The following is a 72,089-nucleotide window of genomic DNA, read 5'->3' on the forward strand; positions in this document are numbered from 1 at the left end:
GAGCTGAAGCACTTTTGTAACCTTGTCTAGACATCTGACTTTCATTATAACAATTATAAAATAATTACAAAAGTTATAAACAATAAAAAGGTACAAAATGAATGAGTTGTGAGTTCCAATGAACAGACTTACAAATTTACTCCTGGCAGTTGAACAAGGAACTGCTGGTAGCTCTTCTTAGTAACTGGCCTTGGAGAAGGTTCCATTTCTTGTGGCTTCCGTTACCTATCAGTAAAATGGAAGGACTTTGGGAAATGATCTGCTTTTTGAAGTTTCTGCTTTAATTTGTTTAACCACCCACTAGAAAGCAGTCTGGCTCCTGTGGACTTAACTGCCCCCCAGTGAGTGTGAGACATCAGCATTCCCGTTCCTGGTACATGATGTTCCCGAACACTTGATAAATGTGAGCTGCCCTCTTTCCCCTGGTTGCTCTGGTGATAACACCACAACCCACAGAAGGGCTGCATGGTGGGCGTAGAGCGGAGAGCCCTGCGGAGTGGGCTGCTTCCCAGCTCCTGAAGGTTACCATGGGGCAGAAGGGATGGCTTACAACAGGAATGGAGTGGGAGGCAGGGGCTGGCGGAAGAGCTCTCTCCCCAGATGCCAAAACCACAAGAGCTCAGAGGTGCCCAGGGTCACTGACAGCACCAGGCTCAGTGCCAGAGAGCCCCAGCAAGTGCTCTGTTACCTGGCCAGGCGCTGGCACATCTTGCCCCGTCCTCCTAGTCACTATCTTACACTCCCTCTCCTCACCTGACTCAGGAAACAACAGCTCTTCCCAGACTGAAGAGGAATCCAAAGAGGACATTGTTGGAGACAGGGTAGATGGAGCGCCCCCAAGTGGTAGGATAGCAGAGTGGTGAGGAAAGAAGGGACCACAAGGAATTAAGACTGTGCGAGTTACAAGAGCTTATTCTCAGGGTCCTGATACTGTGATCTGGACCATGGGGAGGAACACATTCACGTCTTCAGCCTCTTCCCACCAAACACCTTCGAATGTGAAATGACTCAAGTATAATGAAGAGTCATTCCAGATCTATGAGCACACTTTCAGTACTTGCTGCTTGCCTTCTCTGACAAAAATTGTCATCACATTTGCTCACTGGAAAAAATAAAGAAGCCTTTAAATTATTCATTCTCCTCTACCTTTGTTGCCAGGCATTGGACTAAATATTACTTTGCATACGTTATGTTGTTATGATACATGAATTCTGAAAGGGAGTCTTTATTATTCCCCTTTCTTTGATGAGGAAATGGAAATTCAAAGAGACTCAGTAACATTTCCCCAACAACACATCTTTGTGGGTGGAAAGGCTTCTCTCTACCCAGGATTCTTTGCCATTCCCCAGTGTGGGCAAGCATTTCTCAGCGTGTTGTTCCAGTAGCATCATGGTTCAAAGCAGAGCAGGGACACATGGAAGGGACAACTTAGTGTATCATGTGGTAAATGTGTATTCCTCTGGGAGTCCCACATTTATGCTTTAATCAATTATAGTAAAATGGTACTACTTTTCCACTTGTAGTATGATAAGAATTTTCCTCCAAGAAGAAATCTTTCTTAATGTAAAAGAGAGAGGAAGGAAGGAGGGAAGGGAGGAAGGGAGAAAGGAAGGAAGGGAGAAAGATGAAGTTAAAGAAGAACATCAATGGAAAAAAGTCATCAACACGTTATTCAGGTGATTGATTTGACAACCCTACACGCCTATACTACATCATTCTGGTCTATTCGTAGTATCATACCCAGACTTTAATGTGTCATCAGGAAATGGTTTCCAGTACTGGCTTCTGAGCATTGATAACCTTATGTAACATGTAGTGTTTGTCAGTAATTCTCATACCACGAAATTATAATTCTTATGTGCAGAGTGGCAAAACTCAAATCTATCACTATAAAGGTTCCACATTTCCACTATGAATCATGCTTATTCTGGGCATCCACAGCTGGGAAATACCAGAATTATCCAGAACTGTTGGTCTGGAAATATATAGAAAGACCAAATGAGTTGGAACCAGAAGCTTAGGATCAAAGTGTGGCCAAAATTAAGCAGGAGGTAGAGGTGGGGAGATGGGGGTGGTCTTATGAACCATGGCATCGTAAGAGCTTCCTAGAAGCCCATCTGGCTTATTAGGCAAACATGTCTTCCAGTTCTTCACCCTCTCAACAAGTAACTGCTGAGTTAACAAATGAATAAAGAATTCATTGATGAGTCACCCAACAATTTTTATTTATCACTCACCTTAAGGCAGCTCATTAAGCTTAACACTTGGGGACTATGTAAAGAATAAACATGATTCCTGATTTCAAAGGACTTACACCAGGACCAGAAGATTAAAAGCTAACAGTGACAAAACTAAAGTAAAATGTGCTAAGGAAAAAAAAAAATGAGGAGGAAGAAGAGGAAGAGAAGAAGGAGAACAAAAACAAAAAGACGGTGTGAAAGGATTACCTTGGGTGGGATGGAGGGATCTAGTTTCTAGCTGGAGTTATCCAGGAAGGTTTCAGGGAAGGGGTAATATCTGAGCTGAGTCCTAGAAGATGGTTCAATTGACATGGGTCTTGCTAAGGGTGAGCTTGATTGGGGTCTGAATCTGCCTTAGAACTCCCAAAACCTGGGGCATGAAGAGCCCAAGAACACAGAATCCTTGGTAAGTCATGCATTGTAAGGCTTAGCAATAAAGCCTTTCTTGTACTCTTAGGGAAGACAAACTCCAAATACTATCCACACATTTTTATTTTCAATCAGTAAAAATAATTACCTCCAGTTAAAGTGCCCCTGAGATTCAAGAACCAAAAAACATCTCTTGTGTTGTTTTATCTTTTTTGTTAGCTGAAACCACAACTCACACAGACCAGTACATAAGAATATCATAATTAAAATAGCAAGCCCATTCACACTTCCTATCAAGGCACATCAATATGCAAAGGTCACCAAAGGGGACTCCCTCCCCCCAAGTCTACCAAAGAAGATCCCGAAGTCCAGGGGGAGGCTGCTTGAAAACTGTCTGTTGGAAGCTCTCCATGCAAAGTTGCCAAAATTCATAGCACACGTGCTCCACGTAACATTACCATATTTTGAATCAAAATGAAATGTGCCCACCAAATTTCTCCTGAGTAAGCAAACAACAAATGCTAATGCATAAGTTGATATTTCCTCAAATCAGTAACATTGCTGCCTTTAAGTTTTGTTACTGTAAATCTTAACAAGTTTTGTCAAATGATGTTCAAAGTGCCAGAACCACGACCAGCCATGATAGAGGAATGTCTCTTGGGCCAGCGACTTGTGTGCAGCTCTACACAGACTGTGACCAGAACAGTAAGAAACTACCCTAAGCCAAGAAGATTGACCCCTCAAAGGACCCAAGAACTGGTACATTTGGAAAAGCAGAGGAAGTCTTTTGGGGAACCAAAAATTATCTTGTCTGCTGAGGACCAGGAAGGTGGGAAGCCCTTCCCTTGATGAGGAGTGGGAGGTGGGGGTCTCTGCTGTACTCAGAAGGCTAGCCAGTGATCACAGTGTACCACAGCCATTCCAGAGAGGGGAACGAAAACATGTTTCGTGTGCCATGTAAAGTAGGGTAGCCACAGAAAAGGGAGTGACACAATGACCTGCCTGAGAAAGGAAGGCTCTGGTAAGGAAGTTGAGATTGCCCATGCAGCTGAAATCAAACCTTCTGGGGGTCAAAAGGAAGGTGGAGCAGCTTCATCAGGACCCCCACAAACATAAAGTGTGCCCTATCCAGAACAAACCACCCAATTTCCTCACCCCCACACCACTCTCTAGTTCACCAGTCACCAGTCCCCCTACTTTCAACCCCCACCTCCAAGCAGGTAGTTCTGAACTTTTTCTCCTCACCATCCACCTCATTCTCACTACCACTGCTCTGCTACAGATCCACCTCTCCCTCCCAGAATCCAACAGGAGCTTGCCACTAGTCTTCCAGACTCTGGTCCCCTCCTCTTCAAAATGCCACCCTCCACACTCATCCAGAGAGGTCGATCTGAAGGACAAAGACAAGTGGGTCTCCCCCCATGCAACAACCCTCTGATGGCTTCATGCCGTCTACTCTGAAAGGTCTGTGTTCCTCATCATGGCATATAACTGGGACTTAATGCTGTTTGTGATAACCAGGCAACACACTCGATTCAGATCCTCTGAGGTTGTAGGAACTATTTAGGGATCCTCTCACTTATGACAGTTGGCGACACAGCACTGACAGAGCTGAAGGAGAAGGCCATCAAATAATACTCACCGGTCACCTCCAATACCCCTGGAAACTCTCCCATCACACATTTAGAAACAAGTTTGCCAAACAATGATACCACAGAGTCCATGTCAATTTGTCTCATACTTTAATAATTTGTCCCTTTCTACCCTCAAAATATAAACCATTAATCCCCAAAGTGGAATCCTGGGTCTACACTCATCGACATCACACGCAGACTCCCAGGTACCCTGGAGCCCAGTCAACCCAGTACCCCAGACACAAGACCTCGAATCTCCATACTGAACAAGTTCTTCTCTTTTTCTCAATACACACCAAAATGTTAGTACCACTGATATGTACTATCTAAAGTATAATTTAGGCTTTCCCATATATATTTCAGTCTGTCTCCATGTTTTGAAGTGGAAAGTGTTCAAATGCTTTGAATTTTACTAGCTTGCCACAGATGAAAGAACCATCGTGCCTCATCAGTGGGGTCTGTGGGCCCCCGGCTCTATTCTTCTTCACTACAATACGTGGTCCCCCTCGTTTGAGGAAAATGTGAGCAGCACTGGGCTGATTACCTGTGTGGGCCATTTCAAGAGATTAGGAGCTACTTTCTGAAAGGGCAGATGGAACGATCTATTGTAGCATTTTTCACGTTAACAATCTCAGGACACACCTGGGGTCTCATTCAAGACATTGTTACAAGAAGACTTTACCTTCAAAGGTTGTGAAACCACCAACAAAATTTTAAAGAGAAGACAAAGGCCGGGAAGATGAAATTGAATCAAAAGTATGCAGGGCTGTTCTGCCATGGTCTGGCTTTTCAGACTTTCCAATTCCTAAATGCTGCTTTGTCCAGCTCCACTCTGTATTTTCTGTGGAAATGCTTGCTTTTGTGATCGACTCTTTATGGATTTTCAATACTGTCTCAAAAACTCAAATACAGAAGTCTCTCTTGCCCTCCTTGGGACAGGGGAGGGAGTAGGGTAGGAAGGAGTGTTAAGGCTGTGAGAACAGCCAACGGGGACTCATGCCACCAGGGCTGAGGTGGCAATGGAAGTAGGTGCCCCTGGGCCAGGCCTACATGTTCATGAAAGTATTTTCACACCCATCCCTCCAGCTGCGTGCTACCACACCCAGCGCGGTGATGGAGGACGGACGGTGGCTCACATAGAGGAATTTCTTCACATTCCCATGCAGACAACTTCTCCACAAGCAAGGCCCTTGTCTGAGTCACAGGTCCCAGAGCATGTGTTTACTGCCTCAGTTTCCCCAGTGAGATCAGTCATGGGAAACGGAGGAACCCCACAGGCTCACATAGGCTTGGGATTTATTGGCTGCCGTCTCGGGGGAGTCTTGGACATATGTTTTCCTGAACCTTTGTTTTTCCCGTGTCTCTCCAGACATTCTCCATATGCCTCTGTGAGAAACAGAGCAGAGAGGGTCTGGGAATGCAGAAACACGCCCTGGGTTCCTGGCGAGAGAGGGGAGAGGCAGGATTTTTTTCTTCCATTAAGCCCTGCCCTGAGCAGAAAGAAATCATCTCTAAGCTCTTGTCCTGGGTGACATTTTCCCTGACACAGGGTTGCTTTTCCTCACCTGTCTAAACTAAGTAAAGAGGATCCAATATCCACTCAGTGCTGATCTTTTCAGCAGATACTCAAAGGATAAAGGAAGGATAATTTATTATTCTTCTGTTTAATCCCATAGAGTGGATTGTGAACTTCCAAACAGTAAGGCATTCTTCTGAGAAAAGAGCCCTCCTTATCAGTTTGGCCCCGTCCAAAGTAACGATGACTTCACATTGGCTTGGGCTTCAGGATGTATTTGTCTCCTGTCAGTAACTGATGCTCAGAACAGGACTGCATGTACCCTCCTTATAAGGGAAATCTGGAAAACATGAAAACCCACTCTTTCTCATTGCATGCCCCTTCCCACTTTCTTGTGCTCTCCAAGGAACCCTGAAGTGGAGAAGCGAAGGCCGGCCTTCTTCCATTTCTCTTGGCTCAGCCGAGAGTAGAGGGTCTTCAGGACAACCAGACACACCAACTTTACTCAGAAGATATTTCTTTTATAAGGCATAATATCCCAGCAGGTTTTGCATACCTCATGAACAAAAAATTTAACTTGCCGTTGAATTGAATTTTAAATACTTTTAGACGTAACCACAGATTATTCGTTTGCTTGTGCAGGATAAAATTAGAGCTGACCCTCCATGTAAATAGCCCACAGAGCTGTGGGGATCTGTGCCATGCCACCTGCCTGTGACTTATGGGACACCAGATCCCAGTGCAAACCAGCAATTTGGTGTGGTTTCACATTTTCCCGTTTCCTTTTGTGAGGACTTTGGGGTTCTCAGGGAGGCATTTAGGTAGACCTTTCTCATTAAGTGAATGGTGTCAAGATGGAGTTTCATTTCAATGGCCAAGGCATATATATGAGTGCATATGTGCGTGTGCGTGCACGCGCACACACAACCACATGCACATTCACACACAGACACACAGTGCCTGTATTTATTTATACAGGTGTACTTAAAATACATCCCTTAAAATAGTACATATATAGGGAAACTATTCCCCAGGAACAAGAGGGCCATCCTTCTCACCTTTAGATTCCTTACAGAAGTTTTCAGTCAATACCAGTGTATTTGGTTCCCACTAGAATTTGCCTGATTTCTGAATTTTTTCATTTAGATTTATCTATTGAGTGCCAACTGTGTTCTTGGAGGCACCGGGATACCAAGATCCCTCCACGAGCACATCATACACTGAACTAAATATTTTGATCTTGCAAATGAATTCCTAAGAGTGCTCTCAAATATTTAAAGTCAGAGGGCTAAGGTTTAGTAGACAAGTCCAAGAATGTTTTACTTTGTACGTAACCGAAGTATATACTGCTTGCTCGGAGAAGAAAATAATAGCAGCCTTTAAATCCTTCCCTTCTTGTCTATTTGTTTTCTAAGTCTTCACTAGAGTATGCAGTCCTTGAGGAAACCACGGCTCACTGGTTTCTGCATCCCTAACTCCTGGCACACGGCAGGCATTCATTGTCAGCAGTCTGACCGACCTACCAAGTAAACCAATATAAAAATTTTCAACATTTGAAATATCTGAATAAAAACAGAGAGGATGTGCCAAAGAAATAAATCAGCTTCCCCTATCCTCCCCCAAGCCCACTCCTAAAAGATATGTTCCATGAGAAGGCAGAAGAGCTTCCAACATCAGGCTCGCTGGTACGAAAGTACAGGAATTTCAGGAATCCCTTCATCTCACCATAGCTCTGAAGTTTTTCTAAATAATGCAGATGATGACAGCATAAGCCATACGTCCTGGCACCAACATGCCAGTCCAAGGCTGGGGCTACAGGAGTAGAGCCTCAGGTCAATCAGAAAGAGTTATGATTATGACTTTCCTATTATTTTAAAAGTTGCTAATTCTCACAGCCAAGAGATTGGCTATTATATACACTTCAGCGTGGCCTAAAAGGAAGGAAATGAATTGACAGGATGGTAAGGAGGGTTTTTTTTTTTCCTTTTAATCCATATCCATAACTTTCATCAGGCTGAGATGCCTTTAAGTAATACTGACCACTGATCCAAGCTAAGAAAGAATTACACGTGACGTGATCACATGGATGGTTGCCGTGGGAGAAATAGCGTCATGTGCTCCCAATCCTCCTTCATGCTGACATCCACAAGTAGATAATGCCAGGAGTGATACTAATTCTAGGTGGAGAGGACTAGCCTGTCCAGCCCTGTGTTCTGAGGTATGACCAAGAGACTACACAGAGCAGAAGAGCAATGATAAATAGTGACCGACACATTGAACTGCCTGTGTGAGATGCTCCATCACTCCATTCTCTGCGGGCATGGAACTGGTCACGTCTGAATGGTGGCTGCTCCATCATGGGTCCCTGAGGGACTGTAACAAGCAGAATAACTCACGTAAAGGAAACAAGGTATGGATAAGAAAGACTGTTTTGTTTTATGTCACTAAGATGTGGGAGTTTTTCTGTTTGTCATTATTACAGCATAATCTAGTTTATTCCGCCTGATATACCAAACTATTAGCAGAGCTAACAAAGTAGGTTAGAGCCAAGGTACCCCCAATGACAGTGCCACCAAGCCTCTGCACCTCTCCATTTTGCTAGGAGAGAAATGCATTTCCCACATAGGGTGAAAAACAGAAATATGGATATGTCCTTTGTGATGTTGTTGCATTTATATATAATACAGATAAAGGCTTTTATTTTATTTATAAAGGTTTCCTGCACATAGTAAGTGCTCAGAAAATGTAGCAATTTATTAATATAATCTTAGCCACAACAAGAACCCTCTCCTTCTAGATGTTTTGTACATGATGTGAGTCTGGAGAGGAAGGGTCAATAGAACCTAGACTTGCATTCAATCATCCAACAAATATTTATTTAAAAACCTATCGTGTACCAATCATGATCTAGAAGTCCCTTCCTGAGCACAGTTTATCAAGCTAGAGGGGACATCAGAGATGAAACCAGAGGCAGAATCTACTCAGGAGAAGCACAGGTTGCCATGGGAACCTTAGCGGAGCCACTTCCCCCCAGCCTGGACATCCGGGAAGTCTCCCTGGAGAGGGTGATGTGGAGGTGGAGATCCTGTGAGAAAAGTCAGGGATAGTCAGGTAGAAAGAAGAGAAAGCAAGTGCTCATGGGGTGGAGACAGCATGTGCAAAGGTCCTGAGGGAAAGGAGAGCATGGAACATGCAGAGAACTTCAGTGGCAAGAAAAGAGATTGTGAGGGGAAGGTGGTAAGACACAGGGCAGGAGGGATAAAAGGAAATCTTGTCATACCCAAGACACACCTAAACAGTCTTCCCAGCAAGTGGAACTTCTTGAGCTCAGTTTCTTCTCCTTGTCTACAAGGGACAACTTGAAACCAAGTCCTGTCGGACAGAAAAGACAGAACAATCTAGCATTCATGCACAGGCACTCAATAACTTGCCACAAAGCTAGCTTACAGGAAGCAGGGGCTGAATCCTTCAGCATTCAAGTGCTCTATGATGCAAGAAAGACATTCTTATCTCCCCTCCTTCTATCTTCCCATCAGCTTCATGGAACCCATTCCCACAGGCTACTAAACATCCAAAAGATGCACTGCTGGAGGGGAATCTCTGCTTGGCAATCAATGCCCCATGTTGCTGACACTGTGAATGGAATTTCTGTCTTTCACTCCATCCATTTTTAGGGCTCTGGGACCCAGGAAACACATGTACTATTTGTGCGGGTAATGTGAGAAGGAGAGGAACTTATCTTTTTCCCTGTCCCAGCCCCTGCAGATGGACATTCAAATACATACAAGAATTCCCTTTATGCTTTTAGATTGGCCCCAGCTCTCCTTGCCCAGGAGGAGAATTTGACTCATTATGTCCTCCAGGTCCAGCTGATTTCTGGCTGGATGGTACACACCACTGATAGAGGATTTCAAGATATGGCAAGGTCTAACTATGAACATTGAATCCACCAACTCGGCACACACCGTAGCAAAGATTTGCAAAGAAACTTGACCCCCAGAGTTAATAACGTCTGTGCCATCAAAAGCAAGTCAAAACACAATGACATCCAGCAAAGCAGCCAAGAGATGGTCAGTCTGTCCTCTTAGGCAAGAGTTTTGCAGAAAAGCGAGCAAAGAAGCTTGACAGGGAGCCAGGCAGGCAGTGAGTTCCACTGGCCTCCACGCTGCCACCACTGTTGCTGCTGTTGGAAAAACACATTCCAGCATCTGGGCTCTGAGCCGTGCAGCTGTGAAGTATCCACATATGCGACCGCGCGGGCTCTGGTACGCATGGCTGAGAGCAGAGCGCAGCCAGGCCCAGAGGTCACGCCAGCAGCTAGGGCCTGGCCAAGGCCACCTGGGCATCTGACGCGGGCCACTTTTCTTGTGCAGTAAGGGCTGGGTGTAAGAAATGCCAAGCTTGTGTTTGGAGGAAGATAAACTCTCCAGAATATAGAGGATTCTTTTCCAATCCTTCTGCAATACAGTCATGAGACACTGGGGCTGGGGAACAAATTTCCAAGAAGAACAACCTCAGAGTGGGGCTGAAGAGAGGCTGACAGCCAACAGGAACTCTGAGAAAACACAGGAGACACCCGAGATCAGCACACAGCTTCAACCCCAAAGTCAAGAAGTATTTCGGACCGAGGCTACACTCTTAGAGAGTTGCTTCCTGGATCCATTTGCTTGACGACATGGCATTTCCACATTCATGAGACCCTGCTTCCGAGAGAGAGAGAGAGAGAGAGAGAGAGAGAGAGAGAAGCATCCCTCTGGCTTCTCCTCCTAAGGCCTTGTCACCAAGTTCAGAGCAGCACGATCCTCTCTGGCGGCCGCAGATCGGGGAGTTTGGAGCGAGAGGAGCACTGGCCAGATGCAGCAGATGAATTTCCAGACTGCTATTTCCAGGGAATGACTCCACAAAAATTGTTTGTGAACTGGACAGAGGAAATCACTGTTGCGAGAATAGAACACTGGATCTTCTTGGTTGTCATAAATCTGTTTCGCGGCCACTCTTCCTTAGGTGCAGACTAACCCAAAACATGACCAAAAAATTGTCATCATGTGTGAGCAGATGGAGAAATGCCATAGTCTTTAAGGCATTTCTTTAAAAAAAAAAAAATCACTGGCTTACCACTTGAAATTCAAGCATCCTCAGGAAAAATGGAAGCCACTACTTCTGTGCAACACTGTCCGAAGTCTCTACAAAGGGAATACACAGCACAGCTTCAACTGCAGGGTTCTGCTCCCTGAGACAGACAGCAAAGGGGGTGATGGACATTCAAGCAGCTGCTCGAGATTAGACCAGACGTATGTTTTAAAATAAGAGGTGAAAATAGAGCTACCCTATGACCCAGAAATTGCACTACTGGGTACTTACCCTAAAGGTACAAACGTAGTGATCCGAAGGGGCACATGCACCGGAATGTTTATAGCAGCAATGTCTACAATAGCCAAACTGTGGAAAGAACCTAGATGTCCATCAACAGATGAATGGATAAAGAAGATGTGTGGTATATATACAATGGACTACTATGCAGCCATCAAAAGAAATGAAATCTTGCCATTTGTGACGACATGGATGGAACTAGAGGGTATCATGCTTAGTGAAATAAGTCAATCAGAGAAAGACAACTATCATATGATCTCCCTGATATGAGGAAGTGGAGATGCAACGTGGGGGTTTGGGGGGTAGGAAAAGAATAAATGAAACAAGATGGGATCGGGAAGGAGACAAACCATAAGAGACTTTTTTTTTTTTTTTTTTTTTTTGTATTTATTTATTTGACAGAGAGACACAGCAAGAGAGGGAACACAAGCAGGGGGAGTGAGAGAGGGAGAAGCAGGCTTCCCACCAAGCCGGGAGCCTGATGCGGGGCTCGATCCCAGAATCCTGGGATCATGACCTGAGCCGAAGGCAGACGCTTAACGACTGAGCCACCCAGGTGCCCCACCATAAGAGACTTTTAATGTCACAAAACAAACTGAGGGTTGCTGGGAGGAGGGGCGTTGGGAGAGGGTGGTGGGTTGTGGACATTGTTGGGGGTGTGCTGTGGGGAGTGCTGTGAAGTGTGTAAACCTGGCAATTCACAGACCTGTACCCCTGGGGCTAAAAATACATTATATGTTTATTAAAAATATTTTTAAATTATAAATAAATAAATAAATAAATAAATAAAATAAGAGGTGGAGGGTCACCTGGGTGGCTCATCCGTTAAACATCTGCCTTAGGCTCAGCTCACGATCCCAAAGGCCAGGGATTGAGCCCCGCATCAGGCTTCCTGCTCAACAGGCAGCCTGCTTCTCCATCTCCCACTCCTCTTGCCTATGTTCCCTCTCTTGCTGTCTCTCTCCATCAAATAAATAAATAAAATTTTAAAAATAATAAAAATTAAAATGAAATAAAATAAGAGATGGATTAATAATAGGTCCCTGCAGAAGGTCCTGGGCATAGTGGGAAGAGGCCAGGCAAAGACCCTCAAAGGTCCTCTGAGTGGACACAGGGCCAGGTGGAGGCGTTCCTTCACATTTGGCACCAGCCAGTTTTGGAGTTCACCTTGAGTGGAGACTTTGGCAGGCTAAGGAAGCAAATTAAAATATAGCAAGTCATGAGTTATTATTATCTGAGCTTAGCTAGGATGGAGAAGCCCTACAGAAAGCGTGGTCAGTTTCCTTTCTGGAAGTCCTATCTTTGACATATGAAGTCACTTACACCTCCTCTGCTTGTGCCGAGGTCCAAGAGTGATGGGAGTCCTCCGGGAAGGAGGGAAGGGAAGTTGATCTCACATCGATTTTAGCATCCTGGGAGGGAAGGGAGGGCTGTAAATATTTCCTGCCTTTTGTTTTCCATCTTTAAATCCTGGCTAGTGGGTGGGGGACGAACAGGCCTTGGAGAAGGGTCTCAGATCATAGGAGGGCAGCTGCTGCACCAGCACTGTGCAAGGGACCAAACTCACAACCCCAGGAGGTCTTGAGGTGAGCTCCTGCATTTCCAATGGAGCTCCGGCCAAAGGTGCTCTGAGACTGGGCAGAGGGGCAGCGTCCACAAGAGGAGCCATGCAGACAGTCACAGTGCCTTTGTCCCAGGACTGCTCTGACTCTCCTCCGCAAGCAAAGCGAAATGCTGCTTCAGCACAGGGCTGCACTCCGCCTCCTTCTGTCTGCACTGCGGGGCACCCTGAAGCCAGAGGATAAATTTGTTCTCTCTGCAAAGAGCTCTGTAGCCAGGGGAGTGCCCCGCACGGTCGCAGAGATGCTCCAGCACTCCTCCCTCTGTAAAAATGAGAATGAGAATGATTCAGGACAAAAGGAGGAAAAATATATATTCATGCAAGATAAAGATTTAGAACCCATGCAGGGAAGTTATGATCCACAAGGTAACCATAATTGAACCACATTACATGCCTGAATCAAGCCATAAATTTAATAGCATGTATTTACAAAGGAATAGAAGTCCACATATCACATTTTCAAAAACAATTCCGCAAATCTGAAAGGAGATTAATTTGACTGCTGGACATTCCTCCGAATATTTTTCTACTTGTGAAATTAAATTCTCTTCCTCACTGGCGCATTGATGTGGAGGCTTTATAGACGCATTATAGAAAATATGTGGAACAGGTGAGGGGCTGTCAGAGGGGCCCTGAGCCATTGTCTTTACAGAGGTCAGATTTTCCGTGAGTTGAAGGGGCTGACAAACCCTGCCTGCTGGGTTCTGTCACAGTGCAGCGAATTACTAATGTTACACAATGGGAGTAGTGATGCAATTTAACACCAGGCTGTAATGCACTCGTGGCAGAACACCGAGGGTTAACTTTAAAAGACCTGATTCGGGTGTGCTTAGATTCTCAAAGAATGTAATGCCCGCTTCATTTTTTGTTTCTGGGAGGGGGAGGGAACAAAATCTCTTTTCTTAATTTCCTCCTCTGGGTATTGTCTACTGGCCATCTTGTGGAGTCAAACATTTGTCATCCTAAGAAAGAGAAGGATGAAACTTGAATTCATTCTTCTTTCATTTTTTAGAAGGTCTTCGTAAATGCTTACAGTCCCGGGCTACAGGTACAGGAAAATAAACTGATACAACAAAAGTTCTAGAAGTTTGTAATCCCATTTTCTTGAGCTATTGCACAGACTGAATTCATGTGAAGGCATCTCAGAGGCCCCAGCAGCATCTCCTGATGTTACTTCAGCGAAGGGTGGAACTAACCAGAAGAGGGTTCAAGCTACTCCCTGAGTGAGCTAGACAATCCGAAGTTCCTGGACTTAGTTCAGATCACACCTGGTATCCTCATGGTGGGAAAGAGTGGCACTTGTAAATGTCCCATTTAGTTGATTCACCCATACCCTTTCTTTCCCAAGATCTACAAAAGGTCAAGGACCAACAGCCTAGATCTTCTCCACCAGAAGAAGGCACTAGAGAGAACCACTAGGTTGTAAGCTTTTCGTGGACAAGGATAGGCATCTACCACTAACCAACAGGAGTGGGAAAGAATGAGCAAGAGAACAAATGGGTTGGTTGGCAGACTTCTTGCAGAGGAAAAGATCAATGTGTCTGGCATTTTGGATAAAGCACTAGAAATGCAGAGATGGGGTAGAGGAGAGGATGAAAGAAGTCATTGGTGGGAGGGACATGGAGAGTATGTCCTTACTGCCTTTCTTAGCAAAGGCTGCCAGCGCCTGTCCACAGGCTTCCTGCCCAGATGCAGAAAATGTGTTTCTGCCTCAGTTGCAGTTAAAGAAAAGTGTTGGAGGGAGAGATGAGATTTGGCAAAAATGCGTAGTGCTGAGTGCACAGAGGCATCTAATCAATGAGATTTGATTAAAAGGGTGAATTTGAGCCAGAGGAAACAGTGAGTCAAGTGTTGACAGCAGCAAAAGCATCCTCAGAGGGATTCCGGTGCTGAGAACTTCTAGCTTTTTCCTCAGGGCCCCGAGGTCATCTGGGTGTACATGTCTCTTTCCTGCCCTAATACTTTCTTCTTGTAACTAAAAAAAGATTCAACAGAATGATGCCACCTGACTGCTCAGGCATAGGTCCCTTAGAAAATCTTGGTGAGGTCCCCACTCATTTTCTCTGTAGCATTTATTAAGCGCCTACAATATGTCAGAGAAATCAAACAACAACCAAAGTTATAACCTCAGGCTTTTACATTCAGAAACTCACCATGTTACTAGGTTTACCCAGGAAGACAATTTATTTTTGATCTTCGTTCACTGTCAAGACAGGAGAATGACGTTTAACTTGGGGTGTCCCTTTATCCATTTAAATACATGATGTATATTCCTAGTGACCATAGTATTTCAGACCCTGGCTACTTGAAGAGTGGTCCGTGGACCCAGGGCATCGACAGCACCTGGAACTTATTAGAAAAGCAGACGCTCAAGCCCGACCCCAGACCTACAGAATAAAACCTGCAGTTTAGTGTGCCTGGGTGGCTCAGTGGGTTAAAGCCGCTGCCTTCGGCTCAGGTCATGACCCCAGGGTCCTGGGATCGAGCCCCGAATCAGGCTCTCTGCTCCGCAGGGAGCCTGCTTCCCCCACTCTCTCCGCCTGCCTCTCTGCCTACTTGTGATCTCTGTCAGATGAATAAATAAAATCTTTAAAAAAAAAAAAAAAAACCAACCCTGCAGTTTAACACAATTCACAGGTGATCTGTATGCATAGAATCTTGAGAAACAATGGTCTAGAACAGTGGAGCTCAAATACCAGTGTGCAGCTCTCCAGGGACCACGGTTTGAGAACTACCCTTTAGACCACCCTCCACAACTCCCCGATACCATGAAGACTGCTTTATTCTGTGGCCAGAGATGCAAAAGTGACCTAAGCACTGATTCTTCCTTACACTGCATCAGATTCACCTGGAGGACTTCCCCAGCACAGCCCCCCACCCTGAGATTCCATGTGTATGCCGTGGCATCACAGGGGTGGACTTGCCCCTTATCACATCAGAAAGAAACTGAAGAATATCAAGGACAAAAGGAACATTTTCTAAAAAGGAATAAATAAAGAGCTCATTGAATTTCTGAAGATTTTTCTTAAGGTCGCTTAAGAATTAGCTGGCAGAAGGACAGCTTAGTAATTTCAAAGTGTCAGAGTGAATGGTCATTGAAATATGCAAGCACCTATTTATTTAAAGCTCCGTAGAGTGCATCCTATCTTTTATTTAAAAAGTAAATAAATGGGGTGCCTGGGTGGCTCAATGGGTTAAGCGATTGCCTTTTGCTCGGGTCATGGTCCCGGAGTCCTGGGATCGAGTCCTATATCGGGCTCCCAGCTCCACGAGGAGTCTGCTTATCCCTCTGGCCTTTCCCTCTCTCATGCTCTCTCTCATGTCTCTCTCTCAGGTGGATAAATAAAAATCTTTAAAAAGAAAAAGTAAATACACTTTTTTTTTCTTTCTGCTTTTGCTCAGCATTCTTGATATAATAAAACCCCATCACCTCATCATTCTACTATCGTTCCTGTATCTCTACACAGCAATTATAATTATTGATCACAAATACAGCATGATTTTTAATTTTCCTTCTTCTTATCTTTGGCCTTCGGTCTTGCTGGCCACTTGCGAACGTTTTCTGTACTCATAGACCCTCCCCGGCTACCAGAGTGCAAACAGATTACGTCTCTACCATGCCCATCGGCTCTCTGATTTGGATACAGATGTGGGGAGAACCATGGCACGGTGAGAGTCAAGGAGGGGCTGGAGCAAGACAGAGATGCCTGTTCACTCCCACGGCGGGGAGGACATGGCTGGCATGGCTGCTGATTGGTATGGATGGAAGGGCCGGTCCCAGTACATATTTGCAAGGCGTACCTACTCAGATCACAGCTCTTACATTGTCATTGTATCTTTAAAAAAATCAGTTTATCTGTTGGGGTGCCTGGGTAGCTCAGTGGGTTAAACCTCTGCCTTTGGCTCAGGTCCTGATCTCAGAGTCCTGGGATCGAGCCCCACATTGGGCTCTCTGCTCAGCAGGGAGCCTGCTTCCCCCTCTCTCTCTGCCTGCTGCTCTGCCTACTTGTGATCTGTCAAATAAATAAATAAAATCTTTTTTTAAAAAACGGGTTTATCTGAGTGCCTCCCATGTACTTAATGTTACAGGTACACTTGCAATAAGTGTGTCAAACAGCATCTAAGTATCATTATAGCTAAAAATAACTCTGGAATTCCTTTGGGACACACCCTGACGCCGCCCTAGACAAACACGGCCACAGCCTGTGTTGGCCCTGGTTCCCACCTGATCTTCAAACACCTGTTTCCACCCACTGCTTCTTGGAACCTATTCCCTCCTCCTGTGATGCAGGCTTCCCGAAAAACTTGCACAATCATAGAACTCAGATGGGCATTCCTTCCCCAGCTCTTGCCCACCACCAACTGTGATGATGATGTATTTGCTCTCTTTCCCTCCTTCACTTTAGAGCCCCACTGGGGCAGAGTTTATGTATCTGTAATCCAAATCACCTACATCTAAATCTGTTGTCTTCTCCACTTGAGAAGAATCTGTTAGCAGGAAGATCAGAACTATTCTGATATTATTATCAGAATAATTCTATTCAAAAGGACTTTCAAAGAGTTCCTGAGTTCTTCAGCCCCAGGGTGTCTCAGTGGGTTAAGTGTCTGCCTTTGGCTCAGGTCATAATCCCATGGTCCCAGTATGGAGTCCTGTACTGGGCTCCTTGTTCAGCAGGGCACCAGTTTCTCCCTCTCCCACTGCCCCTCCCCCCCCAAATAAATAAATAAAATCTTTAAAAAAAAAAAAAAAGAAAGAAAGAAAAGAAGCAAAGACAAAATTCTGTTCTTCCTAAAGTGGTTGCTTATTTTATTTAACTGGCCTCTTTGAGAGAGTACTGCTGATCCTTAAATATGCACAGAGTCTAATCAGAACAATTCAGTTGGCCTGCAGCTTCAATGAACACCACACATGCTTCAGATTCTAGACTTTCTGATTCTAGAAACTTTGACTAGACACCCGCTCACTGAAAAAGCACCGTTTGCTAAATATTAGACCTTACTAATCTGGAATCCCAGAATTGTCCATACAATTTCATGCGAAAACCCCAAGTTTGGCTTTTGATTTTTCTAAAAGTTCTGATGTCTAGAAAGTCCTTTGACTCTCTGGCCAGCCCCACCACGAGCTTTAGGGTCCTTCTAAACACCCAGCCCCCATGTGACCACCCGCCTAACCCATGATCAGTACTTGTGATAAATTCACAATGGCCTCCTTGCCTATGGCAGTTGGCTAACTTTTTTCCTATTCTCTGTTTCCCACAAAAATACACAGCTGGTATCTGTGATTGCAATTCCAAGCTGCTGTGAACACCAAGCAAAACTTGAAATGATGAGGACTCCACCGTATCCGTTCAGGTCCTCTGTGCCATTCCCTGCCCTTCCTAGGGGTTGTAGCCAGCAACCTCCAAGCCTTGCACATTTCGGAAACTTCTTCATCATCACAGGTACTGGCCTGAAGCCTCAGCAAGGAGTTCCAACAGCCCTATAAATGAGCACCTGGAGAGGTGTCCTAGATCTCATGAAAGTCAGAGCGGGTCAGGGAGATGCCTATTTCCAGCGTGCCTCTCCCTTCTTTGTTAAGAGCGTCTGGGTTTCACGGAAACCAGCGTGTGCAGGAAAATGCAGACAGCTGTTCTGGTCCCCTCGGCTTGCACCAGTGTTCCTTCCAAGCTATAGGAAGCATGTGAGCAAACCCCTTCCCTGTCTGGGCCCCCCAGAAACATTCCCTGAATTCCAGCATTTAATATCCGCTGCAATGTTGAGGGAAAAAATAGAGCGTGCCGGGCTCAGGGCCTCTGAGTCCCCCACCGATGATGGAGAGTATTTAGTCCTAGTTCTGGTTTGGTAGAACCCGTGTCGCAGGGTGGTCCTGGAGGGTCTGACAACTGGAAAGGTAAGATGCAGTAAAAAACCAGAGGGGACCGGAGTGCTCTGGGTCATGATGACACCAGAAGGGAGAGGTAGGAGTGGGATAGGGGAAGCTCCCATGAATGTGAATGATAGGGCCCCAACAGTTGACAAGGAGCACTGAACGTTCACGGCTCCCAGAGTGCTGATGTGACCCCATGCAACCTCCCCAAATTCCCCTACATCCACACATACCTGCCTGTTGAGTTCAAGAACAGGAGAAAGTAAGAATGGCCACCAACACCAACACCTGGTTCCTCCTTTCATCAAAGCCCTGCCCTGCGCCATGTAAGATCTGAAATGTGACACCACATGGTGGGGACCATGTGTTGGACCGTGTTCTAGTGCCGGGTCCCCACCATGCCATCATCACATCCTTGCAGAAGTCACAGCTACTGTCTGGTCTCCAATTTTCTCCAAGGTCAACAGGTCCCAGCTCCGCAACCAGAGGCAGCTCTGAAGCCCGGGAGGTGGCAGTATCAGGAAACCTGGCCCCTTCCAAAGGGCATTTTCCAGAAGCCTCTGTGTTGAAAGACTAGAATTCCCTCAGCCCCCACCTCTTGGTCACCCCGCCCTGAGGCCTCTCCACAGCCTAGACCAGACTTCCCATGAATCTTTCCCCCCAATCACACCCTGTGCTTAGCAAGAGTCTTGAGAGCAGACCCTCCCTGTGTCCTCAGCACAAAACATCAGGGAATTCCTGGCCTTTGCAATTTTCCAATTCACTATTTTAAGATGTTCTTTGATAAATGAACCTCCATAGAGGGATTTTTTCCTGGACTGTGAGAGGAAGTTGCCTCTTTCTCCATATTTAAGTGAGACCCCACTTCCTTCCTTTTTCCACTTAGCTCTTTGCTTTGCCCAAGCCACGCAGAAAGGTGGTTGTTGAGTGTGAGACAATGCTCCAGCAAGGAGGCGAATGAGGACAAAGCTGAGCGAACACCCCTGCCCCCAACCCAGACAGCCAACAGCCCTGCAGGGTCCGAGGGCTGAAGACGGCACTCCTGATTTCCTGATTTTCCCTGTGTTTGCCAGCCAGGACCTAAAGCTTCAGGAGGTCAGACCATGAGAAGACCGATGGTCTGCAGAGTACCAACAAAATCAGCAAGCCTTCATGGGGAAGCAAATCACCTTGGTCTGATTTTCTTGGGCGAATTACAGCAAGAAATGAATGTGTAGTGAAAATAAGTATTGTAGCCTCACACCCAAGAGCACAGATGCAGCCAGGGGATGCTGACCCTTCTCCTTGCTCCCCAAGTCTTCCCTCTTTTCTCTCCTTCCCCTCTCCACCTCCTCCTTACTCTCCTCTCTCCTTCCCCTTCTGCTCTCTCCTCCTCCCCCTCAGGCTTTTGCACTCTCTAAACTATGTCTCCCTTCCCTTGGGGCCAGGCTCTGAGGAGCAGGTGCCCCCAGATCCTGATGTCATCTCAGAACCAGCAGAATATAGAGAATCTGGACTCCCAGACAGATGTAACCCCACACTCCCCAGGGGCCAACTGCATCGAGGCAGGCCATGTTAGGTGCCCATTCGTCCTTCCACCAACAGACCACCATCGATGGGAAGGACCACTGAGGTGCTCACTGTAAGCTGAGAAACAAAAGAAGAAATACAAAGAGGCTTTCCACTACAAGCTGTTTTCTAATAAATGGTAAGCATTGTTGAAATATCATCAACCAAACCCAGAAAAGAGAAGGTAGGATAATAGGAAGAGAGAAACAGTAATAAACTTGTAAGTACAGCTAATAAATGTCCAAGGCCTAACAAGCTAATGAAAAAGAAAGGGAGAATATGTAAAAGCAGGCTAAGAACTCTGACATAATTCTATGAGGTCATGTACTTAATCAGAGACAGATACACATCTGGGGCTTTGTGCTCCTTCTTACACTTACTATGGTTGCAAGCATCTCCGTATTAGCATCACCAGCAGTTTCTCTACCCACCAAAAGCCAAAGGACTACCCATGTGGCCCTAAAATCCTCTCTACCCTGCTTAGGCTGGAGTGGTACTGAAGCGATTATCATGAACAAGGACCAGGATTCTCTGAACATTTTCAAAAGGCAAAGCTGAAAAAAATGTCCATGTTGCAGGCTAAATGGATGGAGATGTGTGGGCGTGTGTGTGTGTGTGTTTGTGTGTACCTCGAAGACACAGAGTTTGTGCTCCTGCCTTATCACACCCACATCACAGTGACATGTCTGAACTAGCCCCTACAGAAACCGCTAGGCACCTGCAAGGGACCCAGCACTTACCAAGTCACCAGCCCCGCCACGCAGCTCAGAGACAAATATTCGTGGTAAAGTCATTTGTTCCAGACAGTCTGTCCTTAATGGAAATGCCAAAACTGCCTTGAGGTGGGCAGCCTGGGGTGTATCCTGCTCAGGAAATCTCATCAGATTGCTTCAAGATTTCTTCAGCCTTCCCGCAAATACTAACTGCATCACAACCATATGAAAATTGAATCCACAAACTAGATAGGTCTGCTTTGAATTTTTATGTAATTGGAAAAATGAAATAAACTCTTTAAAATTTGATTCTGATTTGCCCTACCTAGACTTTTATGGATTTTGTAGCTAATCAACCAAGATAGCACTTATTTCATTCTTCCCTTAAACCTGTGTAATAGGTATGTCCTTTATGGGTGAATAAAGATGATTGATAGATATTAGTATTTTCAGGGATTGCTGTTATTTAAACTTTGGTTATTTATTTACATTTTCATTAGATAGGAATAAGAAGTAATAGCAACTATTTAACTGGCCATTAACATACTAAAAATGCTCTGGAGATTTATGTAGCTATTAAAAAAATAATTACAATTTTTTGCCTCATCTAGAACATTGGGGAACTTTTTTCATTTGTTTTGAGAGTCATAAAAAGCCAAAAAATTCAAAAGAAGAACAACAGTTTCCGTAGGGCAAACCCACTTAATGTAGCAACTACCAACAATGGTATTTGTTCATAAGGGCAAATGAACAAGACTTAGACACAAGAAAGAAGAAAGGAAGGAAACAAAAGGGAAGGAAATGTGACTTTTAAGACAGGACCATCCTAGCTAGATCTTCCAGCCATATTTGAGTGACAGAGATCGCCTACACGCTTACGATATCTAAATTAAGTCAAATAAATGATCTAGGCTCCAAATTTATTGGAGCAGAACTAAATCGCACTCATTTTTGTTTTGTTTTGTTTTGTTTGTTCTGTTTTTAATGTAAGGCATGACACTTGGTTTGAAGCTGCAGGCTGTGGTTGCCATTCCCACAACTTAACACCCTTTCATCTGAGGCAGCGCCATGCTGAAGGTGGTCTTCAATGCCTCCTTTATCTGTCTCTCTTTCCAAGGCATGTTCCTAGCTCATGGGACTTTTTGCAGCCTTTGGGACAAGACTAGAAATTTTAGCAAGGAAAACTTAGCCCTTTGGGAGCACAAAGCTACACAGTACCAGATTTCTTTTTACCTCTTTCAGACAACTCATTTTCAATTTGCAACAAATAATTTATAGTTAGAACTTAATGCCTGCTAGACCATGGTCATTGGAAACATATGTCGATCCTGTTGTGGCTTCAGAAACAATCAGAAGTCATTTTATTTCCCATTTCAAAGACCAAAACAGTAGCTTACATTTTTAATACATAACCAATTGTTTAAAAACATCTGGAGAGCTATACCTTTCCGAGTTTATAGGCAGATTCTTTCTTTAAAGGCAAATAGGAAAATCTTATGAGGTCTCTTTCCTACAGATCCAATACTCTCCACTCCGCTGGTAGAATTCTTTTGCCCATGTTACTCACTGTTTCCATATTATTCAGACTCAGAGATACATCAGCAGTATAATGCCATTGCAAATAAAAATTATTCTGCCTTGGATTACCCATTAAATCTCACACTTTTCTTCACCATTAAGTATCATCAAAACACACATGTAAACACACAGACAGACCCAGATGGCAAAGAATATAAATGATAAATGGGGTCAATGGCAGCCCAGAGGACTCTCTACTGAACGCATTCCATTCTCTCATGAAGAATCAATGGCACGCAGAAACACAGACTCTGTTGCAGAGTCCTTCCCAGAGAGTGACAAGTCTACAAGTACCTACATTTCAAAATGTCTTCAAGTGCCATAAGTTATAATATATAAGGGTGTATGTGTGTGTGTGTGTGTACATTTTAAAGGAAACCCATCATACATTTATCATACATTTGCAGTTGTTCTCCAAAAACTCAACTTTGTACAACTGAGTCTTTTTCAGCAACCAAAAAAAAAAAAACCAACCTGGGCTGATTCAAAGCTAACTTTCAGTGACATCATTCTTCTTCTATATTAATTACATTAAAGCTTTCCAACTTTGGGATGCCTGGGCGGCTCAGTTGGTTGGGCAGCTGCCTTCAGCTGAGGTCATGATCCTAGAGTCTTGGGATCAAGCCCCATGTGAAGATCCCTGCTCAGTGGGGTGTCTGCCTCTCCCTCTCCTACTGGTCCTCCTCCTGCTCCAGCTCATGCTCGATCTCTCTCTCTCTCTTTCTCATTCACTTGCTCTTTCTCAAATAAATAAAATTTTAAAAAATAAACTTTCCAACCTAAGTGTAAAACGCAATCTATCATCAGAGCATGGTGGTAATATTATGAGTCATGGAACTGATGGGGCTTAAAAGACCTAGAAAATTCTCTGGAATCCTGTTTTTGAAAAGTTAGTTTTCAAATGTGCTCTACACAGCCCCAGTTCGGGGAACAAGTCCTGTTGGAAGACAGTATATTTCTAGTTACCTCTCTCCACATTTTCAGTTTCAGTCTCCAATTGAGGGACAGTTCCTCCATCTCCTGCAGATATAACATAATACTCTCAGATTTTCCTTGTAAACCACCGTCACCATCACTATAAGGTGAGGACTCTCAACTCCTGTGTACAGAAATGTATTTGTTTTCAAAATACTCCTGTCAGACCAGGGCAACAATTACCATTAAAGTCTCAGCCTCCAACTCCAAAATTGATGTCATTGACATCTTCGTAAGAAGGTGCCACTGAGAAGTCCAGTGAGTGAGAAAGAGTCTCACCCTTGCATCACACCAGCTAATGCAATCCCTTGGTGAAGACTGAAAATGGCATCCCACAAAACTCCATATGGTTTGTAACTTGCCCTTCCTGAGTCATGCTCTGCCCAATACTATGCAGAATCTCCTGGGGGCATCAAACCTGCTCGATTGAATTTGTCTTCAGCCTGGCATCACTTTCATTACGTTTCCATACGACCAGCTATAAGACCAGTTTGGAGAAAGTTTAGAAATGCCCCAATTCCAGAATAATATACCAGGCTGAAACAAACATGATGAGAAGGTTTATCTTAACTCCTACTTTAAGACACTGGCGATCAGCCCTGAAATCACTAGTTCATTTCTTCCCTTCTTCTAGTGCTTGAAGCTTCTGAGACTGACCAACAGTTCCCTTTCTTCATGGTCATTTTAAATCTAAGATTTTCTTGTTCCCTGTTGCCCCTGGCAATCTCTATATAGCCACACACATTTCTGGGTTTAAGGGTCTAAGATCTCTTTCCACGGGCTCTTTTACCTCACCTTCCAGACTACCTCCATCCTTTGCCTTTGTGGCCAAAATGGTGAGTACCCACAGAAGAAACATCTAGAATTTGGAGAGAACATTGGATGATAAAAGCTTTGAAGGTTAGTGAATGATGGCAAAATTACTCCAGCTCCTTTTTCCCACTCTAATTCATTCCTCAAGTACCTAATCAAATGTAAGACTATTTGCTAACACCTCTTTGACTCTCAGAGAGATAACTGCCTCCTTTATAGGGCCATTTCTCTCTAATATCTCACTCCTACCATGTCCAAGACCAAACACACACAAACCCGTCAGAAGTTATTCCAGTGCTTGGTCCAGAAATCATGGACTCATTCTTAACTACAGTTGACCCTTGAACTACACAAATTTGAACTGTGCAGGTCCACTTTATATGTGGATTTTTTAAATAAATACAGTATGGTACTGTACATGTATTTTCTCTTTCTTGTGATTTTCTTTTTTTTAATTTTTTTATTAAGTTCAATTAATGTAATTTTCTTAACAACATTTTCTTTTCTCTAGCTTACTTTATTGTAAGAATACAGTGTGCCATGCATAGAACATACAAATTACATATTAATTGACTGTTTATGCCATGGGAGGGGCCTCTGGTCAGCAGTGGGCTATCAGGTAGGTAAGTGAAAGAGAGTCAGAAGTTATACTCAGACTTTGATCTGTGTAAGACGGTGCCCCTAATCTTCACATTGTTCATGCATCAGCTGTATTTTCTTTCTCTCACATTCAGCCCACCAACAATTTCTATCTTCAAATTATATCCTAAATTTAATCACTTTCCACTATCTCCACTTCTACCATCCTGATCCAAACACCTTCATCTCTCACCTGGATAGTTACAAGAGCCTCCTCACAGAGCTCTCAGTTTTATTTCTCAGAACCCTACAAGAGAGAAGCTGAAGTCCTCACCATGACCTGCCCACCCACACACCCCCACCCCAATACTTGTCTCACACCAACTGTCCCTGCTTCCCACACACCATACTCTGTAGAGCTTCATGAAAGTATCAAGTCAGCCCCTACCACAGGACACTTGTACTTGCCATTGTGTCTGCTTAAAAGCCTCTTCCCTTAGAAATTTTCATGGCTGACTTCCTTCCTATTCCCATTTAAATGTCTCTTACTCAGGAGTGTCTTCCCTAACCACCCCATGCCAAGTAGCACTTCACACTTCTTGTCCAATACTCCCTATCCTGTCACCCTTCTTAATTTTTTTCTACAGTGATTACCACTCTCTGACATACTTACTTCGTTAGCCCCACACCAGGATGTCAACTTCCTGATGGCAAGATCTTGGTGCTGATAAATCCAAATCCTTAATTCACCTTCATGCTTTGGTCCTTCTCACTACCTGCCCATGCAGCAGACCACCCCAGGTGTGGAACCACAATGCTAACAGGACCAAGACCAAAACTCCTCACATGCCAGAGAACAAGACAGTTTGAGAATAAACTCTTCTATTCTGCCAAGGATGCAGTCCTCATTCTCCAGATACAGGCAGATTGAACGTTCTGGGAGCTGGGAAGACATGTGCTGCTGACGTCATCATTAAAACAGACCTGTAGAATCCCTAATACTCTTATTTCTATTTTACAGATGAGGAGCCAAAGCTGTCAGAGGTCATTCTCCTTTATCAAGTTCACAGAACCAAGATTGCATGGCAAGTCTCACTCCACTGTCCACGCTTTGGCCGGCACACCACCTTCCAGGCTGTCAGGTTCATAACCCTTTCATCACCACATTCTCAAGGACTGTTTTAACCACGGATGGCACTGATCACGGCACCCGGAGACTCAGGAGCAGCTGCTGAATGGGGTAGGCAGGGTGGTGGCAATCGCTCCTGTCACTTTAGGTGAAGGACATCTCTCTTAGAGAGATTTAAAGTGTCCATAGCTTAGAATTGCTGAAAAGGCTCTGCCTGCTAAAATAGCTATTGCTGTGTCAATGGGTTTGCCTCTTTAACAACTGTGTCCTCCACTTCGAAACCAAAATTGTTTTTATTGAGTGTCCTAAAACTTTCCCCTCCTGTTTGCTCTGCAGAGGTTGCTTTTATAAATCAGCATGCCATTTGAAGGTGAGTCAGCCCACAAAGGGCCAGTATATCCCCCCGATGGGAAAACAAAAACAAGGAATGATCATTAGAATTCCAAGCGTGGAATCTGGTCACAGATGTTCTCCCACATCCTGAGCTTCCTTTCCAAGCAAAATCTGGACATAAGCTGTATTCAGTGATGATAAACAGTAATTAACACAGGCTGACAAAGAATGCATCTTGGATTCTCCAGGAAGCTGCATCCAACAGCATCAATAAGGGGCAAGAGCTGGAGGTTGGGAGCGGTTTTGTGAGGGGCATGCTCTGAAGAGGCTCGTGCAACAGAGAGGCCCGACGTAACACAACATCTGTTCCAGCCTCTGATTTTACAGCTGCCTTGACTGAGAACCAAGGACCAAAACTGGTTCGTGTGACGTCAGAACTCCAACACTCTGCACCTCCTGGCTGAAAATCTCCGGCACGCATCAGTGGATGACAAATGAATGGTTAAGAGATGACCAGGATTCATCAAGTTCAACAAAACTATCTTTTTCTGCTTCCATCACATTGCACCGTGCCTTCATCGGCTTTCTGTTCTCTCCAAAAGCATCCCAGCCGCTCCATCCCCAGAGCAGGCTAGATCAACCCTTGGGATTCTCAGCCACTAGAAATAGTTCCCCGTGCACAAATTCTTCTTTGCTTCCACATCCCTTTCCCTCTTCTTTTAGTCCCAGAAAATCACAGATTGCCACCATAAACCTACATATATATATGTATATGTATATATATATGTGTGTGTATGTATGTATGTGTGTGTGAGTGTGTGTGTATATATATATATATTTTTTTTTCCCAGAGGGCTGTGTCACTCTAAACCTCACATAGCTAAACAAATATGTAAACATGAATTGCACGTGGGCAGACACAGTGTCAGAAACTGCTCACAAGCTCTTCAGAAAAGTGTACCCTACTCTCTGTAGATCCATTATCTGCAAGGGACTCTGAGTCAGGCTGGAGGAACTGGGTAACGGGAGTCATCCACAGAATATGCTCGGTTTTCTTAATAAACTTTAAATGGATTATCTGACTGGGTGTGTCGATTAGTTGCATCTGTCCTCTCTTTTCCATGATGACAGAAGGAGCAGGCTTTTTAGTTTTTAATGCTGCGATGCCATGTGCCATCACAGCTTCTAACTGTGCTGAGGCACTTAGCAAATCTTCATACGATGGCAATGTTTAGGTTTCTGGAATACTAAAATCTGAAAATTACTACAATTATACACAATCTTTCTGAGCATTTCGTTGGCTCTACTGATCATTTCCAGCTCACAAATCTTAACCGAACCTCTTCACTTTTTCCCTTTACCCAGAAACGCATCTGCTCTTTTTATTATTGATTTACAAGGCAAATTTGGCACCCGGTCCACTTACATATGCTGATTCGGGCTTATTGAAGGCAGGTGCACACTTTAATATATGTGGGCATAGGGACCCCCTTCCATCCCGTAAAAGAATACTGGGCATGTTCTCATGTGGAATATCTGTGCTCTCGTATTCATAAACCTGAAAATCTGAGGCTCTTGTATTGTTTTTACATATTACCATGAACAAATTAGAATAAAGCAGAAATAATGTTCCAACCCTACAATGGTACCATATTAAAAGTGTTTGAGCCAAAATCTGGCCTCTATTTACTGACTGAAAGGGATCCAAGAACCGAGTGCTACTCTCCTCTTAGCGATTTTGTATTACTGTTGTATAAACACAGTCATACTACACCGCAGGGACAGGTAAATGCAATACCATATTTCCATCAAAGTGAGACATGTGCGAGACCCTCCAGTTGTCCAGGAAAGTGAGCAGCTCTCACAGACGTATTGTTGTTTCAGGAGACTGAGCTATGTGAGAAGTTAACGTGAGAAGACCTCATTTAGTGATCTCAAAAGTGGCTGCGTCGTCCTGGTGACTGATCCTGGAAGTCATCAGATGTGGCTCTCAGGTGTAAGAGGAGCAGGGTGGCAGGTGACGGTGTTCAATATTCACAGGTTAATGTGGTCAACATCTCCTAAGTAGCCTGCTCCATCCCTGGCACAGACACATGAGTGAAGGGAAAGGGAAGAGTAGGGTTGAGGTCCCTTCCTCCGCAACTCTAACAATGTGGAACACCACTAATATAGAGCAGCACGTGGTATGCAAGTTGTTTGTTCACTAGCTCAGTTCGGCAGAACTGGTTTCCTCCATCTGGATACAGGGTGGCTAGCCCATACAGACACACGGTAGGTGTTCAAAAGGGTGTCCTGAGCAAATAAATGAATCAAAGAAGAAACCCATGGTTGGATGAGCTAATGCAAATTTGTAGGTGAAGTGGTAGATCGTGAAAGGATCATATGAACTATCCAATCAAAACTTCATCTTACAAAGGAACAGACCAAGGTCACCAGAAGTTAGATGAGGTACCCAAGGGTACAGAGATCAGGGATATGGAATAGAATCTAGGTTGTTTTCCTTTCATTGTTGTGCTACACACACACACACATACACACACACACACAGACACAGGAAGTTGCCAATCTTACAACACAGCAGAGTTCATTAGCGAACATATCTTTAATATACTCCTGAATATGATATTTTGACACAGTCATGCTGAGCAACAGTTAAGTTTAGAGCCTCGAAATCAGGTGGGCAGGGCTGAGCCATGACCGAGGTGGCACAGGCAACCGCAAGGAGGTAGATGGATGTGAGCTGTGGCTCTCAGGCCATATTACCTCAGCATAAATGGGAGCCTTTAAGCACAGTGACTACAAGCCCAATTCCAAGACTTTGCTCACTTTGTCTTAACTTTTGATCTCTATTCCCCTCAAAGAACTTATCTAGATGTCCCAAAGTCAACCTGTATGGAAGTGAGCCCATTCCATCCTATAAAATCTATAACCCCACTGTGTTCCCCAGCCCTGTGGGGTAGCACTATCTGCCAGCCCCTCAGCTGACCTCGAATTTGCCCTTGTTCCCTCTCCTTACATAGACTCACCCAACCCTCCTGGTAATTGAGACAATAGCTACTATTTGTTGAAGGATGATTAAAGAAATGCTCAGAACAGTGAAGCACTCCACCTACATTACCTCATTTAACCCCATCAATGACCCTATAAGGCAGGTACTATCACCATCCTCACTCTGTGGATGAGGAATCTGACTTGGAAATTGGTAGTGATTAACCGCATAGCCAGAACTCAAACTTAAGTCTCTCATTGTAATAAGTTCAGTCTAGTGTTTAAGGTCCAAGAGAAGGAAGAACATTACCACCCCCAACTAGACCATACACCAGGAGATGTTTCCCAAACCCCTTCTTCTAAAAATGCGCTGGTCAGCATTCAGCAAATCCAGATAATGCATGTATGCAAAAGGGTACCTACTCCTTCCACAATCTTCCCCCAGACCCACTTAGCAGCCTAGAGTCCCGCTCACCCTCCCTTCCCCTCTATCCCATTCTTCTCTTTTCCTGTCTCCCCTGCATTCCATTTCCCCAGCAGAGATAAACATCCTACTCTATTTACCTAAGTTGTTTCAATCGTTCTTTGAAACACCTTCAGAAATATTTCCTATTTTATAGTTACAGCACAGCACCACAGATTTAGCAAAAGTGGCCTTGCCAACTGCATCTCCAAGGAAAACGAACACACGGTAGAGCGAATCAAGAGCACCCTATCTTGGAGTGCTCAAGAGTGTACAGTGTGGCATAGAAACTTACCTCCATTTGCAGTCTCGCTATCGGTGGTGATCTCCTTGCGCGGTTGCCAGTGTGGATGCCCTTTTCCCGTGTTCCCAAGACAATGATGCTCTTACACTCCCCAGGCCTGTGCACTGAACTGGCTCAGATTCAGCCGGTTGCATCCCCTCCACAGCCATAGTCCAGCCTTTCATGCATAATCACTTATCTGTAAAATCTAAAATTCGGCTTTGTTCATCAACAGGTGGTGAGTGTGGCGTCATCAGTGTCCTTTTGTCAAGACCTATCACTTCACATCGCTTCATTTTCATGAGAGAAAGGTTGGATATTAAATTCCCTTGCGCAGGACCGAGCATCTCCCCTGTAATAAGCTCATCACAGAGCTGCTGTTCAGAGTTGCCTTTGTTTCCTCCACACAGGGGTTTTGATGGAGAACAACTGGCCGGAAAACCCACCAGGCAACAGGATGGCCGGAAGCCCTTCTGCCGAGCCCTTCACACACCGGCCTCTTATGAACCACAAAGGAAACAACATCCCTATAGTTTCTGGTCATGTAGCCTAAGGGAGGGACAAAGTTTAATTTCAATTCAAGAGACACACAACATACACATTAAAGTAGGAGGAAAGTTCTCTTCGGAAATTAAGATCTCCACCATTAAGAGGTGTTGACAAGACTACCTTTGTGTCCATGATAAGGTATTTTCAGACAAGTATTCTTCCAGTCAGGCTTCTTCAGGTTAATCAGGTTCAGGAGCTGGTATTTATCATTCATCAGAAATCATGGGACTGGAGCCCATCCAGAGGTCGGAATGTGTAGTATGATCAATCAAGGTTTAAATGGGAGACTAAGATAGAGACAATGGCTCAGGAAACTCAAAAATGCATATTTATAAATGATTACTTGGAAGGTATACCGGGAAATGAAATTCCTTTTTAGACCCCATGAAGATAGCACCTTTATCTACAAGAGCTTGATTCAGACACCATGAGAATAGTCAAAAAACGAGGCACACCTGGCAGAGGGTCCAAGTGGCCAGATGCTTTGACTTCAGGTCGTGTCTAGGTGCTCGCTTCCCCATGCCTGGTGTTATTACGTTACCAGTACACTCACGTGGAGAAGGAAGAGTGGATGATGAGCAGAGGAATCACATTTGCTTCGTTTCTAACAAAGAATATTATAAACAAAAGGCAAGAATTATATAAGTGACTATCTACATGAAAATCATAAAGCAGTGAAGATCGGACTGCTGGCAGGATCTAGATTCCCTGAGACAACGGTGAGGCTCATGAGGGGTCTTGCATGTTCTCGCTAGCCACCCCCATCCGGAGTCCTTGCCGGTGGTCACCTGCACCTCACAGGTTCTGATGAAGAAACACACAGTCACAAGCACAGCCTCCCTGGACATAAGCTAAATCACTGTGGCTCCTAGCTGGTAAATCGCAAGATGCTGCCATAGGTCAGAAAAGTGGAGAATCCCAAAGAACCCCAGACACCCAGGCAGAGGAGTTCAAGAGAGCACTTTTGCAGAAGCCAAAGCCAGGATCGTGGATGATGATGGCAGCCTGAAGAGCTTAGCCCACATGAGAAGAAGGACCCCCAATGGCCTGGCCTGTGGCTCCAGGCAACAGGCCATCTTCTCTAACTGGGCAAGTTTGATTCTGGATCTGCTAGGTTTTCTTATAATAATTTCTGTGCATGAAGCTTTGTGACACCAATAACTACATTGTGATAATGTATTTTGTGTGATAATGTATTTTGTCACTCATAAAAAAAAAAAAAAATTGGTTATGGTTGCTGTCACAAATGGTAGGGCCATGGTGATGACTTTCTATAAAAAGAAACAAAGATGTCTTGACCTGCTCCTAGTACTATGAAAGTTGTGCCTTAGCACAAACACCAGAAAGTTCTGCCTTAGCACAAACACCCCTACTGTTCAGAACTGACAGCCAGATATTCAGAGATCTGGCATCTGTGGAAATAGGCCAGGCAGGCACAATGTGAGGAAGGAAACACAGCGATTATTTGAGGTTACATGTCTATGTTAACTACAGCACATCTCACAATCAGGCACAAATAGTGCCTCCTAGAGAGGGGGTCAGCACAGAGGACAGACCACTAGGCACTCATCCCTGGCCTAGGGACTACAGTGGGCCATCTGAACTTGTCCCCATTCTCTCCAGCAGGAACCATCCACTTTCCAGAACTTTTGCTCTCCAGGGCCTCATATTTCATTCATATAAGATATCCATGCATCAAATTCCAACTTGACATTTGTCCACATCAGGTATTTCCAAGTTCACCCCTTGAAGGACAGTTGGGTTAGGAGTGAAAGAGGGTCTCCTGTGCCAGGCAGCTGGAGGACTTAGGGACAGAAGAGTGCAGGGGTCTGCACAAGTCAGTAAGGACACCAAGACTTAGCCACCCAAACAAGAGCCACCACGGCAGACAGCTCAGGAAGACACCTCTGGCTCTCCTACTGTACACCTGTGGATCTCCTACAGAAACATAGAAAGATGTCAACCCCCTAGGGGTAGCAAAGTACAAACCTCATCCCTCCAAAAAAGATTCCAAGCACTTGAAAACTGGAATGAGGCCCTATCTGTTACCTTTCAAAATCAGGAAGTGCTTGCTAACATATCTTACAAGGGCTTACTACTCTCAGTCAAGGCTAGCAAGGAGCGTTTTCAGGGTTGAGAGATGAGAACAAAGTCTGTGATAACTCAATCTGAGGGGATTGGCACAGTTTTCAGGAACATTTCATTCCTCCCTGTATAAAGCAGTTTTTTCCTCCCTAAGACTAAACAGGGATCCTGTGTGTCAGGCAGAACTCCTGTTCTTCCCAAAGAAGACGCTCGTGAAGGTCAGGAGCATGCTTCCTGCACACGATCCATGCTACATTCAAGTAAATGACTGATTTCAGAATTTAGTTTCAAAGTAACTTGCTGAGCTTTACAGAGCGTGTTTGAGAGGCAATGTGGTCCAAGGGATAATCATAGTTGTCATTTATTGAGCACTTAATATTTGCCAGACACTCTGCTAAGTACTTAACATTTATTACCTCATTGAATTCCCACATTAATCCATGATTTTCCTCACTTTTATGGATGATAAATTGAGGCACAGAAAGTGCAATTAACTTGGCCGAGTTTATACAGCAGGTAAGTGGCTAAGGTGGGAATTCAAACTCAAGCCTGTGTGAACTGGAAATGTGAACCTGGGATTATGACCTTGGATTCCATCTTCCAATCTGCCCCTGAGCCCTGTGTACTCCTAAGCAAACCACTCGGCACCTCATTGTGGCCTTGCTTCAGCTAAGACTTACATCAGCTGTCACTATCAGATCAAAGGCGCCGCTACTTGTCTGATGGAAGCCAAGTATAGCATGACTAATGTTCATCGCTGCTTTCCAAACTCAGATATTGAACCAACAAACAAGGCTCTGAGAACTGCTCTCACGGCATTCCTACCAAATGCTAGAACACATGCACCTGCCATTCTAGTTTCTCTATTTGGAACACGGACTTTCTACAGGAGGACACTGAAGTACCAATATGTTCAGAATCACACCAAATATCACTTGGCTGCTGAATGGTAGACAAGGAATGAGTATTCAAACCTGGATGAGTCCAGAGTTGGCTCAAACACTGTGCTTTCCTGACATCCATGACTTTGATGACTCCTTAGCGGAAGGTTACTACAAATTTTTCATTGAGATATCTCGCCATCATCTCAAAAACCATATCTGAAGTTGAAGTGATTATCTTACTCCCCAGGCCGGTTTATCTTCCCAAATTCCCCTGTCTGGGACTGCAGGACCATCTCCCCTTCACCAGAGCCAGAACTCAGGGTGGTCCTACCCTGCCCCTCACTCACCCCAGGGTTCAGCACAGTGTGGACCACAAAGGGGTGTTCAGAAAATGTTTACTGCCCACATAAAACAAGAAAATCTGTGTAGGCAAACATTCATGATCTAAGGAGTCTAGAAGAAGTGAGATTTTCCTCTGCATTCCAAAAACACCCAGCAAGTTTCATGCAGGAGGATCATTGTTAAATCACGTGCCCTGGAGCCTTGGCGTGGCCCTTGCAGCCACGTTCCCAGACGATGAGCCTGTCTTCTTACCCAGCACGGAGAGCTGCCTGGCCCTGGCCCCGAGCCAGTCCTTGTCCACCATCCTCTTCACAGATGACTTCCACCAGGATTCAACCTGCAACATTCCCTTGCACAGCCCCAATTTGAATCCCAGACAAAGGGACCATTGTCCATTTTCCCCCGGGCTCGGGGACACAAAACCTAGACACTAACAGAAAATGACCAAGGATGTGCTGTGACTTATAGAAAAGAATCCTATCAAACCCTGGTTCCATGTTCAAGGATGAGTTTGAGCAAGGAAAGTTGTTGCTAAAACTGAGCTGGACTAGGGTGTGAAATAGGACGTAAGAGTAACAGAAGGTGTCAGGGGAAGAAAAAGGAGATGTTTTACTACTGGATTAATAGTAGTAAAATTTCATTTAACAAAACAACACAGTGAGAATAAATAGAGCAAACCAAAGGAGCCTGGACCTTGGAAGTGCAAGGAATTGCTCATTTTAGATCAAAGCTTTTAAAGATAAACAAGCTATAGGGGGAAAGTCAGGCGGGGGATGAGGGGGAGGTTGAAATTTCGCTTCTATTTCTTGATTCCAGCCACCCTCTCTGGAGAGAATTCTTCTGTTTCATACCACAGTAATCAGTGGGACTCCTCGGGAGGGTGTGGGAGAGCTCTGCCTGCATGGCGGGGCGGGGGGGGGGCAGCTCTGCTCCATTTCTTTCCTTCTCCTGTAGCTCTTCTCTGCTGCGTACCTGTCATACGCACTGTACGATACGGCCCCAGACTTGCCAAGGATCTCACAGCTAGAAAAGAGAATAGAATATCAAATCAGTTTGGCTCATTTTAAGAGCCATGGTCAGAAACCATGTTTTCAAGTGATTCATCATCTACCACTTATTAAGTTCCTATGAGGTTTTTGTAAATGTTAAATAGTAACATCAAATCATTTAAACTGGTGGTCCTCAAAGTGTGATCTGGGGACCCCTCAGGTCCCTGACATCCTTTCGGGGGATCCATGAGGTCAAAACTCTCCTCATAGTGGTAGCAAAGCATCATTTGTTTTCTCTCCCTCATTCTCTCAGAAGGTGCAGTGGAGTTCTCCAGGGGCTACACAGCATATGCCAATGTCTTCCCTCTGACGGCTGAGAGGACACGTTCTTGTATATATTCTTGTGGTTTAAATTTTTCTCAATTTCAATCTGCAAAACGGTAAATGTTGACAGATATAACTCACATAAACAAAGGCTCTCTGTGGTCCTCTGTAAGTTTGAGGAGAGTAGAGGAATCCTGAAACCAGAAAGTTTGGGCATGTCTAATTTAGACAGACTGGATCAGACCCATGGTGTGCAGATTTGTTAGCAGTTTTTTGCTGTCCACCTTTTATTGTGAACTGACCACACTGAAATGTGGAAATCCTATTTAGTCTGAAGTAGGTGTGGTACTATTTATAAAATGGGTAAGTTCTCCAGTTTTCATGAGGACGTTTATATTGCATATTTGAAATCTGGAGATTTTTCAGGAATGTATCATAAAAACCACCTTCCATAAACTGTCTCTCAGGAAACAGTAATGATAACACAGCCAGTCAACTCTCATTTTTAAGCAGGTTATTGCAAACCTACAAAATCTCTGGAATCATCATTTTTATTATTATTCTTAGTGAGGCAGAGAAATCTTCCCATAGTTTTGAAGTCTTATCAGCTCAGTTTTCAGAGATATTCTCTTTCTCCAACTGCCCCATAACTAATAATTTGCTACTATTTTCACCTTGCATGATTTTTGTACTGCTAATCTTACGATACAGGCCTAGGCAGAGTGGTGTTTGATGTGAATAGAGCTTTCTCTAACAGGGTGTTAGCTGCTTGGCGTGGCTGATTTATTAACACAAAGCTACTCAGGGGTGTTTTTTTGTTTGTTTTTTTGTTTTGTTTTTGTTTTTGTTTTTTGTGATTCCTAGATTTTATTTAAAGATTATACAAAATATCCCAGACACAGGACTTCTAATCCTCGTCCTCCTCCTCCTCCTCGTCCTGGTTGATCTGGAAGTAGCGTAGCTCGTAGCTCTCCTTGCTGTTGGCCACCACGCGCAGCCAGTCACGGAGGTTATTCTTCTTCAAGTACTTTTTGGTCAGATATTTCAAATACCTTTTGGAAAAAGGCACCTTGGAAGTTACAGTGATCTTGCTTTTGCTCCTTTCAATGGTTACTACCCCTCCACCGAGATTTCCAGCTTTTCTACTTATTGCTTCAATAAGTTATTTAATTAGCAAAATAATTAGAAAAATAAGTCTACCCTTTAATTTATAATCAGGAGAAACATAGATCCAAGTGAATATGGAACCAGCAAAATTAAGAATTCTATTTAATTTGGGGGCACCTGGGTGGCTCAGTGAGTTAAAAACCTCTGCCTTCGGCTCGGGTCGTGGTCCCGGGGTCCTGGGATCAAGCCCCACATCGGGCTCTCTGCTCAGCGGGGAGCCTGCTTCCTTCTCTCTCTGTCTCTGCCTGCCTCTCTGCATACTTGTCTGTCAAATAAGTAAATAAAAAATCTTTAAAAAAAAAGAATTCTATTTAATTCAATGGTGTCAAAATGATAAACATGACACGGTGAATATTAGAAAATTGGGGAGAATGGTTGTGGACAGTACTGCCAGGAACTACTTTTGGAATAAATTAATATGCTCTGAAAAATTCACGTAAATCTCCGCTGTCCACAGCATGTGTCAGAGGCCAGAGACGGCTGGAAACACTTGGAAAAGACGAAAGTGAATTTTTCTTTTTTTAATTCTCCCAGAGTGGAAGTTTCTCCAGACAGAGACTTTCAAGAGAAGAGGCTCTGATTTTGATAAATCTAAACTAGAACACTGAGTACTTAGAAACAAAATATACAAAAAGACATCATATCAACCAGGAATTATTGCAGTAATCATTATGACATCATTGAAAAGTTCTATTATTCTCTCTGTGTTGTGTTTTGTCCAGAGATGGCTCATTCCACTCCTTCCTATCACCCAGTTTCAGTTCTTTACTATCCCCCCCAAACTGAGTCCAACACCTCATGACATCACCCTTAAACACGAAGCAGTCACTGATGCTTCCTAAGTCTGAAATAAAATTCAACGTGATCAAGAGCAAATATTTTGTTGAAACTGAAATGAGCCTGAAGCTGGCTTACTTTGAAACCTCAGGTGGTGCTCCACAGGGCCCAACCTCAGTTCTGATCCAGGGACATGTTTCTCTTCAGACACTCTCCCACTTGGAAGTCGGGTGGCTCTTGGGTGGGATCCTGACCCTGCTGTATACTGGCTGAGAGCACCTGGGCAAGATGCTTCATTCTTCAGAGTCTCTGCTCTTCGTCTCCTAGTGGGAGTCACACCTGGGAGGTCTCATGAGACTTACATGCAATTCCCCTTGCACAATCCCTGCCACCAAAACTTGTGTTTCAAAATTTCAAAATAAATGTCATTATTGCAACACTACTTAAATATACAAAACTAAAAAAAAAAAGAAGAAGAAGAAAGAAAAAAGAAAATATTTCAGTATTGCTAGACACACTATTATCAGAAAAAATGGGGTAGGAGAAAGTTTTTTGATAAATTTAAGTCACTGAGTGTCTTGAATTAAGTGGGAAGTCAGCCTCATTATAAGGCTTGTCACTGTGTACATTTTCTAGGGCTTTAATTGACTCATGTAGAGGAGAGATAAGAAACGTGTGAATAGACGTGTAATGTCTTTTTGAAATTCATTTTCAACTTCCCTCAACAACTGGAGGGTAGGAAAACACTCTGAGAAGACAACAGGGAAATTGTTTGTGTGCACCGCCCTTCACGACCATTTTTTCAGATGGCAGGTGTGCACTTTCCCTCGGTCTCACCAGGGGAGGTAGACCTTCCTTCAATCAACAGATGTCACTGTGATATGCACGGGACCCTGAGGAAAACAGGAATTATATAGGATCCAGCTTGGATGGTGAAAGAGACAGGCAAACAAATGCTGAAACTTTGATTCTAAGAACTGTGTTAAAAGTATTCACCATTAGGGCCCTATCTTCTCCCAACACACACACAAATTCTTCATGTTTGTGTGCAAGAAATTTATGCTTAGGATAATATTCAGGGGTTTACCACACCCTTTACTCGCTGCTTCCCAGGGGAAGGAAATTCTAGAAGGAATTGGGGCCAGTGTGCTGGCCCCTTCCCCTCCCACAGCCTGGACACACATGGGGCGTCTGTGCACTAGCCTGGCCCCACGTTGGGCAAGCTCCCCTCTCTTCTCCAGGGGCACTGGGGAGGGAGTGGGTGGCTCTGATGTCAAGTGAAATATTAGCTAGCCCATTTATCCACAGAGCTACATTTCATCTTCTACCCTGACTTCTTTTTCCCTCCTCTTGGTTGATCCAATCTCAGCTGAGAAAGATATATCGACTGCTCCCCCCCACCCATATTCCCGATATCTGGCTGAATGAACTGGGGGCCTTAAAAAATGGACAAAGATTTACATTTAGAAAACAAAATAATATGCAGAAGATATAGCAACCACAAAGGCAGGCAGCTTTAGGGCTTAAGCCTAGTAGTAAATGCAGGTCATGTGGGATTTTGAACTCTGCAGGTCCATGTATATTGTAGTGTTTTGTAACAGGCTGGAATTCAGCAAATACTGGCCACTTGGGGCATTAACAGGCCAGTGGACAAACTGGGGTCTCCGAAAGCAAGCTGCTGCTAGGTGCATTGGCTCAGGCCTTACCAAGCCACGGCAGCTGAAACCCAGATTTTCTTATGGTAGAAAGAAGTTCTTTCTCTCCAAAGACCTTTAAACATTAGGACACAGAAAAATGATTAGCAGCCTGTGCAGTTTTTCAGCCATGCCCACGCAGGGCGTGACCCTGGGTGGCCAGATGGATACAGGGAAGCATGAAGGTCTCCTTGGGCACTACAGAGCTCTCTAAGAGGTTGGGCTTCAAATTGTTTTTGATAGCTGTGTTCCCCCAAACCTCAATATCTGAATTCAGGACCCAATGGGGAATCTGAAGGACTGAGCTCTGCTTATTGGAGTTCTTGTCCAACAGCTATTAAAAGTCACCCCCACACTTCTAAGATCTCAGATTGGCATCATCAGTGTTTATGAATTATATTAGAGTCTGACTTCAGGTTCCAGAGACATGAACTCTGGCTTTATTCTTAGTAGGATTATAAAATGTTATTAATAATGACAGAAAAAAAATTGTTGTGTCCACTGGCATATCCCAAGAATCTATAAAAGTGCGTGTCTACAATAGGTGCTCAATGAATATTTCTGAATGACTGCCTGAATGGAATCATTTATTAAAAAGAAACTATGTCACAGTCTTGGGACAAAGAAACAACTTGAAACAAATGACTATAAACCCCAAAGTTAGTTAAGTATACATTTTAAAGTATTCGTACCTAAAATACTCTGTATCTAAGAATTCTGTTTGCTTGGGTAATCAAAGGGAAACTAGATTGGCTTGAAAAGCAGGCTTAGTCTTATTATCAGATGGGGAGTGTTTTTTATAATGAAATCAGAATAAAGGAAGACAGGAGAGGTGTCTTTAAAAGAAGTGTTGAGATTTTAGAAACTGATTTGAGACTAAAGAGATATGAAGGGAAAATGACATCTTAATGGCAGATCACAAAAAGAAAAAGAAACATACACAGGGTTCACTGCTTGAAAAGAGGGCTTTAGAGAGGACCAGATTTTAGTTGTTACAGTTCAAAAAGAGAAAATGGGGCCCAAAGACATTTGATGAGCAAGATGGGACATGCTCCCTGTGAGCAGGTTAGAGTGGTTTCCCCAGAAGAGTCAGGATCCTGGAAACTCCTGAGAACACCATCTTAAAGCCATAAATAGTCTAGGGGTCTACAAGGGCCTCTATCTCCTGAAAATTGTGTTAGAGGGCTTCAAAATCTTTGTTCTGGACAGACAATGGACACAGGCAACCTGAAAATTATTTCGCCACAAGTACCTAGAAATGGTAGATTATATAGGAAAAATAAATCCATTATATGGAGCTTACAAAAAGAAAGAGAAAACTCTTGGTGCCAAGTGAAGAGAGACAGCCAAAATCTCCCAAGCTGAGTTTGTGTACCTGAAAGGCCAACAGCTGGGAATATAGCATTGCTAACCTCAGGGTTTAGGATTGCATACCCATGCAGCAATGGGCAGCAAAACCTTAGTTCCATTCAAGGTGGGAAGTTCAAACCAAAATTGCTGCAGAGAGCCAGAACCCTCAAAGGAATGCATTCTCAGTGAATGGTTGGAAAGGAACCCGCCACAAGAACTGGGATTCTCATCCATCTTGGCTCAGCTCTGGGAGAAAAACAAAAACAAAAACAAAAGCTCTGAGATTATAAATCTCCAGACCATAAAACACTAGCATCTGGAATTGAAATTAATTAACCAACATGATCTGAAAAATAAAATATAGATTAGGCCCTACTTGTCAATAGCACTTCTCACAAAAACAGTCATAAAATTATATTCCAGGGACTAGCCCTAAACCTCAATTCCCACAAGATTCTAACAGCTAAAGCTCTGCTGAAGATGAGCTCACAACCCAAAACCACAAAATACATGAAAAAAGAATCCAACAATAGCAAGAGTCAACATAAACAGCAAATAAAAGTGTCGCATCTCCGAAACAACAAAATAAAACAGCTTTATGGAGACTGTAATATAGGCATAGTTAAATAGATTTCAGACATTAAAGAATGTCATATAATCATAGAAAAGAATAGACAATACTTAGAGAAAACAACTAGAACTTCTAGAAGTAAAACATACAGTTACTAAAATTTAAATTCAATAGGTCTAACTATACATCACAGGTTAATGAAAAATTATTATATCAGAAAATCTGAGGAAATTACCAATAATTACCAAGAACACATCACACAGAGATGGAAAATATGTAAAAAAGAATAATCAACATGGAGAATAAAATGAATAGATCCAATTTACATCAGAAGCTTAAAACACTATAATTTCTGTCATTGCCCTCCTTTTTATTTTCATTCCAAAGATCTTCTCTTATCTGTTCTTTTGCAAGAATCTAATGTAAGTTCCAGAAAGAACCTGAAAGTGGACTGAAGTCCTAAATATGAAAAGCAAAACTATACAAATGCATGGGAGATTATGATATTGCAGCAGGGAAGAATTTATTTAACAAGATCAAAAAAACATACACCATAAAAGAAAAGATTAATAAATTTGATGGCATTACAATTAAAACTTCTGTATGACAAAAGATGCTATAAACAAAGTAAAGAACCAACACACAAGAAAGAGAAGATATTTAGAACCCAAACCATGTAACCAAGAAAATATTTTTATCCAGGATACATAAAGAACATGACTAGTCAATATGAAGTTAATTCATCAATGAGTAAATGATATGAAAAGGAATCCCAAATGTCCAATAAATATTTTTTAATGTTTCAAACTCTCTGTAGTAACCAGGGAAATGCACATTAAAATAAAGACATGACATGTTACATCCACCCAATTGAAAAAAATGAATAAACCTGACAACACAAAGTATTGAGGAGAGCATGAGAAGATGGAACACATACCACTTGCTAGAGTATATTTGGTTCAACTACTGGCAGACCTCGTCAGTTCCAGACCACCACCAAAAGCAAATATCACAGAAAATCAAGTCAAATGAAACTTTTGATTTCTCAGTGCATATAAAAGTTATGTTTATACCATACCATAGTCTGTTAAGTGGACTATAGCACTATATCTACAAAAACATACATTCCTTAATTTAAAAAATACTTTATCACTGAACACCTGAACCATCATTTGTCTTTTTGCTGGTGAGTGTCTTGCCTTGATGTGGATGGCTGCTGACTGACCAGGGTAGTGGTTGCTGAAGGCTGGGGCAGCTACAGAAATTTCTGAAAATAAAACAACACTGAAATTTGCCATGTCCATTGACTCTTCCTTTCATCAGTGATTTCTCTGTATCATGTGATGCTGTTTGTTAGCATTTCACCCACAGTAGAACTTCTTTCAAAATGGAAATCAATCCTCTCAAACCTCATTGCTCTTTTATTAGCTAAGTTTATGTAATATTCAAATCTTTTGTGGTCATTTCGACAATCTTCATGGCATCTTTACCAGGAGTAGATTCCATCTCAAGGAACCACTTTCATTACTAATCCATGAGAAGTAGCTCCTCATCCATTCAAGTTTGATCGTGAGATTGCCCCAATGTAGTTCCATCTTCAGACCCCATTTCTAATTCCAGTTCTCTTGCTGTTTCCACCACCTCGACAGTGACTGCCCCCACAGACATCTTGGAGTCCTCAAAGCCATCCATATTTCTGTTAATGTTGATATTTTGACCTCTTCCCATGAATCACAAATGCTCTTAATTGTATCTAGAATGGTGAATCCTTTCTAGAAGGTTTTCAATTTAGTTTGCCCAGAAGCATCAGAGGAATTACTATCTATGGCAGCAATAGCCTTTTGAGACATATTTCTTAAATAATAAGACTTAAAGATCAAAATTACCCCCTTAATCCATGGGCCACAGGAGAGGAGATGTTGCATCAGCATGCATGAAGACATTAGTCTCATTGCACATCTCCATCAGAGCTCTTCGGCGACCAGGTGCATTGTCAGTGAACAGTAATATTTTGAAAGAAACCTTTTTTTCTGATCACTAGATCTCAATAATGGGCTTCAAATATTTAGTATATTTAGTAAACCGTGTTGTAAACAGATGTACTGTCACTCAGGCTTTGTTGTTCCACTTATAGAGCACAGGCAGGGTAGATTTAGCATCATTATTGAGGGCCCTAGGATATTCAGAATGGTCACTGAGCATTGGTTTCACCTTCAACTCACTGGCCGCATTAGCCCCTAACAAGACAGTCAGCCTGTCCTTTGAATCCAGGCACTGACTTCTCCTCTCTAGCTATGAAAAATCCAGAACACAGCAGCTGTCTCTACACCTTAAAGAACTGGAGAATCAACAACAAATCAAACCAACTCCACACATAAGAAGGGAAATAATCAAGATTAGAGCTGAGATCAATGAGGTAGAAACCAGAGATACAGTAGAACGTATCAAAGAAACTAGAAGCTAGTTTTTTGAAAGAATCAATAAGATCGATAAACCATTGGCCACACTAATCCAAAAGAAAAGAGAGAAAGCCCAAATTAATAAAATTATGAATGAAAAGGGAGAGATCACAACTAACACCAAGGAAGTAGAACAATCATCAGAAGTTATTATCAACAGTTATATGCCAATAAGCTAAGCAACCTAGATGAAATGGATGCATTCCTGGAAAGCTATAAACTCCCAAAATTGAACCAGGAAGAAATCGACAACCTAAATAGACCGATATCTAGTAACAAGATTGAAGCAGTGATCAAAAACCTCCCAAAAAACAAAAGCCCAGGACCTGACGGATCCCTGAGGAATTCTACCAAACTTTCAAAGAAGAAATAACGCCTATTCTCCTGAAGCTGTTTCAAAAAATTGAAGCAGAAGGAAAACTTCCAGACTCTTTCTATGAAGCCAGCCTTACCCTGATCCCCAAACCAGGCAAAGACCCTACCAAAAAGGAGAATTTCAGAGCAATATCACTGATGAATATGGATGCTAAGATTCTCAACAAGATCCTAGCAAACAGGATCCAACAGCACATTAAAAAGATTATCCACCATGACCAGGTGAGATTCATTCCTGGGCTAAAAGGATGGTTCAACATTCGCAAATCAATCAATGTGATAGAACAAATTAATAGCTATGAATGTCCTAGATGGCATCTTCTTCCAGTACATAAGGCTGTTTCATCTACATTGTAGAGGGTAGCACAACCTTCATGATTTAGCTTCGCTAGACCTTCTGGGTAACTTACTGTGGCTTCTCCACCAGCCCTTGCTGCTTCATTTTGCACATGGATGTTATAGAGACAGCTTCTTTCCATAAAGCTCATGAACCCACCTCTATACCTTCAAACTTTCCTTCTGCAGCTTCCTCACCTCTCTCAGTCCTCAGAGAATCAGAGTGTTAGGTCTTGCTCTGGATTAGTCTTGGCTTAGAAGTGTTGTGGCTGGATTGATCTTCTATCTGGACCACTCAGATTTTCTCCATATCAGCAATAAGGCTGTTTTACTTTCTTATCATTGGTGTGTTCACTATAGAAGCACTTTTAATGTCCTTCAAAAACTTCTCCATTGCATTCACAACTTGGCTAACATTTGGTGCAAGAGGCCTAGTTTTCAGCCTATTGTGGCTTTCAACCTGCCTTGCTCACTAAGCTTCATCATTTCTAGCTTTTGATTCAAAGTGAGAGATGTGCAACTCCTCCTTTCACTTGAACACTTAGAAGCCAAGGTAGGGTTACTAATTGGCCTAATTTCAATTTTGTTTCTCAGGGAGTAGGGAAGCCTGAGGAGCGGGAGAGAGTTACAGGGAAATGGCCAGTCAAGAAAGCACTAAGAACACACCCAATGGGGCGCCTGGGTGGCTCAGTGGGTTAAAGCCTCTGCCTTCACCTCAGGTCATGATCCCAGGGTCCTGGGATCGAGCCCCACATCGGGCTCTCTGCTCGGCAGGGAGCCTGCTTCCTCCTCTCTCTCTCTCTCTCTCTGCCTGCCTCTCAGCCTACTTGTGATCTCTGTTAAATAAATAAATAAAATCTTAAAAAAAAAAAAAAAAAAGAACACACCCAGTGATTATCAATGAAGTTTGCCATCTTATATGGGGACAGCTTGTGGTGCCTCCAATTAAAACAGTAACATCAAAGCCCACTGATCATAGAGCACCACAACAAATATAATAATCATGAAAAAGTTGGAAATACTGCAAGAATTACCAAAATGTGACACAGAGACACAAAGTGAGCAAATGCTGTTGGAAATAATGGTGTTGATAGACAGGCTCCATGCAGGGCTGTTACAAACATTCAATTTGTAAAACATGCAGTATGCATGAGGCACAACAAAGCAAAATACAATAAAACAAGTTCTGCCTATATTTATTAGGTCAAAGTTAAAGATGACTACACACTGCCCTAAATACTCCCACACATCCTCTTATTGGAAATGCACAAGAATGTTTGCTGCAAAGTTGTAAGTAACAGCAAAATGATAGGTCTGTCACAGGGGAAATGGATAAAGAAAATGTTGTTTAATATTGTGAAATATTATATAGAAGTTTAAATAAATGAATAGTATTTACATAAATATACTTCAAAACACAATATTGAATGAGAAAAGTGAGTTGCAAAACAATATGGCATCACTTATGTACATTTTAAGGCATAAAAACAGCATATATTATTTGCGGATATATTCTATGGGGGAAAAGCACAAAAGCAAAAATACATGGAACAGGTATACACCAGGATGTTTATGACGATTTCAGGATGGTAATTCCACTACAAAAGGTAGGAGGAAGGAATAAGAGAAGGAAGAAGGCAGCTTTAAATATATCTTTAAATTTTATTTCTTTTTAATGAGAAATCTGAAACATGTAAGTGTGTGTGTGCATTCACATCTACTTTATTTTGGAGGTGGCTACATGGGTATCTAATAACATATCTACATTTCATGATCCAAAATGCTTTATCATTCAAAATGATTTTTTAAGTAAAATGATTATAGAGAAGAAGGAAGGAGGTCCATGTAGAAATACATACTAAGAAGAAGAGGCAGTGTTTGAAAGATTAAAAGAGGGAGGGTACCAGTCAGGTGAAGTCAGCACTGAATTTATGTGTTGATAATACTTATTGTATTTCTCTTAGTTATTTATGTCGCATTTGATTTTAAAGCATATTTGAAGCACTTTACAACAAATGAGCCTTTACAATTGGCTTATTAAATAAGAGTAAAAGAATCAGCCTATGAAATGAAGATATTGTAACAGAAGACCTAGGCTAGAACAGGTAGCAGGGATGGCGTCATGTAATGTTATAAGCACGGGATCTGGGAGAGAATGTCTGAATTTGAACACAAGCGCCACCACTAACTAGCTGTCCCCTGTACAAGCCAGCTGCCTCTGTGAACCTCAACTTTCTCATCTGTGAAATAAGGATTCTACTGGTAGCTACTTTGTAGGGCAGTTATAAGGATTAAATGAAAGGATTATATAAAGTCTTTACTTAGTTCCTTGACAGAGATCTTGTAAGTGCTCAATAAATGTTAGTTTACAATTTCTCTTTTTATTCTAGAAATTAAGTATAGAACATAACCTAAGCTTTCTACCAGCTAGACCAAGCAAAACCTAACTCAAGCAGTTACATAGATCCCATTACTTTAGAGGGAGGGATGGATGGATGGATCAATGGATGGGAGGATGAAGGAGGATGAAAAGGAAGCAATGATGTATCAAAGGCAGGGGAGCAAGGAGAGAGGGAGAGAAAAGGAAATATCTTACTCCTTTAAAGTAGTAAAATCTTTTTCCAAATATTGAATTTGAAAAGGGTTTTTGCATGCTTCTCCAAATAATGGACCTGAATCAGTACAATAGGTATATGCCTCAGTACAAACTTAAAAACTCCAATTTTCTATCCCACTGAATTTTACTTCCAAGGAAACTAAGGCTATGATAAACACCCTATGCCTTTACTGTACTAAGAAGAATCACTGGGGCACATATACGGGGATCAGTCTTGACAGATATTTTATTAAAGTTTCCGTAAGGGCTGGATCGTTTGGTACCAAATATCAGCAAGCAGACTAAACATCACATCTTTTTCCTAATGTGTTTCTCATTACTAGAAAAGGATTTTTGGTGAGTGGCAAAATTGCAAGGGATTAAAATTAAAAAGATCACTCACTGCCTTTTCAACCTCCTCCCCAGAAAGTATCAAATCTTGGACTTGTATTTTTCCTAGATTTTTCCATTGGCTTAATCACTCTAGTATTACATACAAGAAAAAATTCCTTTGAACAGGTGCCCTATTTATGAAGACATTTATGGCTGCCATAAAAAATAGAGGAAAATTATTATTCCTCCTCCTCTTCTCACTTTTTCTGCTAAAAAGGTAGAAAAGTAAATTGGGTCTAAATTGCATGACCTGGTATATTTACCTTGCCTAAATCCTTACAAGTACAGAAAACAAAGTTCATATTTATTTTTCTTCCTTCATTTCCCCTGCAGTTCTAACTTGCTTCTCCAGGGCTAACTCTGATTTTGAATTTGTAGAGAGTCCTTCTAAGGGCCAATAATAACAATAATGAATTGTTGTACTCAGGAAGCCTCTGTGCTTCATTTCATGCCCATAAGTTAATATTGCTCATTGAAAAAGACTGGGATCCCAGCGTCATCTTTATGGTATAAAGTAGTATATTCAAGACCTTAAATGCTATCTATTATTATGAAGAATGCCTCACGAACTTAATTCTTTCACTATCAATTATTTTCTTCAGAATTATCTCTGTCTTAGAAAATCCTAAGGACTTAATGACATTACCATATTTAAGACTGTATATGGATTATGGTGGAGAGCCTTAAAAATTCCATGACATCCTACATGCCATAGAAAATGATGGAAATAGGGAAACTACACTTGACTCATCTCCATCTGAAAACAGAATTCTTAAAATCCAATCTGCCCTTTCGGCATATGCACACAATGATCCTGCAAAAATTGAAACTTTGTAGGAGTGATGACTAATTTTGGCCAAGCCAGTCATAAACTACCTCTGGAGAATGACTGTTGTTCTGTTGGTAGCCTTCGCATTGCATCTACAATATGTAACCTGGATATCCTATCTCACCGAATTCTTAGCTGTTTCTTCTTGTGTCTGGATTTAGTAAAATACCTCTCAGTCCAAAGAACAAGCAAATACTCATCCTTCTCGGAAGAAGATAGAGCTGGAGTCAAGATGCTCTTCGAAGAGGTTAATTAATTATTTGTGGAAGAAAGAGGTGAGGTAAATGGGGTTGGGTCCAAACCTTCTTGAGGTCTCCTGGATAAGAGTTTCACCAAACATTCAGGCCTTTTCCCCCCACTCTGTCCCCACCTCCCTACTACTTTCCTACATCTTCTTCGCAACAAGTCAAACATGTCAAAAAGGCGCCTGTATCTTGTCTAGAAAAATTCAAAGGCAGCCATCCTACACGCAAATAATGTGAAATAAATATTATAAAAGAGATGGTGAGAAATGACACCTTGGCTTAGCCCAGGCTGGGAAGAGAAACCTAGGAAGCCTGCTTGGAATGAAGCAAACACCAGCTGGAAAAAGAGGTTCAGGCCAGGGCCTGACCCTTAGTTCAGAGACAGAGGAGAAGGGCAAAGTGTGTGTTCTGTTTTGTAACCTTAATTTTTATGGCTATCTGCTGGTGGGCTGTTTCGCCTGGCTCTGGTCTATTTCAACATCCATTTATGCTCAACAGCTAGTTTCTTAATAAACACATTTTTTACTCTACCTTGCCAAGCAGGAGTCCTCAAACCTGGACCCACCCTGGATAGTTGTAGGAGGTCTAGTCTATCTGGTTTGGGGAGCAAAAGCACCTACTGGTAACCCCTTGACATGTCTGTCTCCCCCAAACTCTGTAATTCTCAGCGTGCTTTGATTCCTGGAGCAGACCAGGACCCCTGGTAACTTGGAGAACCTTGGCCCAGTCTTACCACTAAATGCCCTGGATATGATCTCGTGGTAAAAGAATCCACGTCCTCTTTCAAAGCAGAAAATGAAAATCAATTTTACTTGTAATTCTCAGTCAATACTTTCTCCATCTCGGAATTTGTAAATAGAACAAAATGATTTAAGACGTGCAAGAAAAGAACATGGCTCAGAGACGAAAGCTCAAAAAGAACAGTCTATTCAGATAAACAATGCCACATAAACAGCCATGCAGGGATCATAATAATTACCTGATAGGGTCTGGGAGGCAGCCTGGTGTGGAGAAGGAAGTGAGCTACTCAGGTTTCAGAAGAAGGTGGGATGAATCTTGGCTCCCTCATTTACCCGCAGCCTAACAAAAGAAGTGACCTAGCCCTCCCCAGCCTTAGTTTCCCATTTTTTGTGATCATCGTAGCGCTGTCTACCCTGCCCTCTCACCCCCACCACCCCACACCCCACCTCACCACCCACCCCTGCCCCCAGTAGCCCTGTCTAGATTCCAGGCTGTAACACGTGAAACACACTATGGCGTGTACAGAACTTCTAGTATGGGGTTGCACATAGCAGTCACAGAGTGTCTTTCCTTGCCTTTGGTGTTGGTTAATCCATAATAACTCAGTGTGATCAGCTTCTTCACCTTCCGCAGCCAGACATCCCGCCCCATGACCAGAAACGCCGTGCAAGAATGCGCTGTGACATTTTAAACAACTTTTGCTGTAAGACAGATTTTCGTGTATTTCTTCTCTTTGTTACATCTGATCCCTCTTTTTAAATGTTTATTTTATTTTTTGGTAAAACTTTCTATTTTTAAGGTGCACAACATGCTGATTTGATGTCCATAGGCATAGTGAAAAATTATTATAGTCAAGCTAATTAACATAACTTCTCCTTGTATAGTTACCGATCTTTGTGTTGAAAGCACCTAAAATCTACTCTTAGCAAACTTCCAGTACTCAGTACAGCAGTATTAAATATGGTCTTCACGTTGTACTTTAGAGCTCTAGACATTCATCCTTATTAACTGCAACTTTGTACCCTTTGACCAACATCTCCCATTTCCTCCATCTCCCCACACCTCGTAACCACCATTCTACTCTCTGCATCTGTGTTTTTGACATTGCCACATATAACTGTGATCGTGCATTTTTTTCTTTCTGTATCTGACTTATTTTGATTAGCATAATGTCCTTCAAGTCATCTATGTTATTGTCAATGCCAGGATCTCTTTTTAGAGATGATGGACATGTCATTGATAAAGTCCTACTTGCTTGTTTTTGCTTTTGTTCAAGTCTGTGCTTTTGGTATCATATCCAAAAAAATCATAGCCATGGCCAATGTTGAGGAGCTTTTTCCCTAGGAGTTTTATGGTTCTGGGCTTTATGTTTAAGTCTTCAATCCATTTTAAGTTGGTTTCTGTACATGGTTCAAGATAAGGATCCAGTTTCATTCTTTTCATGTGGCTATCCAGTTTTCCCTGCACCATTTATTAAAGAGATTATCTCTTCTCTATTGTGTGCCCTTGGTGCCCTTATCGAAAATTAGTGAATCCTATATGCTGGTGCCTATTTCTGGGGTCTCTATTCCATTCCATTGGTCTACATATCTCTTTTTATGTCAGTACCATGATGTTTTGATCATTATAGTTTTGTAATGAAATTTGAAAGCAGGAAATGTGATACCTCTGTTCTTTCTCAGATTGCTTTGTCTCTTCAGGGTCTCTTTTGGTTCCATACAAATTTTAGAATTGTTTGTTCTACTTCTGTGAAAATTCTCACTGGAATTTTGGTAGAGATTGCACTGAATCTACCTATTGCTTTGGGTGCTATGGACATCTTAACAGTATTAATTCTTCCAATCCATGAACAAAGGATATATTTCTATTTATTTGTGTCTCTTTCAATTTTTTTCATCAATGTTTTATAGTCTTCAATGTACAAATTTTTCACCTCCTAGTTAAATATATCCCTAAGTATTTTATCTTTTTTGTATTCCCAGTCATGAGTTTATTAAAAATAAAAAAAACTACAGCAACAAAATTGAGCAATAAAAGCTTGCTTTATTTTTTCATGCTATCATAAATAATATTACTTTCCTTATTTCCTTCTCAGATAGATCATTGTTGGTGTAAAAAAATGCAACAAATTTTTGTATGTTGATTTTATACCCTATTACTTTACTAAATTCATTTATAAGTGCTAACTTTTTTTATGGAAACTTCAGGGTTTTCTGCATATAGAATCTTGTCATCACCATGATATTTTTTACTTCTTCCTTTCCAATTAATGTGCTTTCTTTTCTTTTCTGATTGTTCTTGGTAGTACTTGCAATACTGCGGTAAATAGAAGTGGTAAGAGTGGGCGTCCTTGTCTTATACCAAATCCTAAAGAAAAGCTTTTCAATTTTCCCCCATTGATTTTGATGTTAACTGTGGGCTTTTCATAAATGGCCTTTATTGGTTGAGGAAATTTCTTTTTATACTGTTTTTTGAGAGTTTTTCATCATGAGTGGGTGCTGAACTTTTCCAAATGCTTTTTCTGCATCTGTTGAGACAACCATGCAGTTTTCATCTTTCATTCTCTTGATGTGGTGTATCGCATTGATTAATTCGCACAACTTTGCATCTTAAGGATAAATCCCAGTTGGATATTCCTTGACCAACTGAAATTATCTATAGAAATAATAGGATTCTTGGAGACAAGTTTTAAAAAATAGAAATGACTTATACTTTTATCTACCAATTGAATGAAACATGCATGCTTATTATCTCAACAAACTAGTTTGTTGGAGAGAGAATCTATATCATCCTAAACTGATTTTTATCAAATATTAATACAAATTTCCATGCTGGTTCATTAAGTAAAAGGTGGAATTCAGTGCCAAATTTTATTGAGGGCTATAATTCATAAATTCTCCTAAATCTGACTTTAGGAGAATGCACTTTGAACAATATTCAGCCCAGTGAGTGCTCATTTGACAACATAATAGCCTAATAAGGGAAAAGAAATTTCCCTAGGTAAACTCAAAATCAAGACATTCATTCAAACACACACTTTTGTAGAAAAAAAGAAGCAAAGTAAGAGCATTAGAAATACTGTATAAGATTCTACACTCTAGAGACTTTTCTCCCACAAATTCGTTGAACTTTAGAGTCAGGATAGTTGTATCCATGTAAGTATTAGATAATTCTTCAAACATGAGGCAGCCTGGTCTTCACAGTCTAGAAAATTGTTTGTGGACTTAATACAAATTCTGGCTTATATATCTAGGATGAATAAGTGGTTTCATAAATGACAATACTCCAGTATTTTCCCTCTGTGAACAGGGTCTTGATAAAAATCAGCATTCGAGAAAAAAAAGAAGTGCCTAAGAATTTTCTATACATAATGGGCACAGAGTGGGTCAGTACTGGACACACTATGAATTTACCAGGGACAAATACACAGAAAGGAGGACAAGAATGCAGTGACAGAGACACAGAAATAGAAACAGAAGTCAGAGGCGGCCATAAAAAGAAGGAAGTTATATGAACACAGTCCAGGAACTGAAGGTCACCTCACCACATATCACGGACCCTGGGCTCCCTTGATAGCACGTATTCGCAAAGCTGCACTCTTACCACACTGGAGCATGAGAAAGTGGATTTGAAAAAGTAGTTGCACATGGTAATGAGCGGTTATAGGCGTCATTCCCCTCTACTGGCTGAGCTAATGAACTACACCACTCATTCTCATTTTATCACATAAAAAATACAGGTTTGTGACCAAAAAAATAGAGAAAGAATATTAAAAAATCAGTTCATTTCTGGGAACTTGAGGTTACTTTCCACTACTCGTTTCTCCTCATTTGTTTCTTGGTTCGAAAATGAAAACAAAATAAAAATAAGGCTTAAGTAGACACAGTTAATGTCTCCACCGACCGAGTGATCTCCACACACCCCCAAATTCCTTCCCATAGTTATCACTACAGCAGCCCTTCTCACCTGCTTAACTGATGCATTTGGATCCAGTTAAGCATCCATATAACTTTGAACTTTTCCTTCCACACAATACCTGCAGCAAAAATGGATGATCCCCTTGCAACTTGACCCAGAAGTCAGGTGGTTTCTGAGTAAAATATTTTCAAGGACCTGTATTTAAAAGTGTCTTCTCCTGAAAGGCAAGAGGCCCACAAGAGAGTTGTGGAATGGTTAGTGCAGCCTGAATCACCCCAGTATTGAAATCAGTAACATCTAAGATCGCATCCCAGGATGGCATCCCAACTGGCCTTCTCCACAGCAGGCCTAATGCTCATTGTCAAGTCTTGGCAAAGGTGGGACCCAACCTAAAAGTGTAAGATGCTAATCTTTCCCTCCCTCACAGCAGTTACAATGAATTCATTTTCTTTTAGTGTTCAAAAATACCTTCTCCGTGGTATTTAAGGCACATTATTTATACTCTCAATAATAATTTTTAAAAGTCCTTGATCTTCATTTTACACAGTGACTTATTAGATCTTAATATAAATTCAGGAAAATAATGAGAAGCTAAAATAGACGATTATAATTGGACAGAAAGTGGTAGTAAAAGGGGAACTATGCAAATATGTCCTGTTTTAGACATCTCCAAGATACTTTTTTTTTTTAATTTATTTGACAGACAGATCACAAGTAGGCAGAGAGGCAGGCAGAGAGAGAGACAGGAGGAGGAGGCAGGCTCCCTGCTGAGCAGAGAGCCCGATGCGGGACTCGATCCCAGGACCCTGAGATCATGACCTGAGCCGAAGGCAGAGGCTTTAACCACTGAGCCACCCAGGCGTCCCAGATACTTTTAATTATACAGAGTAAATTTTCTGGGACAGTATCAGAGTAGTTGACACTTTTAAAGAAAATGAGTTACAGTTGACATTGGAGTAAGGACTATATTTATTTTAATCTGAGTTCCCCCTCACTATACAAAACTAAATATAACTAGTATTCACATAAATAAGATAAAAATATGACTATTGGAGGTAAATTCATGATTGGAAACACTACAATGAAGATGTAGTCAGCTGACGGGAGATCTAAACTTGTAATATGTTCCAGGAAACATGAACTATGAACGTGTCTGCATGTGTTCTTCAAGGCTCCCAAAGCCTTAACTGGGGCACACAAATTGATAATGTCTGTATGGATCTCCTTTGGGACTAAAACCCAGGAAAGGGCTTTGAACCTCTGGTCAAGTCAGGGACAAGACAATTATGCACAACTTGCCCATTGCCCAGGCAATAGCTTAGCCTAAAAATTTCAAAGAGCAGAATAAGATTTCAAAGCAGCTGAACATGTAATGATTTATTATTATGGGGGAAAACGGGCTTTCTTTATCACTTACTGGTGAGGAAAACAAATCCATGCTACAAAGACTTTGGACCCTTGATGGATTCATTCCGTAGTATTTGGGATATAATGCTCATTGGTTATTTGAAGATTTGCTCAGATTCTAGGTTTGAGACTATACAAAGCTTATATCTGCAGCTTTCCAAGGTTGTTTCAAGCTAATTCAAGAAGTTCGGATCTACGATACAACATACTTCTACGTTCATATCATATATCTGAGTTAGCCAATATCAGATGTCAAATTTTAAAATTCCTATCAGGAATAGTTAAAATGTTTAAACAATACTTACATGTAATCACTCATTCATACAGTCATTCAACAAATAGTCACAGGACATTTTCTCTACCAGGAAAATACAAGGCATAAAGATACATCTGACACAGACCTTGTCTTTAAAGAGCTGACAGTGAATACGAAATAAACTACAAGGTAAAAAAAAAAAAAAAAGAGTGAGAGCTCCCAGAGAGAAATAATTTAGGGCTGTGTGATCTCAGGCGAGGACAGATTTGTTCTGCCAGGCATTGTGTCAGCATACAAATGCCACCTCATCTAATCCTCACGTTAAGGACTATTTTTCCCATCTAACAGGGAAGGACACTGGCAGATTTATGTGATGTGGCCATTGTCACTGAGGCAGTGAGCAGGGAGGGCTGAGCCCCAAGTCCTGTCTCCACCCAGGGCTGCAGTCAGCAGCCCTGTACTCTGAGACAGCTCCCCAGACTGTCTTCTTCCCGAATCCTGCTTCTCCACATCTACCGAGATGTTCCTTTCTAGGCATCCTGTCAGTTTAATTTGCTTGTATTTCCCTTTTTGGATTTTAAAAAATCATCAAATACTGAGTTTGTGGTCACTCCCCTCAGAGTTAGCAAAAACAGACTTACATAAACATTAGCTTTTAATCGAAGTCAAGAAATGTTTTCAAAAAATGAAATCTCATCTCAGATGTGCCTCACCGTTAATTCTTCAAAATGGACAAAGGTGAAAAATACTGACAATTACTTAAAAATACCCAATTACAGTCTGCCAAAAGTTATTTATGAGGCTTATGTGTCGTGACCCTCATGGAAAAAATCAATTCAGGAGATCAGTGTGGAAGAAGACAATTTCATCCCAATAGCTAAAAAACAGTGACAGCAGAAATGAGGAGCATTTCTTCAAGTTCAATAACACACCCAATGAAATTGATGGCTCTGAAACACTGCAAGGAAGTTATGAAGTCTCCACTGGGACAGAAAGATGTGGAACTCTCTAAACAGCTCCATAGATAGATATTAGAAAATATTTTTCAAAAGCAATGCAAGAGGTGAGAGTGTTTGAAGCAACAAGCATTTAAAGCCTGGCATACTTTGTACGGCCAAAATGAGACGGCATAATGGTAAAGAGCTGACTAAAATAATAGAATGAGGTGCCTGGAAGATTGTATAGATATGGGAATTGTGCATCTTTCCACACAAATCCACAGTGTTCGAATCCATTTTAGCTCAACATTTAGTTTTATTTTAGTTTTCAAAATACTGAACTGAAGCTCATCTCTGGTACCGGAGACTGACATTGGGGCAAAAACCAAAGGATCTGTGAAGGATTACAGGGAGGATTTTTGTTTTCCTCTTCCCATCCAAAGTCAGGGTTGGATTTGGGGACTTTGGGGATTATGTTGTGCTGTGCTTTGTTTTGTTTTTTTTATACCTGAAAAAGAAAGGAATAAATAACCAGTATAACTTCCTAATCAGTTCAGAAGCCAGAAAAGAGCTTTGAGAAACTAAAGTTACTCACCTGCCATTCGATCTTCGGATAAAGCAGTAATTGTGTCAAGTTCATCTCTAGTTTGTGTGCATGTAGCATGTCTTCTATCTACCCACATACACTCCAAATATTCATATACACTTTTAAAAAAATCTGCTTACAAATAGTTTGGCCTTACAGGTTTCCTTTGAGAGACTGCCCAATGACGCGAGCAGGAAGCAACTTCCTTATTTTAATTTAATCCCTGTGGCTTAAATACTTTCATAAATACTCTAAATTTAAAGTATTTAAAGTAAATAATTCAATAAAAACTTTCATTTAGAGACAAGCAATCATGAAATAGCCTTCTAAAGATACCACAAAAGCAATATATTTACAAAGTAGTTCTATGGTCCCAAAGACCAAATGCTATAAACTGGTAAAAAATTGTTTTCCTATCATGCATCTCGCTAAAATATTAGCTTATATTTTTAATCTAATTTCTTTTATTAATTGTTTGACAAAGCTGTTTTTTATGTAGCAATTTACTAAACAAAAACACGGACTTCTTCCAATACAATACAAAGCTGAAAGCTACCATGATAGTCTCTCTCTTGCAGGTAGGATATTATTGGTTTGCTGTAATAGCTCTCCAGCATCCCAGCTTTCTCAGTTGTCCTGCTCTGTGTTCCTGCATTCAGCCCTGTTGTGGCAATATGGTGGCCCCGTGCAGTTAGAGGATCCCTGGGCAACTGCTCCCACCAGCTGGAGCTCCTGAAGGATGGAGACCCTGTTCCCTCCGCTGCTTCAAGCCTCACACTGTGCCTGACACTGACTGGACATTTCATAAACATTTAAGAACTGCCCTGACCCAAGTGGCTGATCATCCCAACGTAGACAGGGTGGGATGGAAACAGTAGGGGACAGAGAAGACCTTAACAAATGTGGAAAGAAGAGGGTTTCTGAGAAAGCCCATGACAGGAACAGTTTCCTGACTAAGGGTTCACAGATTCCTTAAAGAGAATAGTCTGAATGTTAACCCCTGTGCCCACTATTTGCAGATGTAGTTTTTATGGTTGTCTTTACACTGGAGATAAATGTTTATAAACAGTATAGGGTTCTCGGTCTTAGTGTGGTTTGTCATCATTATAAAATCCTGAGTTAAAGAATGTGTTTAGGCAATTATTAACATTGATTCCTGAACCAGGAGGACACAGTTGAAAGTTGCTGGCAAAACCCAAGTGTCCAAAAGGGGCCGGAGAAAATCACAGCAGTCCTTAAGACATGGCTCCTTGAAAAGGCTTATTATCCTAATTTAGGATATTACAGGTTGCATTAATAATCATTTCACTGCTCTTCAGAATGATGAGAAATCAACTAGCAAATAAGAACAGGAAAATATCTTTACTTCATAAACCATGTGGTTGTTGACATAGCTATAGAGACTGACTTTCCCATAAAAGGCACAGAAAAAAAGTCTAAAATCAACATGATAAATACAGTGTCTAAATAAATCCAATAGAGATAAAAAGAGGAAAAAATAATTAGCATTCCAAACAAAAAGCTCTCAACTTCTCCAAACTCAAGACAGTCATGTTAAAGAGTCATTTTTGGTAAACACAGCATCACAGAGAATTCAAAATCTCAGCTGGTAAAAGAAAAATCCTTCACCAAACTACCTCACAGTTTGGAGCAAAAAGTCATACACATAAATGGTTCATATGCCCCATTTTCTTCCTTGATGAATGTCACAACTTTGGCAAAAATGACATTCATAGCACCAGCTATTTTTGCTATGCAAACACACTAAAAAGGATTTTGGCTATTTTTCATATTGAATCAAAGTATGTTTTCCATCTTGCCGTAACCTTGTAACTAAATTAACTTTTTCTTCTCAAACCTTACTCAACTACCTAATAACATGTGAAAATAAAAAAATAAAATTCAAGACAAATTTAAATTCAAGGCAAATCTCTGAGATACTGACTTTACTAGGTAGTAAGTAATTCCATAAATATGCTAAAATACTCTATTCTGATTGAACACACTTGACTGCATTTTAATACATCACATGTCATTTTAGAGGCTGAGTTCCCATCAGCCACAAATTATATTAAATGTAGAGATTTGGAAACACTGACCTTCCCATATACGTGGAATTCCTAATCACTTTCCTGTTCTGAAATAAAATTATTGCCCATTTAACAAACAAGATATTCACTTAAGGTCAGTCTTCATGATAATTTTATAAAAGACCTTTACTCTGGCTAATCTCAGAAAACATTATTTCATCCATAGTAAATTCCTATTTGTGTAGCATAGCTATCTTACATAATGTTAAAGAATAATTTTTAAAACTAGAAACTGAACACAATGTTCTTCCAGGTTCTCTACCAACTTAGTCATGTATAGTAAAAAGTTTATACTTCTTTTGATCAATGATTTTATATTCACAACTAAAATTTTGATGACTTTATAATTTCATTCCAAAAAAAAAAAAAAAAGAAAGAAAACCTATTCTGAAGGAGTGAAAGGGCATGATAATGTTAACAAAATTTTGAAAAAATCTGCTTGCAACACAAAGGGAAAAGCAGAAGAAACCATCTCTACTCCACAGTGAAAAGAGATACTCAGGCAAAAGACCTGTTCTTTCAAATTTGTCTAATCATCATTTTAAGATTTATAACAGTCATGGGCATTTTGGGATATAGATATGATCATATGTGCACTTTGTAAATATTGCCATTATTCCCTTACTTATCAACATTCCTAAGTAGAAAAATGCTATGTGGACATGAAACTAAGTATGTGCTAAGTAAGGCTCTATATCAGCCCCAGAGTTTACAATACCCATGTGAGTGTGCAAATGTCTAATGGGCAGTCTCCAACCCAGTAAATCCAGTCTATGTCTGTCCTTGCCATGATTTGAGCTCATGATGCCCTTCACCATGGCCCATGGACATGAGTATATATCAGCAGCACTCTGAACACCTATCAAGGCAGGACAGTGTTACCAAAATGTCAAAATGATCATTTTTTAAATAACTTAATACTAGAATATTTTTTAAAGCATACAAAAAATGATGGAAGGAAAGAGAACTTTGGTACTTTTGAATTTAGAAGGTTTTTTTTATTTTGATTTACACATTCCTGCTAAGGTGTGTGGAAGACTGGACATCAACCATAATCTTTTCACTACTTTGAGCCTCTCGCTAATTTCTCACTAGAGCAGGAAAAGCTCATGATACATTGTTATCCCTGATGCTGGATCCAGGATTCCATCACTTTCCACAAGAAGCTGCAATATTTATTAAATCTACAAGAGACCAATAGATGTGGGCAGCAATTTCCATCTATCCTAGATGACAGTCACACCTTTACATTCTACTTATTGGACAAAAGGAGAACTAAAATCATAATAATTCATTCATTTTTAAAATATCACAACTCTGAGCCAATTTTTAAAAAGCATTTCCTGTTAAACTGTTATTTAAACAGCAAATACTCTCTTAGGAGACATTTGAAGCCATTAGGTCCCTTAAAGACGTCTGCTTTCCACTAGGTAGAAGATATATACAAACATTCACACACACACCCACAGAGAAGAAATAGCAAAAATAGTCTGATATGTTGCTATAATCTTGCAATCACAAATGACAGTAGTGATAATAGACAAAAATTACAGGTTTTTGGACCTCTACAAGTACTTTAATTTCCTTCGGGTCTAATATTTTGAAAGCCAATACTAAAGTAACTGAAACACTAAATATATCATCACCATAAAGCTCATCAAATACATCCCATTTTCCAGGTAAGGAAACAGCCACAGAACTGAAGTGGCTTGCTAAATAAAAGTGGCAGGTAAGTTATAGACGAGAATTGCGGGGAACTGTTATGTTCCATCGTAATTATAATTTTTGAATCTTCAAAAAATTCTCCTATCATAGAATGCAGTATTCATTTTATGAAAAAAAATTTTTTTAAGTTAGAGAGTTGGGAACTCCTCAAATTCCATTCCTCGTGATAGAATTGGAATGGACCTTTTACAGTGTATTACAAATTCCAGAGGCAGAAATGAGGGAAGAACTAAGACGTCTCAGAGGGAAGAGGAAAAAAAACAATCTTCCAAAAACAAGCTACAGTCAACATGCCATTTAGATAAATTAATATCCTCACTCCCCGAAACTCAGCCAGATATTTTTATTTTGATGGGGGGGTGGTAATTTCTGATTTATGGAGAGTCTCAAGAATTTGTTGCTTAATTCTACTTTAGTAATAAAATCTTTGGATATCGCTATTTTGAAATATTTTAGACAGTCCATCATCAAAAGCCCTCACCTCCTAAAAGGCATTCAGCCATTTCCTTTCCATGCATTTTGCCCTTAATCATCCCTCCGGAAGACTTTTGAACTGTAAACAGTCAGGATTTAAGACCTTTAACATCAGGGGAAACATCAGTATGCAACACACCCTAACAGATATTTAAACTCTTATATGCTTTCTATAATTTTCCTAGCTACTGCCTAGAATGGTTATCTAGGACAACTATAGTGTTTAAACAAGGGTGTGCGATATGGGGTCAAGGGAAGTCGGATGGGTTAATGTTTGTTCAGCACTTTGGACTAGACAAACTTGACACTGGGCCTATTGTACTAAATATAAAAGGTGCTTTATTTGACACAGGAGACCAAACAATAGTAAAGCAAAATGTTAAGTGGAGGAGTTGAAGGAGAGGAGGAAAAAGACCACACCACTACAAAATTGATGTACAGATCCCTCTATATTTAATGATCCACACTGACTAAGCCTTTGACTACTGCTTTCTGAATAAGGCATTTACAACTACAACCCTTGATGCCATTGAAAATCTCTCACATCTTTGAAGTCTTATTGAAATCACAGAATTCGCTGCACAGAGAGGATATTCTAAGAAATAAAGCCAGAATGTCAAATAAGTAACATAGATTATATCACTTCTCAGGTCCCTGCAACCTCTAAAAATCTGTGACTTACCTGGGATAATGGAATAGGACCAGCTCCATTTCTAAACTCTTCTAGATATCATTCAGTCATGCATGTTCACACACAAGTTTGGCAAATATCCATTGGGACCAGTGTGAAAGGGACAGCACATGGTGCCAGAAGGTATATGAAAAAGCCAGTGTCTACCCTGGAGCAGACTGGGTCTTGCCAAAAGAATGGGACCCACCTCAGATTTGTCTGTGGTGAGTCATTGAGGAGAGGTGCTATCCCCACAAGTATGACAGAAATTCAGAAGAGGAAGGCATTATGAATTGGGGGAACCAGAGAGGCTGATGAACACAGAAACATTTTAACTGGACTTTTAAAAGATTTCAATGAAGAATGGTAAGGACTCTGTTCAGGCTGCTGTTAAAATCTTATGAGAGACATAGTTCTTTAAATAAAACTCAGTGTCCTCTAAAGTAAGGAAAGAACAACAAAGAAAGACCTTCATTTTGCAAGAGGCTATCAGAATGCACCAACCCCCCTGCCAGAGAATGGGGGAGTGAGGAAAAAGCTATCCTCATTAAAAAGAAACAGCTGGACCTGGAGTGGTCCAGAGCCTATAAAACTCACACTTTGTTACTTTCAGATTAATATTCTCTTTGGATCTAAGTCTTCAGCCAGTAAAAGTCCATCTTTAAAAGAAAAATAAGCAAGAGCATTTTCTAGCCAGAAAAAGCAGCACACCCTCATTGTCACATGATTCTTTTCCTAAAAATGTCACTTCTGGTCCTCCTGCTTTCAGTTATGAGCCATCCCTTCATTCATCCAACACGTGTTCCCTGAGGCCTGTCTGTTGGATGCCAGAAACATGATGGTGGGCAAGCACGGTCCCTGACCTCTAGGAGCTTACAGTTTAGTAGAGGTGGAAGACAAACAAGCAGACATTTTTCCTTCTAACGGCTCCACAGTGGGCAACACTTTCACATAAACTTGGGGTGAGCCAAGAATTCATAGAATCATGACATTCAGAGCTGTGGGATACCTTAAGGACTTTGTCCAGATGTGGAAAAGGAGGCTCCAAAAGATTAGACAATTTAGGTCAAAGTCTTAGATCTACACCCTAACTACTGTCCAGTGGTCTTCCCATCACTCCACTGAGCCTTCTTCACACTGTAGAGCATTTAGTGTCAATATCTTAATCTTCCCATTACCCAACCATTAAAGACTTGATCAATTACCTTTGACACGCACATCAGTAGACTAGAAGGGCTTAAGTGTATCTGAGCACATTTCCAACTTTCACCATGTTCCCTGCAGGGCTTTAAGAAAGTGCGAGTAGGATACTGGGAATAGAGTCTGAATCTATGGAGGTTTTACCTGCTACTGTCCCAAGAATCTATTTGCTCTAGTTTTGATCCCAGTATAAATCTCTGTGCTCTATGAAGTGTGACAACATAAAATTGGTTTATTTTAATAGAAATCTCCTATGCCAATACTATTGTCCATCATCTTAAATATAGCTATGTATATGGTTACCTAATGATTTCTGCATTTATGCTTCATACATGAAAGGTGTTATTTGGATTCATCTAAGTTAACTGGATTCACCACATAGTACAAATGATAACAAAAAGATTTCCTTTTTATGCTGTATATTTCTAATTAAACAACTCATTTGAACTGAACAGAAAAAGAACAAATGGTTATTTTAAAAAGTGAATACATATGCAGGACAGAAAATAATCTCAGAGTTTCCTTTACTGTTAAATGTGAGCTGAAATCCTCACAATGGAAATCTCTTTGTTTTCCTGTCCCAAATGCCCTCAGGAAAATTACCTGAAATTGCACACAAGAAAACTCCATTTTATGATATTACAATAACATGTTTTTTGAATGTATAATTTTCCTGGACTTGTCAAATCCTGGTATTTCCATAAAACACTAAAATTTTTGAAAATTTTACCCCATTTTGTACTGTCCCGATTTCACAGCTGTCCCAACTGCTTCCACTGACATTTTACTTGTCTCAGTTCAACTGCCTCTTTTCAGAGGTCTTGAGCTACTTGTGGATGTTCTGCCTTGTGGGAAGCTGGGAAAGGCAAAGAACAGATTTTGGGAACTTTGGCCAGAAACAGAAATGCCCCCTCTCACTGGCTAGAGATGAGGGCATTTTCAGCCCTGAAGCCAGGGGTGCTTTGACTTCCACCAAAGTAGAGAAGAGATGAATGCTAGGCAAGAACACAACCCTATAAAAACAATAAAATTAAATAAAAAATCAATACTAAAGCACGAGAAAGGAAAAAAGTAATAGACAAATACCTTTTTAATTGAATAAATGTGTTAAGATAAAAGCACATGGCTGAAAAATGCTTTTAGAAGAGCTAACTCTCCAAGGTTCAGAAACTCATTTCAAAAGAATGAATGAACTAGAAACAGAGGTATGGTGCCTGGGGATAATATTAAATTTCTTGACTCCACACAAGCACTTGCTCCAGCAGACTGGGAGGCATTTCCTTGCCTTTGCCATCACAGAAGGATGGGGTTCTGCAGTAGAAGGAATAGGTCTCCCACCAGGCCTGGAAAAACAATATTCAAATTGGCAATGAAGAAGTCAAACTCTCTCTCTTTGCAGATGACATGATACTTTATATGGGAAACCCAAAAAACTCTACCCCCAAACTACTTGAACTCATACAGCAATTCAGTAATATGGCAGGATATAAAATCAACATACAGAAATCAGTTGCTTTCTTATATACTAACAACGAAAATATAGAAAGGGAAATTAGAGAATCAATCCCATTTACTATAGCACCAAGAACCATAAGATACCTGGGAATAAACCTAACGAAAGAGGTAAAGGATCTATACTTGAGGATTTACAGAACACTCATGAAAGAAATTGAAGAAGACACAAAAAGATGGAAGACCATTCCATGCTCATAGATCGGAAGAATAAACATTGTTAAAATGTCTATACTGCCCAGAGCAATCTATACTTTCAATGCCATCCCAATCAAAATTCCACTGGCATTTTTCAAAGAGCTGGAACAAACAATCTTAAAATTTGTATGGAACCAGAAGAGGCCCCACATTGCTAAGGAAATGTTGAAAAAGAAAAACAAAACTGGGGGCATCACGTTGCCTGATTTCAAGCTTTACTACAAAGCTGTGATCACCAAGACAGCATGGTACTGGCACAAAAACAGACACATAGACCAGTGGAACGGAGTAGAGAGCCCAGATATGGACCCTCAATTCTATGGTCAACTGATCTTTGACAAAGCAGGAAAAAATATACAGTGGAAAAAAGACAGTCTCTTCAATAAATGGTGCTGGGAAAATTGGACAGCTACATAGAGAAGAATGAAACTCGACCTTTCTCTTACACCATACACAAAGATAAACTCGAAATGGATAAAAGACCTTAACGTGAGGCAGGAATCTATCAAAATCCTAGAGGAGAATATAGGCAGTAACCTCTTCGACATCGACCACAGCAACTTCTTTCAAGACATGTCTCCAAAGGCAAAGGAAAGAAAAGCGAAAATGAACTTTTGGGACTTCATCAAGATCAAAAGCTTCTGCACAGCAAAGGAAACCATCAACAGAGCAAAGAGGTAACCCACAGAATGGGAGAAGATATTTGCAAATGACACTAAAGACAAAGGATTGATATCCAAGATCTATACAGAATTCCTCAAACTCAACATACACAAAACAGATAATCATGTCAAAAAATGGGCAGAAGACATGAACAGACACTTCTCCAAAGAAGACATATAAATGGCTAACAGACCCATGAAAAAATGTTCATCATCATTAACTATCAATGAGATTCAAGTCAAAACCACATTGAGATACCACCTTACACCAGTTAGAATGGCCAAAATTAACAAGACAATAAATAACATGTGTTGGAGAGGATGTGGAGAAAAACAAGACGCTGGAAACCACATGCTGGGGAGTGGAGAGCTTGCTGAAGCTTTATAGTGTCAGTCTCAACCAAATGTTTTACTCGTGCCACTTAGAAATCAATTTATCAACAGGTCCTGTCCAGCTGGGGCTAAAGGAAATCATCCTCTGCAATACCGTCTTAGCTTCAGAGTGGATTTTTCTGCCCAGCTGAAACTCCATGTCAACAAAGAAAGGTGGCAGTCAAGTGATGACAACACCGACCTGCTTTCCTTAATCGATCAGGTCATGCCCTGCCTCCCCATGGTCGATGTATCTGCATTGAAAGTTGACTTCTAAGAGTGGCTGAAAGAGAACAGGACATGCCTGAGTGCAACAGACTCAACCACCAACTTTTCCAAGCACTAGGACCAAAGCCACCTCTGTTGAACGCAGGCTACTCCATCTTGTTTGCTCTCTTCCTTTCTTCTGACTTCCCTTCTCTCTCACCTTCATATTCTGATGTGAAATTTAGGTATTCAATTTATTCTCACTTATTTTACTTTTTCACCTCTGCAGCCTGATCTTACTCTTGCCCTCTTCTCGTGGTTCCCAGTTCCAGATGGTGATTGTGTTGTCACTCACCTTGCCTTCTACACAATTCTTCACCCATTGGTCCAGGCTGTCGAATCAATACTTTGAAAACAAAGGGATTTGGAACTTTTTTTTAATTGTATTTATTTACTTGAGAGAGAGAGCGTACAGGCAACAGAAGGAGAACAAGCAGTGGGAGGGGTAAAGGGAGAGGAAGAAGCAGACTCCCTGCTCAGCAGGGAGTCAGCCCTAGGGCTTGATCCCAGGGTCTTCAGATCATGACCTGAGTCAAAGGCAGGCACTTAACCGACTGAGCCACCCAGGTGCCAAAAAGGGATTTATTTTTAATGAAATAAGGTAAAAGGAAACCTGAAACATATTCCCCCATCAATATTTTTTACACAGTACCCCCACAGGTATCCCCAGTAGGTGAAGCATCAATATTACAATTAACATTTGTAATTCTCACTTATTTTATCTGACTGTTCCAGAGGTTTTTTCCCTCAGGTGCAAATTTTTAAGTCTTCTAGGTATAGATTCTCCTGAATTTCAAGCTGTAATGTCTGCTTTTCTATTCTGTCACTAGTTTAAGGATAAAGGTCCTAATAAAAAAAGGTATCATTGTAAGTCACTTTGAATCAAAGTGACATTCTTGATCTATAAAAGGCAAAAGTTATTGCCATTCACATAAGCAAGAGTGAGGGTTTATCTGACGGAACAGAGCATCTGATTTCATGATGATATGAATCATTTTTCTTGTTGACTGCTAGTGACTAAGAGGCACATGAATAGAAGCTTATTATAATCATTCCGGTGAATTTTTTTTGCCACAGATCCAGATTTTATAAATTATAAATCCAGAATTTATAAATAAAATTATTTAAACCTTGAGAAAGTATTCACTGAAGATATTCTTCCTGGAAATACATATTTAACACTAGTGCTAATGAAAATAAACTTGGGTTAGAAGTAAAGTTTGTATTTTAAGGCATTAATGGGATTTTTATGTGAACCAATTTATTTTAAAACAAGTAAAAACAAAAAATAAAATAATACATGTTTGAGATGAAAATTACAAATTATGCATACTTATAACAGTCTTCATTACAAGTTTAATAAGAAGAGTCTGTGCATAATTCAACTTTCATTCATTCATTTAACAAGTGTCTTTTAAGAGCCTATTATGGGTATTGTAGAAATAATAATGAGTGAAACAGGTAACTTTCTGAACCTATAGACAGGAGGGTCTTAAAATTAAAAAGGCAAAATAAAAATCCTTTGAAGAACTAAAAGCCAAAGTAAATAACAATAGTAAAAAATAACCTGCTTATTTAAATGAATTCAAGTCTCTAGGTCCAAATGAATTACACTCAAAATACTAAAAGAATGTGCAAATACAGGATCATTGCATTTTAACTTCAGAGAGAATGGGAGAATATGAAAAGATTAAAAACAAGAAATGACCTGAGTTCCAAACACTATGGAAAAGCCTAAAAGAAAATGGCTAAAAATTATAATTTAAGAACTTAATTTCAATCTTCTGAAAAATTCTTGAATAAATTATTAAATATAGGGCTGCAAACACTTTCAACAGGAGGCAGCAATCACTGAGAACAGCACTGATTGACTAAGAGCACGCCTTGACATATGACCCCACTGCAGTCTATTGACTGCGAGTATTAGAACAAGTAGGGGAGCAGAATGTTACAGACACTTGGTCTCCTCATTTCACTCAGGTGTTTAACAAAGTCTCTTATAATATTTTTTTTTGTGGGTAGGAGTAAAAATTAGAAAGTTAAAAATACAGCTTGTAGATTTCTAACCAATTGAATTGCTAAAGACTCTCAGTTAGCACAGCAAGGTCAATTTGAATTCCCAATGATATGCTAAAGTTTTAGTTCACAGGCCTGACACATGGACATTCCTATGAAAGAAAGAAAAAAAGGAGGAAAGAAGAAAGAACGGAAGGAAGGAAGGAAGGAAGAGAGAAGGAAGGAAAGAACGAAGGAGGGGAGAGAAGGAAGGAAGAAAAGACAAGACGATTCTCAAGCCAGTGGTTGACCCTACACAATATATTGGTTTTTGTTTGTTTGTTTGTTTTTAAGATTTTATTTACTTTTTTGACAGAGAGAGACACAGCCAAAGAGGGAACACAAGCAGGAGGAGTGTGAAAGGGAGAAGCAGGCTTCCCTCCCAGCAGAGAGCCTGATGCGGGGTTCCATCCCAGGACTCTGGAATCATGACCTGAGCAGAAGGCAGATGCTTAATGACTGAGCCACCCAGGTGCCCTCTTATACAATATATTGTATAACAGGGTCACTATTTAGAAAATCTCAATAGACTGGAACAAATGAGCCCAAAAGAACAATACCTATACACTAAGGGATAATCACATTGTGCTTCAATCAGGTTCAAAACATAAACTTACTAACTCCCACAGATGCACCAAATATATATCTACACATGGAGCAATTCCCTCTGAGAGAAATCCACAATCACTCCTACACGTTGGGTGAATGAGAAAATGCCTCCATCAAAACGCATAGGAAAGACCGAGACACATTCTCACGGTAAAACCCATTCCTGGCAGAATATCATAAAATCAGGAGAGACTCTCCCTGAAGAGCAAAGGGTTTGGACCATACATCAGGTGCCCCAAATTTTAAGGATCTCACCGATGGGATGGGTTGACAAAACATCAAGCTCTGAAAGCCAACAGGGCTTGCAACCATGAGTCCCACTGGACTGTAGCGAACAAAGAAGCAGTACTCTACAGGCACACAAATACCCGTGGCTATCTCCCCAGGACTCAGTACAGAGGAAGCAGGCAAAAAACGTTCATGGCCCAGCGCTTCGCTGGAGGAGATTTGACTGCATATTTACATTCTGCTATCTTAGAGCCTGGCTTCTGATTAGCCCATGGGGATGGCCTGATCCTTCCTAGAGCCCAGAGAAGCCTGTGGGTATGTCCTCCACCTTCTTTCTCCAACATGCTTCAACAATAAATCCAGCACCATCACCTTTCTGGAAAGAGGTTGCACACATGTCTGGAACCCCAGCTGTTAACAGCTGCTGCAGGTAAGACAGGCCCCCCACTCTCAACCAGCTCTGACAGCCAATGAGGCTTGCATTCACAAGTTCCACAAGATTATGGCAAACAAAAAAAGTAGTTTTTAAATGGATGCAGAATCGTCCCACCCAGTGGCTTCCTACCAGTGGCTTTCTACCCAGGCTCAGTGCAAAAGGAATAGGCAAAAATGCCCATCTCCCAGTTTCTTGCTGAAAGAAGACTTCATCCATAATTTCCCAGCTACAGCCAGAGGGTCATGCTCCTAAACAGCCTGCATCGAGGTGTTAAGTGTGACCCTCCCCTTTGGGACACCAGTGGGTCCCGGAGTACTCTCAGCTACTGGGAGTTACTGGGAACAAAGACAACAGTGTAAACAATCACAAAGTTTTGAGAGATGACAAGGAGCTTATACCAAGCTGACAATGTTAATCTCCTACATGAGACCAGTCTGTCAAGAGTGGGAGAGGTGACTATTTTACCTACTGCAGAAAAACCAACACAGAGTGTCCAGGAAAATAAAGAAACAGGGAAATATGTTCCAAACAAAAGAACAAGATCAATTTCCAGAAACCAACTTTAATGAAATGGAGATAAGTGCTTAATCTGGTAAAGAGTTCCAATAGTGGTCATAAAGATGTTTGCCCACATCAGGAGAGCAGTACATGAACAAAGTGAGAATTTCAGTGAAGATATTAAAGATATCTATAAGTAACAAACAAAAACTTACTCAAAGAAAATAATGGCTGGAAAGTTCCCTAACCTAAACAGACATCCAGATCCAGAAAGCCCAGAAAGTTCCAAATAAGATAAATCTAAAGAGATCCACACCAAGACACGTTACAATTAAATTGTCAAAAACTAAAGACAAAGAGAATCTTAAAAGCAGCAAGAGAAAAACACATAAGGGAACCCTCATAAAACCATTAGCAGATATTCAGGCAAAAGCTTTCCAAGCCAGAAGGTATACCATGATGTATTTATTCAAAGTGCTGAAAGATAAAAACTGCCATCCAAGAATGCACTACCCAGCAAAGTTTCCTATCCTCATCGAAGGAGAGGTAGTTTTTCAGACAAACAAAAAATGAAGAAGTTCATCACTACTAGAGTAGCCTAACAAATGTTAAAAGGACTTCTTCAAGCTGAAATAAAAGGACACTAATAAGTAATATAAAAACATATGAAAGTGTAGGGATGCCTGGGTGGCTCAGTTAGTTAAGCCATTGCCTTTGGCTCAGGTCATGATCCCAGGGTCCTAGGATTGAGTCTCGCATCTGGCTCCTTGCTCAGCAGGGAGCCTGCTTCTCTCTCTGCCTCTGCCTGCTTGTGCTTTCTCTCTTTCTGACAAGTAAGTAAGTAAAATCTTTTTTAAAAAATTAAAAATTAAAAAAAAATATGAAAGTGTAAAAATCACTGGTATAGGTAAATATAAAGTTAAATTCAGGGTACTCTAATACCTTTATAGTGGTAAGTCACCTAGACCTCTTATATAAAGGTTAAATGACAAGCATATTAAAAATAACTATAACTAAAATAATTTGTTAATGGATATATAAAAAGGTGTAAATTGTGATATTAAAAACATAAAAATTGGGAGCAGTGTGAAGATACAGAGCTTTTGTATGCATTTGAGGTTAAGTTGTTCTCAGCTTAAAATAGAGCCTTACAGTAACAACAAAGCAAAACCTGTACTAGACATATAAAGAGAAAGAGAAAGGAAACATTTATAAACATTTTAAACCCAACATTAAGCTCTAAATATAAACCAAATATTAACAGAACTGAAGGGAGAAATAGACAGCAATACAGTAACAATAGGGCACTTCAATACTTCACTTTCAACAATGGATAGATTATCCAGACAGAAAATCAATGGGGAAACTCGGACTTAAACTTGAACTATCACGTTAGACCAGATGGACTTACCAGCCATTTATAGAACATCCCATTCAGAAGTGCCAAAATACACGTTATTCTCAATTACACATGAAACATCATCCAGGCCACCAAAAAAAAAAAAAAAAAGTCTCAATAAATTTGATGATTAAAATCATACAAGCATCTTTTTTTTTTAACCATGATGGTATGAAACTAGAACTCAGTTACAAGAAAGAAAATTATAAAGTTCACAGATATATGGATATGAAATATCATGTTACTGAATACCCAAAGGGTCAAAGAGAAAATCAAGAGAAATTTAAAAAATCCTGAAACACATGAAAATGGAAATAAAACATACCAAAACTGACAGAATGCTGCAAAAGCAGTTCCAATGAGTTTACAGTGATAAATGCCTACCTTAAGAAACAAGAAAAATCTTGAATAAACCACCTATTTTTTTACATTAAGGAAATGGAAAAAGAAGAACAAACTAAACTGAAATATAGTAGAAAGATGGAGATAACAAAGATCAGAGGAGATAATGAAATAGAGACTAAAAAGTAATTTAAAAGATCAATGAAACAAAGAGATGGCTTTTTGAAAAATAAATGAAATTGACAAAACTTTAGCTAGACTCACTAAAGAAAAAGAGAGAAGACTCAAATAAAATCAGAAAGGTAAGAGAATACATTGCAACTGATATCATAGAAATATAAAGGATCCTGGGGCACCTGGGTGGCTCAGTGGGTTAAAGCCTCTGCCTTCGGCTCAGGTCATGATCCCAGGGTCCTGGGATCAAGCCCTGCATCGGGCTCTCTGCTCTGCAGGGAGCCTGCTTCCTCCTCTCTCTCTGCCTGCCTCTCTGCCTGCTTGTGATCTCTGCCTGTCAAATAAATAAATAAATAAATCTTAAAAAAATAAAAGAAAGAAATATAAAGGATCCTAAGTGACTACTATGAACAATTATAAGCTAATAATTGGACAATCTAGAAGAAATGGATACATTCCCAAGAACATACCACCTACCAAGACTGAATCCTGAAGACAGAAAATCTGAATAGACCAATTACTAGTGAGGTTGAATCAATAACCAAAAACCTCCAAATGAAGAAAAGTCTGGGCCAGAAGGCTTCATTGGTGAATTCCACCAAACATCTATTTTAGAATTAATACCAATCCTTCTTAAAATCATCCAAAAAATAGAAGAGGAAGGAACACTTCCAAACTCATTTTATGAGGTCAGCATTACCCCGATATCAAAGCCAGACAAGGACACTATAAGAAAAGAAAATTATAAGTCAATGTCCCTGATGAATATAAATGCAAATAATCTCAATAATCTCAATATTAGCAAACCAATTTCAACAATATATTGAAAGGATTGTACACCACAATCAAGCAGTATTTATTCCTGGCATGCAAGGACGGATCAACATACACAAATCAATCAATGTGATATACCACCTTAACAAAGAGAAGGACAAAAACCATATGATTAGATGAAGAAAAAACATTTGACAATTTTCAACATGCTTTCATGATTAAAAAAAAAAAAAAGCTCTCAACAAAGTAGGCATAGAAAGAATGTACTTCAACGTAGTAAAGGCCACATATCACAAGATGACAGCTAACACCACTCTCAACAATGCAAAGCTGAAAGGTTTCCTCTACAATCAGGAACAAGACACTTTCCACTTTTATTCCACATAGTTCTGGAAGTCCTAGCCAGAAGAGTTAGGCAAGAAAAAGAAAAAAAAAAAAAAAAAGGCATCCAAAGAAGAAAAGAAGTAAAATTGTTTCTGGTTGCAGATGAAAACTCTCAGACTTTAGAAAAACTCCAAACACTTCACCAAAAAAAGAAAGAAAGAAGAAAAAAAAGAACAAATAAACAAATCCAG

This window comes from Enhydra lutris, unplaced genomic scaffold (assembly GCF_002288905.1).
Source record: "Enhydra lutris kenyoni isolate GAN:26980312 unplaced genomic scaffold, ASM228890v2 scaffoldscaffold71, whole genome shotgun sequence".
NCBI lineage: Eukaryota > Metazoa > Chordata > Mammalia > Carnivora > Mustelidae > Enhydra > Enhydra lutris.